Source organism: Helianthus annuus, chromosome 11, assembly GCF_002127325.2.
Source record: "Helianthus annuus cultivar XRQ/B chromosome 11, HanXRQr2.0-SUNRISE, whole genome shotgun sequence".
In the NCBI taxonomy this organism is placed as follows: Eukaryota; Viridiplantae; Streptophyta; class Magnoliopsida; order Asterales; family Asteraceae; genus Helianthus; species Helianthus annuus.
In genome coordinates, this window is record NC_035443.2 from 59,421,164 (window position 1) to 59,493,252 (window position 72,089).

A 72,089-nucleotide genomic window follows, 5' to 3' on the forward strand; every position below is an offset into this window, starting at 1 on the left:
ATAGCAACTAAAAGCACCATTTTTACTCACACCTTAAACATTCACTCCCAAGTCTTTTGTAACCATTTTAGTCTTGGTGATTTAGAGTTCCTACTCAGGTTTTCTTTCTGAAGTTGTCATCCAAAGTTCTTTATGTGATGTTTTGGTTATCTTAGGCACGATAACACACGATTGTTAATAGCAAGAACGCGAGTTTCTAGACCCCCCTTTTTACCTTATTAGTTTGGAGTGGTGTGCATACTCACGATGTTTTCAAAGAAAAAGGATGATTTTTTCTGAATTATGATAGACTATGAAATGCTTTATTAAAGTAAAGAAAAGTATATAGTTTTATAATACTAAAGGATAACAGTATAAAGCGTAAAGTGAAATAGTATGCATGTTACAAGAAAAGGTAGTTACCTACGAGGATGCAAGCGAAGACAGTAACCTGCGGGGTCGCAGTACAGTGGCAATGCCTTTGTGGTTTGCCATTGGTTGATCAATTATGTATAGTATGGTGTGTATAGTATAGACATAGTATATAATCGTAGATGTAGTATATGCATTGATTAATGTAGAGTGTGAAATTGAATTTTTATAATTGCGTAGATTGATTATTGTTTGTTAATGGTTAAAGTTATAGTTGTCTTTTTAAACTAGAACACACTCAGCGTAGCTGACTTTTAATATGCACATCAAGTGGTTCGGAGAAGTGATGGCTGGCTGGCTTGTGGCCAGGATCCCCGCTGAAGAATGGCATCCCTTGTTATGATCTTTAAGTGTTTTAAACAATGTTTTTAATTCTATTTTTTGTAAAGATTTAAATGTTCCACAACGTTTTTTTAAATGGAATAAATTTATTATTTTCAAACTATTCGCCAAAGAGTAAATCCAATGAACGAAACCCCGAGTTTAGGGTGTTTCAAAATAACATAAAACTAGATCTAGGGTTAAATCGTTAGGAAAGATCTCAATAATTGAATCGTTAGAAAAGATCACAAAAGCTACAATTACTATGTTAGACATGTGAGAAAAAGAAAAAGAAAGTCTAGAGGACAGAAATAGGGACCCTTTTGAAAGGGTACAATGATCCTATTCATGTCTTTATGAAATTGTGATTAAGCTTAGTAGTATTATGCAGATGCATGAACTTAAAAGGTGCATAAGTTATCTTTCATATAATCTAGAAAAGTAGGGAACGAATTTTTTACTTAGACCAAAAAAACGCCCTATAACGTCATGCGATCGCCCCCTTGGGCGTTGTTTTCAAAAAAATGATGGGGGGGGGGGTGCTTTAAAAAACGCTGGAATTTGTCTCCTTTTTCAAATACCGTTACCAAACAGTCAAAAACATTAAATATTTTTTTTTATTTTATTCACCTTTTTACCTATATAAACAACCACTTTTCACCTCTTTTATTACAAAACTTTCTCCACTTTTCACCCACTTTCTCTACTTTTCATCTCTTTTTTATAAAACTTTCTCTGCTCTTTTCTTTATTAAATCATGAATCCCTTCCGACCCACATTTGATGTGCCGTTGAGACCCGTTAACCCCAATACATATCGGCCGAACAACACGCAACTGCAACCGAACTTTAACCTTCAAGACATTGATCCGAATGTATATGCGTACGCGTAAATACTAGGCATGGGCGGTTCACAACCGTTCTTTCAAGTTCTGCAAACCTTTCCAACCATGGGCGGTTCGCAACCGTCTACCCAAGAAACCGATCCCGATATATAAACGGTACCGGAGACACAACCTGAGCCTGTTGTCGAGGGATCTAAACGTGGAAACGGCCCCACAAAAAAAATTATCCAACCGCTCCTCGTTGAAAAGGAACCTACCTAGCTTGGACGAAAGACGAGGAATACACGTTGGCACGGGCGTGGCTTGATATATCAGAGGACCCCGATGTTGGTAAGCGTTTTAAAAAGTATACTAGTTTTTTTACATAATTCGGTCCATTTTTTTGTATTTTTATTTTTTATTTTGTATTTTTTAAAAATATAACATTATAATTTTCGTAGTATTTTTTGAAGCAAATAATCAAACATCACCATTTTTTGGTAAAAAATTCGTGAAACCTTCTTTAAAGCGCTGGGTAAACATGAATATCTGGACAAGGATTCTATTTCGAGCAAATGGACCGATATCAACTTTAAATATCATCTGTTTTAAAAGAACTTCCAACGCACTAGGTACAACTGGGGAAGCGGACAAAACGATGGAAATATTTTAACAAGAACGTTGGAAGAATACAATCAAACGAGAGGCGGTTTCACATATTTGAGATGTTGGGAGCTTTTAGGAGGAAGTCCCAAATGGTCAAATGTACCAACGATGACGTCTAGCGGTAGACGTAAACCAAAGCGGTCCATAACATCATCATCGGTTGACCCGGGTACACCAACTTTAGATGCTCGTAACGTCGATTTAAACATTAATTTGGAGGACGACGAGGATTTGGAGTTGGAACGACCGCCAGTAGAAGAAGTGCAAAAAATAGGGGAAAAAAGCGGAGTCCTCTTCATCAAATCCTGACATAATGAAGCAAGATTTCAAAGAGATGAACCGTCGCCTACAAGACATTCGATATCTCGGTCATAGGTGTTTACAAACCATGGAAGAAAGAAATGCCGAAAACAAAAAAATTGTCGCGATACAAGAATCGAGGCAAATGGAGAAAGATATCGAATTTTTGTCTAAACCCATCTACCATCTCGTAGGCGACGCGTTGATCCTAGTGCAAATGCATCGGCAACAAATCCGTCAAAAATACGGATTCTAGATTATTAGTTTTTTTATTTTTTTTTATTTTTTTAGCATTGTAATTTTTTATTTCTTTTTTCGTTTTTTTAACAATGTAATCTTTTTTATTTAATGAAACTTTATTAGTTATAATTTAAAAAATATTAATAATTAGGTAATCATTGATGGGCCATTATTGGGCATTATCCCACTACAACCATTTATGAAAAACGCCCCATAGTGCCCTTTTGCTGACTTGACAAACACGTGTCGCACAACGCTTATGGGTGAGGGCATTATTCATGTGTACCACTACACATGGTCTTAAAAGCAAACTAAGATTTTTAACTTAAGGCAAACCAAAGAGACGAAACCTGTAGTTTACTCCGTTTATAATATATGGTTGTAGCCTAGTGATAAAAGACTTAGTTTCAAACCTATGCATATAGAATTAGTTGTTAATAAAATAAAGGGTTACTGGATTTTATCAACCCCAACTAATCGCTATTGGTCGCTGTCACTCTCAACTGGCACTTTGACACCCGCCACTCCGAAAATATTTTGTGTGTTGTGTCACTCCGGAATTAACTAACCACTAACTTAGTTTTTTTTTGCTGACATGACATTTTTATCTGATGTGGCATGTTGACGTGTAAAAAAATTATAAAACCCCACTTAACCCCCCCCCCCTAACACAGCTACCTCCACCAACCACCACTTGTCACCACCTTCACAAAACATCACCACCACAAACCTGATTGCTTTTCTACCACATTAGCAAAACGAACATCTCAACCAGATATTCGTGATTTTTGTAGGACCGTTTTGAGACCTGACGAGTCGTTCAGAAGAGCGCTTAGACAAAATCAGAGGCGGAATTCATTGATTCGGTCTTCGTAAAGCTTGATTTCACCACTTAACGTCTCGTTTATTGATTATATAACAAATTACAAGTTCTTGGAGACAAACGGGCAGAGCTTCGCCGTTTCACACACACACACCGTTACTAGAACCGCTCATATGACACCTATTTATAGGAGTCATGGGTTCGCTTATATGGACATGTCCATATGAGCGAACCGAACAAGTCCATATGAGCGAACCGAACATGTCCATATGAGCGAACCTAACTCTAATGGACCTAATGAGCGAACCTATTGTCTAATTTCTATACAATCTTGTTTTCCGTTCACAATACAATCTGCCCTACCCTAAGACTCGAACGAAGATGTAGTCGACAGACAACTGCACCAACAGACTCCCCCTTGAATGTTGACGGAATCTTCTGTGAGAGTCTTCAATCATTCACAGCTCTTCAATCTTGTTCGATCTTCTTCAGGAACTCTGCCTGGAATCATATCTTTTTTAGGAATTTCATCCTGGAATCATGTGCCTGGGACTTTCTCTGGCTCTAACTTTCATCAGACTCCCCCTATCAATGAGCTGGGATCGCTGTCTGGCATTTGTTATCACCATTGAAATCAAATCCTGGCTTTATCAGTTTAAGCTCTCCTCAGGTTCTGCTATACTTCCTGGCTTTCCGTAGCCACAGGATCAGAAACCTGCAACACTCAAACACTCTATCACAAACCAAAATAATTGTGATTCAACTTAATGAATCAACTAAGCATTTGAGGCAATTTACATTTAAACCCTGATCACAAATTTGAAACATTCCAATTTCTGATTCAACCTAATGAATCATTTTAAACATTTCAAACCACTTAACCAACCTGTCTGTTCATCAAGTTTAGCTTTTTAGATTTTGAAAATCAGCTCTTCAACATCAGCTGTCGAAAATCTTTTTGAATTTTTCAAAATATGAAACGTAAATGCAAAGATAGAAATTTAAATGCAGAACAAACATATTTTTGTGAGTTTGTGAAAGAGGATCATATCAGTTTTGAGACACCTTACAAGCACCGTTAAGCTTCTAATCGTTTTAAGTTCTAAACGATTCACATAGATTGACGATATATTTGTCCTCTTAAATTTTCATACAATTTTCAATCTATTCAGGATACTATTTAAGTGTTTTATGAACTTAGTTCGATTCATGTGTCCCACCTCTTGAATATACTCCCGTATCCAGAATCCCAATATTCAGTCTTACAGGTATGAATACTACAATGATATCTGTACATAAATTAGGGGAAAGATGCGAGAACTGAGGGATCTCAGGTCAGAACTTTAGTTCAGCAGAGAAATATCAGCTTCGACTTAGCAGTGTGTCCCCTTTAGAGGATCTTTTCAGCTACAACAGATGATTATCAATTTTATTGTCTAATCAGCTGAGGGCTTTATGCTATGTTTCAAGCATTTTGGATAAAGTATTACCCAAGGACTTGGTCAGAACTACCGTTCAGCAGAAGTCCCGGAATAATACCCCAGACATCATAGAGTATTAACACCTAGTATATCAGAATACGAGACCTTTCAAACGAGATTTCAGGGGTTACCTATATATCCAAGTAGTGTTCCCCACAAATTTCATAAGTTTGAAATTTTAGGTTTATATCCCGAATAAATCTACTAAATGTATAAAAACCTATCGTCACATCATCAGTGAGACCGTTTATCACATTTGACCTTACATTTCTTTAGCGTGCTGTGATAGTCCAAATGATTTACTATCATTTCCTCTTATTTCGCAACAAAACTCATTTTTGCAATTTTTCAATGTTTTTAACATTTTCAAATTTTCTAATTTTTTTAAAATTTTTCTCCCCCTAAACTCAAAATATGTTTCAATTTTGATTTTCTGGGAAAATTTGAAACAAACTATACAAAATTTGACAACATGATGAGAATCGCATCAATTCTCCATCCACCTGGCATAAACAATCAGAACTCCCCCTCACAACAAACTATTTTCCCATTATGATCTCAAAACACTTAAGTTTGTTTCAATCAAAATGGTTTTTCCGGAAAAAGTTAGTTTGTTTACCAACCATTTTAGGTTCGGGGTTATCTCATGATTTTGTTTTCTTCAAACATTTTTTTAAAGATTTATCATTTCCAGTTTCAAAACCCAAACAACATTTGTAGAAAATCAAGTACAACTTAATGTCCCTGATTTACCACATTTGAGGCGAAAAATCACCAAAGTGAAATTTCTCAAGAAATATGCCGATTCATGCTCCACGCTTACCAACCTGGGAGCTCCGGCAAGTCAAGTTTTTTACTTAAACAGATTCACCCAAGCCTGACGGTCCTTGGGTGATTTCGAATTCTTGTTCAACAATGGTGGAAAGTTTGCATCATCCATTGTTAAACTTGAATTCTCCTTTTTTACCTCAACCAATGGCTCCTCTGGTTTTGACGAACCAGAATCATTGCCTGCAGGTGGCTTGTCTGACTTTGACCTGTCAGATTCATCGCTGACCATTATCTTCTTCTTCTTCTTCTCCTCTTTCGTCCTCAGATTTGTATCTGATGAACACATCTTGCTTGACTTTGCAGCCGAGAAAGTTGATTCATCAGAACTCTTATTCTTTCCAACGGATGAACCCGAGGACAAAATCCTTTCGAGATACTCCCTCGCCTTCTTCCTCTTCTTCCTCAGTCTGTCTTTCTGCCCCTGTGAAAGTTTAACTTTCTTTTCTTGAATTGACTGTTCTTGAACTTTAGGTTTCAGAACCTTCTGTTCCTGGGGCTTGACTTTGACTGGAACCTTTGCCACTTTTTGAGAATTAACCCTCAATCTTTCACTTGATTTCCTTGGGCAATCTCTGGCAATGTGACCTTTGATGTTGTAGTTAAAACACTTCCTGGTCTCATAACTCCAATACTGGCAGTTAACAGCAATGTGTCCGTGGTATCCGCAGCTGTAACACATTCTGTTATCATACCAATCACCATCTTGAGTCCAAACGCTCAGATCAAAGCATTGTTTGGCTTGGTGATATTCCTTTCTCAAATTTGCTGGATTTGGCTTTGAAGCACTGTGGTTCAACCTGCACCACTTATTACCAACAATTTTTGAATTTTCATTTTTTACTTTTTGTAATTTCTCATTTTGATTGGATGATCGATCTGATGAGCTTTTATTATCTTTTTGAACAATTTTCTCATTTTTAATTTTTTGTTTCTGTTCCGCTTTCTTCTTCAAAGGTTTTTGCTTCGAGCATTCACCTTTTTCAGTCGATTGCAGAACAGTTTTCTGAAACTTTTCCTTTTTATCATCAGATTTTTCACCACAATCTTTAACTTTGACTTTGTCAAAGTTTGTGACATTGTCACTTATTGGAACTGAATTGATTGGTTTTGGACAGGGAAATTTTAAACTGTCTGATGAAGTCACAAAACCCATCAATTTATTCTCAAGTTCATCAATCTTATTTCTGGAATCTTTAGCTTCATCTTCAAGCTGATAAATTCTAACAAGATGAGACTTGATAGATTTTTCTTTCTCATTTTTCAAATTTTCAAGAACAGATTTTTCATTTTCCAAAACTTTTATCTATTCTTGGAATTTTGATTCATTTGCTTTCAGATTCTTGTTTTCAAGTTTCATCCAGAAATCTTCATTTTCTGATGATTTCTGTTTGCTTTCAAAAACCTTTACATTTTCTTTCAACTTCTTGTTTTCAAATGTCAAACTGTTCAAATTACTTAACAGTTTGTCATTTTCAGCTTTTATTTTCTCACAATTTTCTTGCAACATAAGAATCTGTTTTTTATCAGTTTGCTTCTCGTCTTTTAGCTTCTTTACTTCCAATGCCAAACTTTCCGCATCTATCATGAGTTTGTCATTGTTAGTCTTCAAGTCGTCACATTTAGAGCATACTAATGTAGAACTTAAAGATCCAGACTCTACAGATTCTTTGATTTCTGAAGCTTCTTCTTTCTTTTCATCGTTATTTTTCATCTGTTCTTCAATTTTTTCAATGAGTTGACCAATTGCCAGTCTATAAAATTCTCCAAAACTCTTTAAGTTCAAGATATAATTTTCCCATTCTTCTTGAGGTAAAGCACTGACAAATTCTTCGACCCATTCCTTTGATGCTTTGGTTATACCAATTATGGACATTGAACGAACAAGATGTTTGTATCTCTCAATGATACATCTTGTGCTTTCTCCTGGATAACCTGAAAATGAATCAAAATCTTTCGTTAACACTTTTATTCTATCACATGTTTCTTGAGTCATGTTAAAGATATTCAAATTCATGATTCGGTAATGTGTTTTTCAAACACTCTGACTAATAAGCGAAACTGCAAGATGTACACTTGAACCAGTCTTAGACCGAAAAGCGGATCAGAAGATGACCAAATGAGCGGATCAACTTAAGTTCACAAAAGCGAATCAACTGGAACCAATTTGGAGCGGATCGACCGTATAAGCGGACCAATTTCCAAATAGGCGGACCGAGTGACCGAATCAGCGAACCGGATGAGCGGACCGGGTGTCTGAATCAGCGAACCGTATAAGCGGACCGACTGAAACTTTGGAGCGGACCAGGCAGGATGACCGAATAAGCGAACTCAGTCAATGTCCGTTCGAGCGGACCAGAAGCTGTTCGTTCGATCGGACCACATTCAAATCCATTTTTGACCCACTTAAACTTCGAATTTTGACACGAAACTTTCCAGGGTTTGTCGTTATACTGATGCGCACAATCCTTGAAATTTTGAGACGATTCCGACCGTTAAAGCTTTCCGAACGAAGAAAAGAAGGTGTAGAAGACAGAATTACGAGCGAAAATCGAGCTAAACGGTAAGAACTCTTCCTCCTGAGCTCTGATACCACTTGTAGGACCGTTTTGAGACCTGACGAGTCGTTCAGAAGAGCGCTTAGACAGAATCAGAGGCGGAATTCATTGATTCGGTCCTCGTAAAGCTTGATTTCACTACTTAACGTCTCCTTTATTGATTATATAACAAATTACAAGTTCTTGGAGACAAACGGGCAGAGCTTCGCCGTTTCACACACACACACCGTTACTAGAACCGCTCATATGACACCTATTTATAGGAGTCCATATGAGCGAACCGAACAAGTCCATATGAGCAAACCGAACAAGTCCACTCGAGCGAACCTACCAGAAGCCATACGAGCGAATCAGTTGACCTGCAGTTCGAGCGGACCACCCATATGTCCGCTCGAGCGAACCTAACTCTAATGGACCTAATGAGCGAACCTATTGTCTAATTTCTATACAATCTCGTTTTCCGTTCACAATACAATCTGCCCTACCCTAAGACTCGAACGAAGATGTAGTCGACAGACAACTGCACCAACAATTTTTCTTAGTATCATAGTATGAATGCACTTGCAGATAAGCGGGTCTGCAAGATGTTTTCATACTTGTAGTAGGTTGACAAACGTAACAGCTTCAGTCCCGGTTTTATACTTACACATTGACTTGAAAAGATTAATGGTTTCAGAATGTTTCCCGTTATATATCAATCCAGATAAAAGAGAAGAGTAAACTGCTAAAATCGTCCCTGTGGTTTGACTCAAATTGCTAGATCAGTCCAAAATCAACTTTTTTTGCTAAAACAGTCCCTGAGCCTAGTTTCTGTTGCTATTTCAGTCCAATAAATTAACACTGATAGAACCTCCGTTAATGAATGGGTAAAACTGCTAAATTCGTCCCTGAGGTTTGATTCAAGTTGCTAGATCAGTACAAAATCAAGTTTTTTGAATTTGTTAATTATAAACTTATTTAGGTATATAATTTTTCTAGACTTGCATTAATTTTTTGAATTTGTTAATTATAAACTTATTTAGATTATAAACTTATTTAGGTATATAATTTTTCTAGACTTGCATTAATTTTTTGAATTTGTTAATTATAAACTTATTTAGATTATAAACTTATTTAGGTATATAAATCATTAATATCACAAGAGAAAAAAATCCTTTTGTTAGTTATTTTGAAAAATTATTTGTTAGTTATTTTGATTATTATTATTATTATCATTAAATGTTTACTAATTATATACTTAAGTATTTAATTAAGATAATACTTAATTTAATTTAAATAAAATTAGTTTTAAAAATATAAATGTAGCTTTTTTGAAGAGCGTAATTTAACCGGCCCAGCCTTAAATACTGATTTTATTTTGATGTTGTTGTTGTTGTTGTTACCATGTAAATATTTAGTATTTATTTAAGGATTTAAATAAGACAACAGTTAATTTAAACAATATTTAGTTATGAAAAATACAAACATTATATGTAAATTTAAATGTTAAGAAATTAACATAATTTTATTTCTTTTTATTTAAATCGTAATATTTAATGTTTAATATTTATCAATTATTTTAATTTAATATTTGTATTATAAAGTTCTTTTATTCATTTTTTCTACTTAATTAAGTGGTTTCTTATTTAATAATACTTATCATTCAGGTGAGGTCGGACAACATGTCATGCCAGAACAAGTCTCATAAAAAGGATTATTTTGGTTTGAGTCAAAACGGGTTCGGGTCAAACCAGTGTTTAAGACAGGTCAAATAAAATTGCGCTCTCTGAAAGAGCTACATTCTGTTTATATTTTTATAACTAAACACAAATTTAGATTATATATTTAGGGTAGACTTGTAATTTATCTTAAATTTTAAGACATTTAAGAAAATATATAATGCATTTGGTACAAGTATTGATGCATTAAGAACCTCTCATTTACCATTTTTTTCTCTTGTGATATTAATGATTTATTCAATGAACATAAATATAACTGGACCCGCCTTAAATAAGTTTATAATCTTGTGATATTAATGATTTATATACCTAAATAAGTTTATAATCTACATAAGTTTATAATTAACAAATTCAAAAAATTAATGCAAGTCTAGAAAAATTATATAACTAAATAAGTTTATAATCTACATAAGTTTATAATTAACAAACTCAAAAAATTAATGCAAGTATAGAAAAATTATATACCTAAATAAGTTTATAATTAACAAATTCAAAAAAAATTGATTTTGGATTGATCTAGCAACTTGAATCAAACCTCAGAGACGAATTTAGCAGTTTTACCCATTCATTAACGGAGGTTCTAACGGTGTTAATTTATTGGACTGAAATAGCAACAGAAACTAGGCTCAGGGACTGTTTTAGCAAAAAAAGTTGATTTTGGACTGATCTAGCAATTTGAGTCAAACCTCATGGATGATTTTAGCAATTTACTCAAAAGAGAATTCCATGAAACACCATTTGGCCATCTACTTCCTTTCTGAACTATGATAACCTCTCTAAAAATCCCCAAACCAACATGAGCTTTGTCACTTTTAACATAGCCCGAAATCATGACACTCCAAGCAATCACATCTCTGTCAGACATTTCATCAAATAGCTTCCGTGAAAACTCCATTGCCATATTCGCATACATACCCAAAAGAGGGTTTTGGACTGACGACATAGCCAAAAAGTCAGTCTCATCTTACAATATTACATGAAACATAATCCCTAACCTTCATGTTATCAAAGATACTGAATGTGGAATCCAAAATACCAGCTTCTAAATAAAAATCCATGATAGAGTTTCCTATCGGTGTGTAAGATTCGACACTGAATGTGTAACATCCCCTCTAGACCCACCACAATTCCTGTGAAATCACTGAAAAAGACACATCCCTTACAGATCCACCCACTCCGGTGAAATCACCGTCGCAAACAACCACATCCCCTACAAATCCACCACTACTTCAACCGCTGCAAACTCTGTCAACCGGAGCTCCCAATCTCTTCAAAATATGGACATTTTCGACATCCACAACATCAAATCAGCCGTCGTTTCACTCGGTCTATATGAAGAAATTGTGAATAACGATGTGGCATGAGGTTATGGTGGTAGGAGGTGGTGGTGGTGGTGGTGGCAGAAGCTTATGGTGGTAGGAGGTGGTGGAGGTTTTTTTTTTTGAAAAGAAAATTTCATTAACCACAACCGACCAAACCCCAAAACGGGGCGGCCCAACAACAAAAGAACGGACTACATATTCACAAACCTACACCAATCTTCCCAAGATAAGTTTCTATCTTTACTCCTATTACAAATCCAAAGGAAACCAATCGATTAGATATCACTGATAATCTCGGCCACCTTCACTAGTTTAATATCGAGTCTGAGACTGTTGCGCGCCTGTCAAATGCACCAGCAAGCCACTCTCACAATCCCACAGAAAACGTCTCTGGCTTTACCCGCAGGTGAAGGGGTAAGGTCCTAAAAACCTCACAAAAAGGATGTAAGACCATACCACCAGCTGGCCTTTCAACCTTTTTAACCTTGCGCGGCCGCGCATTGGTCTTACAAAAGGAAGGAAGAAATCAACGAGCGATAGTTGCGCGTCCAAAGGAAAACATAAAATCCTTGCGCCGTCTCCCATTGGCAAAGGGTTAAAAACCCTGAGGAACAATACTTCCGCCCAAATATCCAAACTTGGATATCGTTTTACCCAGACTTGGGATTTATGCAGCTATATGCACACTGTAAGGTGTCACACCAGATTACAACAGTAATCTTCTAGAAGGAATATGATCGTGCACCACCCAGACGGTTATAACCGTCTGGACACGTGTCATTACCACAAACGTTCTGAAATCACAACGATGGCATGTAATTGGAGAATGATCTCCACTTAAATCACTTTCCACGTGGCAATTCCCCAACCGTAGATCAAGTCATGATCCGTGTGCATTCACATCAGGATCAAAGCGACTTAACGAAGATTAAAAGGACTTAACGGAAGGAAATATAACCGCTACGGCGTTAGCATCTTCCGTTATCTTTTCAACAACAGATTTTCCCTCCCAAACTCCCGGTTATAAATAGGAGAACTCTTCAGGTATAAACCCAGATCACATTCACTACTCAAATACTTTATCTTCTCCATTACAAATACTTATTCTCACACCGGAGTCGGGTCAAGGAGAGAACCCTCTTCTCCCCTTGACGAGGCTAACGGTGCTCTGTTTTGCAGAATCACCGGAGAAGGAACTCGGCTGCAACTGAATCAATTGAGACAGAACTAACCTTTTATGCGGATTCAAACCCCCTAGATATCTCGGTTCCGACCATTTATCTAGTGTTTCTTCATTGGCGCCCACCGTTTTCTCAGTTTTTCTAGTTTCTATCTCGTTTCGATTCAGTTCATCTCATTTTTCTGTTTTTGCACATGGCAGAAAATTCATCTTCTCACCGACAGCCTGGTCCTCGACCAAATGTCGGAAACAATTTACCAGTAGAAGGGATGGTAGAAGAGGCCTCAGACGATAATGAGGTTCAATCTAATGGAGCAAATAACCCTGTTACTCCAGGGATATTTCCCACAAATCCCGCTTAATCAATTTTACCACCGGGAGAAACTCCGATATCATGGTATGTCCGGTCATAAGGGGCATTAAATGCAGTGTACACGCAGTTGTGTGCTCAAACTGCTCCCGTAACACAATCACGAAGGCCGGGATCTAGAGCTCATGCTTCTCAGCGAGAAGAATCAACTTATGATGGTACAAACAGCTACCAGAGACAACACCATGAGTCACAGCCTCGTCAAAGGCAATTGGTTCATGATAGGTTGGGTTCCCAATGGGATGCCCACACTGATGAATCCAATCAAACATATCGTTTGAGTGCAAACACCAGCGTATTCAACAGACTACACCCAAACTCTAACAAATCCAGGCCTCGAGCGGTTTACAACCCTGAGGTAGAGCATAATTATGACTTAGTTTACCGCCCTGCAGAAGCAGCGGAAAACTCGAAGTTTATACTAGAAATAGCTCTGGCTCCGTTAGAGAGGGCAAAATTACCATCTAACGTCGGGAAATTCAATGGGTTAACTGACCCCGACGATCATCTGAGAGTCTTCACCAGCGCAGGGTTGGTTGGCGGTTGGACTCTTCCGCTTTGGTGTCATTTGTTTGTTCAAACATTAACTGGGCCAGCGCGAATCTGGTTTGATAACCTACCAACGGGGCAAATCGAGTCATGGAAAGACTTGCGCCAAAAATTCTTAACACACTTCAGCCAGCAAAGGCGTTCCATGCGGGATACATCCGATGTCATGATCATATGGCGTCGAGATGACGAGAATCTGGAAGATTTTATAACCAGATATAATAAGGAAGTGTTGGAGATCGGTGGTGTTCACGAACAGCTAATCCGTGCTCAGTTTAAGTACGCGGTTAGATGTGACGACATGGTCAAAGTATTATCCGGAACAGAGGGCCTTCCCAAGAGTTGGGAAAAGATAATGGCGGCGGCCAAGGTTTATGCGCAGACGGAGAAAAACCTTACTACAAATAGGCCACCACCACCACACAGTAGGCCCACAGATTTAAGTGCAACAGGCGAGCGAAGGTTCAAAAAATCATGGCGCGAGTCATCCGGAAGTCGCACCTCTGAAGATGCTCGCACAACAATTAACAAACTCTCTGCTCAAAGAGAAACCAAGCATGAAAATAGGGAGAGGCAGTGGACCCCCCTAACAAAGACCCCGGCGGAGGTTCTGAGTACCGAGGATTATCAGTTCAAACCGCCAATCCCGATGAAGAGTAAACGTGGTCAAGACCTGGCGCAATATTGCGAATATCATAAGGACACTGGGCACACCACAAACAACTGCATTTCCTTGCGCACAGAAATAGAGAAAGCCCTCAAAAATGGGGAGTTTGCGCATCTACTCCAGAATATGCGCAAGGAGATAAAGCAGATTACCCGGGGAGAAGAAACCTCCAGCAATGTAACACCCTAGTTACTAATTAACGATTCTGTATGTAATTACCAATGATTAGATGTGTAGTTAAGACTACACATGCTATAAAAATACGGGTTTATTAAAACTTTTACAAATCATGAGTTATTCTACATAACGTGATTAAATTCGTTGTCTAAAAGTTTACTATGTGTCAAAGTGCGGAAGCGTGTGTCTTTATCGTGTTCGGTTCTTCACTGAGCTTGATCGTCTTCCGGCATCCATAAGTACCTACATTTCAATAACATGAAATGCTTTAGTCATACAGGACTTAATACGTGTCTAAACGAGTCCGAGAAACATATGATAACGAAAACGAAAATTTCAACCTGACCTCCACCGTAAATTACGGTGGCATCGTAATTTACGGTGGCCACTGGTTTTACATGCCCCTACCGTAAACCAGTAGGGGGCCTCCGTAAGGCTTTTCATCTCCACCGTAAATTACGGTGGCACCGTAATTTACGGTGGACCCTGCATCCAGTTTTTCCATATATAAATGCATACACGCTCATCGCATCCCATAAACATTCTATAATAAGTTTAGAATACGATTCGGGACTCCTTTTCGGTTACGGGACTGTTTTGGACAATTCTGCACATTTTACTGAACTGGCAGCTGATGCACGGCCATGCACCCAACCGCACGGCCATGCACCCAACCGCACGGCCATGCACCCAACCGCACGGCCATGCAGTTCCTACAACGTTGGGGGCACTGGCAGTGCACAAGCCAGTGCATTAATTTACTCGGAAACGCACGACCATGCGGCCAAGCGCACGACCGTGCACGGCGCCCAGATCAGCTAACATTCATAAATGCTAAAACTCGCATAACTTGCTCGTTTTGCATCCGTTTTACCCGATTCTTTTTCCTATGCGATCGTAATTTATTTCTCCATCACATGGAGTAAAAATCCAATATTTGGACTACCAAAATTTGGGACCTTTAAGTCTTCGGCTTATTACCCTTTATACCAAATTTTGACCCGGTTACGCATTTTATCAAATAAACGTATTTATTTGATTCCTATACTTCATACACTTCATCAATAATTGTGATATACCATATTGGGTTCTAATCATAGGTTTATTATACAAATTAAACCCATTTTCACTAGCATGCTTATTTTGACCCGTTAAGGATATTTTAAGCACCTTTAAGCTAAATTTCGCTTTCATTCTAATCTAGCGTTGTAACCTATATCTCTTATATAGTACTCTTCCATCACAACTAAATGTGTGTTGGATTTAAAGTAGATATCTATGTGTTCCGAATTTATACCTCTTGAAATATCATTTTACGGCAAAGACTCATATGGAGTCTTTTGGCCCAAGAAATTCTTCTTTCCCTACCCGTACTCGTTCCAACTTTTGTTTAATCATAAGAATCCTTTCCAAACAACCTCTAAGAGTTGTTTGTTCAATTTAGCCTACAAGGGCGTTTTGGTCGATTTTGACCCTTCTTTTACAATGAAGGGCTTTCACCAATTATTCGACCAAATTAGTACTTTTACATACATCATAAATGAGCGTACCTGGCTCGGGTCAACAAATAGACCCGATCTTAATACCTTGCTTTATATTCGCTAATTAAAAACGATGCGAATATCCATTGGATATCTATTCCTGTAAGCATATAACTTGACAAAAGAATCATTAGTCTATATAGTCAAAAGGTGTTGTCTACACCTTTTGACCCGTTTGGCCGAATTGACCATTTATCTTTGCGAAATGATATTTATTATCATCTACTCTACATGACTTTTCCCGTTTTAACACCGTACGGAAATTTTAAATATAAACCATGTATTTCTTTTGTCATATTATGACCAATTTATCGATTTACTTCTTTTTAACCATTATTATGGTTTCTATCATCTTTGATTTTTTTCTTGTTCCGTTCGACTACACGACGGAACATCATATTTCAATAGTTTAGATATTTCATTCAAAATTTATATGATAAGAAAACATTCCACAAGTTAAGACTAGTGTAAGCTATACTTACTTTGCATCCGAATTACGCTTTTCCGCCATTCTTGCTTCGTTTGACCCGCTTCCTTTCCAAGCCTCCACCTAGCTTGTCAAGCGTCAAACTATCATCGTAATTCGTAAGACGGTTATATTAGTCATCATTAATTATGACTATTCCATCTTACATATTTTCTATCACAATTACCATTCGATCTTATTAATGGTCGCTTTGACTATTTAAAAGTCAAATCACCAATTAACACATATGATTGCATTATCAAGTTCACAAGACTCAATTAGGCACATTATCAACACTTATTTCTCATTTAGGCATTTTAACAAACACCTAATGTGCATGATTTTACATATTTACTAACTAGTTCCTAACTAGTTATTTTTACCAAGATTAACATCAAAATTCACCATTATCACTTATGATCAATTACTCAAACTTGCAAATTGTTCAAGTATCTTGTCCCTACTAGCAACTATGATGTTTTTAAACATGTGTACATCATCATCTTCACTATATAATGAAAACCCACTTGTCTAAAAGTGGTAAATCACCAAATTACTCAAATCCTAGCAATTTTACTTCCAATTTCTACTTAGGGTTTGTTCCTAAGCAATCATACTTCATTAATTTGGCCATAGCCTCTATGATTCTTGCATAATTCGCATCATGCAAATTTTAACAAATTTTCACAACTTCATAAATGTTAGAAATTCGACATACCTTACGATCCCCTTGACTTGGTGATCGTTTCTATGTATTCAAATCCGAATTTAGCCTTCAATTGATCCTCCAATTTGAAGATTATGTTGAAGAGCTAGGGTTTGCTCCATGGGAGCCTTCCTGGTCGTACGCACACACACACACTCTCAGTGTGTGTGTTGTGTTTTATTATTTGTTTTAATTAAAACAAGTTTCTCCACTTGGCAACTTTAGTCCCCCATGATTTATTTGGTTTACTTTTAACTAGATCACTACCTAATTGTTCTTAACATTATCCCCACTAATTAACTAAGTTAGATATTCCTAGTTAACTTAGTGGGTTCGGGGAACTTATGACTAGGCTTATTTTAAGTCCCGTTAACTCGGGGCTCTTATAAACTCAATTCCTTGAAACTTTGATTAGCTTGTATTTAATATTTAGGATTTCTTATTTAAATCCAAATATTTACCGAGTTATTTTTACTACTAACTGTACTTTACCCGTCTTTTAGTATTAACGGAGTTTGATTACCAAACCCGTTTTCGGGGTGTTACAAGTCTACCCCTCTTAAAGAGGTTTCGTCCTCGAAACCTTTTTCTTACATGTTTTATCGAGTTTAACTCCATGCATTTAATCTCGATAATCGATCGAGCATTGCTCATATTCTAACCAATTGTTGGTATTACCAAAATAGTATGATAATATCTTTTTGGTTACTGATCATCTACGGATCCCATACGACATTATGCAACTTGAAATAACGTAATTTCGTTACTTCTACTAGTTTAGTTACTTAGCGATATCCATCGCTTTTATATATTATCGAACTATTTATGAATTCGTTACTTTGACCCGTTTAAAGGTCTTTAGTGAAATATTTCACTTTTAGCAACCATTTCTTTTGTCTTCAATTTCGTTTATTCGGTTCAGTTATACCGAATCCACCGCTTACAAGCGACTAATTTATTTAAATGACCTTAACCGGTCTCATTAACTAGACTTATTAGTCAAGTTACTTCTTACCGCTCGTTTGGTTGTAATGTGATTCTACTTCACATTACATTTCTTAACCGTGATCATGTCACATCATGTTTATTTTATATCAACCTTTCATCCCCCTTTAAATTTCTATTAGAATTTATATTTGTAAGAACATTATTTCTTACTAAAACCGAAGTATTAGTTTTAGGATTTTCTCTTTAACTTCTGTCAATTATCCATACCATGATATTGACAGTCCATAATTTATTCTTTTAATATCTTAGTTTTATACGGGGAATCGTAACAAGTCCCCTTACCTCACACTATTGACCCGTAGGTCCCTTCACTTAGCCTCGTAGGCTATTTCCTTAGGCTTCCACCTCCTTGAGGCGGGGCCCTTATGATCTTTTTTTTTTTTTTTTTTTTTTTGCTTCAATTCATGACCTGTGGGTCATTTTGGCCCCGTAGACCTTTTGCTCTAATTAATATCCTGTAGGTTATGATGATCCTGTAGATCATCTTTTATTCGAGTCTTTATTTAAATGCGTATACCTTTATATACGCATATGGCGTTAAGGCACCATGTTTTTGTTTAGCATCATTTATTTTCGTCTTGATATTATCTTTGACCTTGACCGTAGTCTAGGGCTACATTCGTTTCTTTTCGGACACATTTTTCCGATTCTATGACTTCTCACGTCATTTATGCGTCGGTTTATCTTATGCTCACCATTATCCATTTTACATACATTCGTGTTTGACTATGTCCCATTGCCAGACTCATTATTCTTTTGCTTTTAATGTTACTATTGCCCCGTTTGAGTTTACCCATGCCGTCCGGCATGATATTATATTCGACCCGTTCAACTTTAAAATGGTTGAACATGATTTATCAAAACTTCTATTTACTTTATCTTGTCATCTTTTAGTAACGACTCAAAATCCAAGTCTTTTAACTTTTCATCCGAGTTTCCGTTTCTCGGTTTGTGCATGCGTTCAATTTTTACCCATCAACCGGGTGTTTTACCGAAGTCATTATTATTGCAACCTTCCCGGTGTGCATTAAGACCTCGCTTCATTTCTATATTCCGACTTTGTCCTCGAGTTTGACGTTTTACAAAAACGACTCGTTTAGGGACATATTCGCATTTTCCGGGTTCGAGTGTAAGTATCTCTCCCTCCCAATACTTGTCTAAATCATTTTACATGCTTGCGTTTTCTGGGTTCGAGTGTAAGTATCACTCCTTCCCAATACTTGTCTAAATCATTTTACATGCTTGCGTTTTCTGGGTTCGAGTGTAAGTATCACTCCTTCCCAATACTTGTCTAAATCATTTTACATGCTTGCGTTTTCTGGGTTCGAGTGTAAGTATCACTCCCTCCCAATACTTGTCTAAATCATTTTACATGCTTGCGTTTTCTGGGTTCGAGTGTAAGTATCACTCCCTCCCAATACTTGTCTAAAACATTTTACATGCTTCTTTGTCCCTTCATTCGGGCTCATTATCCTAATGTAATACGCTTCCGTCAGTCGGCCGCGCGTTTACATTATGATCAAAATATTTCGCTTATCTGATTCTTTTGGGTACTTTTTAATTCGTCCCACTCACCCCGTCCTTACTACATCGGGTGTAAGCGTGTCCATCATAAAAAGTTCATGGTATCCTGTGTTCACTGCCTACTTGGCCAGAGTAGGCGATCAACACATGACATACATGACCCTTTTATAACTTTCACATCACACCCCATGTAAGTAACACCTCTATTTATTCCTTTTGGAAAACAATATCCTGAATAGGCATTCTATTCAGGGTTTTCCAAGTTTTTCAATCGACAAATGCAACTATTAGTTTCTACGTATTTGTTGCTTATTTCTATTCTTGCAGTAATTTAAACGTGCACCTGGTAAATGCTTGCCCTAACGGGCTTTCTTGTCATTGCTTATTTGCGATTGTTACGCGATTTAGGTCCTTGATGAGTATGCTCTTCTTGTCATATCTCGGACCGTTCTATCATCATACCCACAATTTGTTTAACTCTCGTCACTTTCAGACGCGAGTGTCCTTCAATTAAAACATTCACAAGAGTTAGTAATTTCAACTTCAATAATCGCCCGTATTATAATACAAGGCTTTTTCTACTATACGCGTCAACCATATTAATCATTTTAATTGGTGTAACGTGTATCACACGATAGCCCTATGTATTGTTTACAATACTTTAGCATGCTAAGGTATTATCATACACGTACTTACCGGATTTGCGATCAAGCCTCGAACCGAACACTTTATTCTTTTAACCTTGAGCTCTGATTACCAACTTGTAACACCCTAGTTACTAATTAACGATTCTGTATGTAATTACCAATGATTAGATGTGTAGTTAAGACTACACATGCTATAAAAATACGGGTTTATTAAAACTTTTACAAATCATGAGTTATTCTACATAACGTGATTAAATTCGTTGTCTAAAAGTTTACTATGTGTCAAAGTGCGGAAGCGTGTGTCTTTATCGTGTTCGGTTCTTCACTGAGCTTGATCGTCTTCCGGCATCCATAAGTACCTACATTTCAATAACATGAAATGCTTTAGTCATACAGGACTTAATACGTGTCTAAACGAGTCCGAGAAACATATGATAACGAAAACGAAAATTTCAACCTGACCTCCACCGTAAATTACGGTGGCATCGTAATTTACGGTGGCCACTGGTTTTACATGCCCCTACCGTAAACCAGTAGGGGGCCTCCGTAAGGCTTTTCATCTCCACCGTAAATTACGGTGGCACCGTAATTTACGGTGGACCCTGCATCCAGTTTTTCCATATATAAATGCATACACGCTCATCGCATCCCATAAACATTCTATAATAAGTTTAGAATACGATTCGGGACTCCTTTTCGGTTACGGGACTGTTTTGGACAATTCTGCACATTTTACTGAACTGGCAGCTGATGCACGGCCATGCACCCAACCGCACGGCCATGCACCCAACCGCACGGCCATGCAGTTCCTACAACGTTGGGGGCACTGGCAGTGCACAAGCCAGTGCATTGATTTACTCGGAAACGCACGACCATGCGGCCAAGCGCACGACCGTGCACGGCGCCCAGATCAGCTAACATTCATAAATGCTAAAACTCGCATAACTTGCTCGTTTTGCATCCGTTTTACCCGATTCTTTTTCCTATGCGATCGTAATTTATTTCTCCATCACATGGAGTAAAAATCCAATATTTGGACTACCAAAATTTGGGACCTTTAAGTCTTCGGCTTATTACCCTTTATACCAAATTTTGACCCGGTTACGCATTTTATCAAATAAACGTATTTATTTGATTCCTATACTTCATACACTTCATCAATAATTGTGATATACCATATTGGGTTCTAATCATAGGTTTATTATACAAATTAAACCCATTTTCACTAGCATGCTTATTTTGACCCGTTAAGGATATTTTAAGCACCTTTAAGCTAAATTTCGCTTTCATTCTAATCTAGCGTTGTAACCAATATCTCTTATATAGTACTCTTCCATCACAACTAAATGTGTGTTGGATTTAAAGTAGATATCTATGTGTTCCGAATTTATACCTCTTGAAATATCATTTTACGGCAAAGACTCATATGGAGTCTTTTGGCCCAAGAAATTCTTCTTTCCGTACCCGTACTCGTTCCAACTTTTGTTTAATCATAAGAATCCTTTCCAAACAACCTCTAAGAGTTGTTTGTTCAATTTAGCCTACAAGGGCGTTTTGGTCGATTTTGACCCTTCTTTTACAATGAAGGGCTTTCACCAATTATTCGACCAAATTAGTACTTTTACATACATCATAAATGAGCGTACCTGGCTCGGGTCAACAAATAGACCCGATCTTAATACCTTGCTTTATATTCGCTAATTAAAAACGATGCGAATATCCATTGGATATATATTCCTGTAAGCATATAACTTGACAAAAGAATCATTAGTCTATATAGTCAAAAGGTGTTGTCTACACCTTTTGACCCGTTTGGCCGAGTTGACCATTTATCTTTGCGAAATGATATTTATTATCATCTACTCTACATGACTTTTCCCGTTTTAACACCGTACGGAAATTTTAAATATAAACCATGTATTTCTTTTGTCATATTATGACCAATTTATCGATTTACTTCTTTTTAACCATTATTATGGTTTCTATCATCTTTGATTTTTTTCTTGTTCCGTTCGACTACACGACGGAACATCATATTTCAATAGTTTAGATATTTCATTCAAAATTTATATGATAAGAAAACATTCCACAAGTTAAGACTAGTGTAAGCTATACTTACTTTGCATCCGAATTACGCTTTTCCGCCATTCTTGCTTCGTTTGACCCGCTTCCTTTCCAAGCCTCCACCTAGCTTGTCAAGCGTCAAACTATCATCGTAATTCGTAAGACGGTTATATTAGTCATCATTAATTATGACTATTCCATCTTACATATTTTCTATCACAATTACCATTCGATCTTATTAATGGTCGGTTTGACTATTTAAAAGTCAAATCACCAATTAACACATATGATTGCATTATCAAGTTCACAAGACTCAATTAGGCACATTATCAACACTTATTTCTCATTTAGGCATTTTAACAAACACCTAATGTGCATGATTTTACATATTTACTAACTAGTTCCTAACTAGTTATTTTTACCAAGATTAACATCAAAATTCACCATTATCACTTATGATCAATTACTCAAACTTGCAAATTGTTCAAGTATCTTGTCCCTACTAGCAACTATGATGTTTTTAAACATGTGTACATCATCATCTTCACTATATAATGAAAACCCACTTGTCTAAAAGTGGTAAATCACCAAATTACTCAAATCCTAGCAATTTTACTTCCAATTTCTACTTAGGGTTTGTTCCTAAGCAATCATACTTCATTAATTTGGCCATAGCCTCTATGATTCTTGCATAATTCGCATCATGCAAATTTTAACAAATTTTCACAACTTCATAAATGTTAGAAATTCGACATACCTTACGATCCCCTTGACTTAGTGATCGTTTCTATGTATTCAAATCCGAATTTAGCCTTCAATTGATCCTCCAATTTGAAGATTATGTTGAAGAGCTAGGGTTTGCTCCATGGGAGCCTTCCTGGTCGTACGCACACACACACACTCTCAGTGTGTGTGTTGTGTTTTATTATTTGTTTTAATTAAAACAAGTTTCTCCACTTGGCAACTTTAGTCCCCCATGATTTATTTGGTTTACTTTTAACTAGATCACTACCTAATTGTTCTTAACATTATCCCCACTAATTAACTAAGTTAGATATTCCTAGTTAACTTAGTGGGTTCGGGGAACTTATGACTAGGCTTATTTTAAGTCCCGTTAACTCGGGGCTCTTATAAACTCAATTCCTTGAAACTTTGATTAGCTTGTATTTAATATTTAGGATTTCTTATTTAAATCCAAATATTTACCGAGTTATTTTTACTACTAACTGTACTTTACCCGTCTTTTAGTATTAACGGAGTTTGATTACCAAACCCGTTTTCGGGGTGTTACAAGCAAGCGGGCAAAGACTTAAGGGACTCTGTAGAGTTCCCCGCAGGAAAAAACATCAAATATGGCGAAACTATCAGGGAGTAAGTTAAGTTCCATCTAATTACTAAAGACTTTGTAACGCCTCTGAGCTTTATCCATGAATAAAATTACAAAGTTTCTATCATTTGTGTTTACAAAATGCATGCAATTTCTTTTTAGTAAGCGCAAAAACATTATGGTAGTATAAAATAAGCTCCATACGCGGTGAGTGATTACCTCACAAACGACCATAAGCTTCACACACGAGCTTCATACCAACTTTATTCGCCTTACTAAAGTAAAAGCAATTGTACTCATGCAAATATTGTAAAGTCATTCAAACAAATAGAAACATATTACCTTCAGCGTACAAATACGCCCTGAAAAGATTCAAACACGACAGTGTTTCGAGTTTTACACAAACAAGCGCAACAAAATCTACATCCCACACAAAAAAAAAAAAGAAAAGGGGGGAAACACAAATTGTTCAAAAACAATTTCACCCTACTCTAAATCTTCATCCTCATCAGGGAAGATTTCTTTAAGCTGCGTTACCGGATCATCCGACTGCAGCGCCACATTTATCAACTCCATAACTGGAAGTTGTAAATTATTAAACTCTGCCTTCAGAGAGGCAAGCGCAGCGGCAGTATCTACGCCAAAAGCAGCGGACTTGCTATCATCCCAAGTAACTTTCAGCGCACTATTTACATGTTGGGAGCATTCTGCATAACCTTGCGCATAACCATCCCGCCGCGCAGCAACCACCAAATCAGCAACAGTCTTATCCAGTACTTTAGAGTTCAATACAGATTCAGCAACCTATGAAATCAATCGACAATTGGTAAAACAAAAAAAAGAGAGAATAGCAAAAGAAAGCGCATATATAAGGAAAGGAACTTACACAAGCAATCCCACGATCCTTCAACCAAGTCATATCGTTCTTTAAAGGCTCAAGCTCGCTTTCCGCTGAGACCCGCGCCGTTTCTGAACTTTCCAGTTTCTCTTCAGCCTCAGTCAAACGGCGAGAGGATTCAGCATGTTCGGAACGCGCAAGCTCCAGGTCCTTTTTCAGTTGTTCCTGGTCAGAAACCAAAGCAGTAAGTTCCTCTAGTTCTTTATCTCTAATGGCAATAGTGCTTAAAGCTTGTACCTCCCGTTGCTCACTCCGTTCCCTATAAGAACGCGCCTCCGCCAGCGCAGCCTCTAAGTCAGCCTTCTCCTTCTTCAATCTTTCAACCTCCGCATCTTGATTCTTCAGCTTTTCAACATCAGCTTTGAGATTACTAATAATGGTGCGGAGATTTGCTTTCTCAGCATTATCTTTTTCACAAATTTTCCTCCAATTTTTTCGTTCTTCAGAAAGAAGAGCAGCCTCAGCTTCGGCCTTTCTTTCCAACCAGCAACAGACCATTCCTCAGTCTTGCGCTCAGCCTCAAACTTGGCTTGATCATCTTTTAATTTAGCCATCAATTGAGCCAGACGTCTCTCATCGTTGGAAAATTTCTTCTGGGCCACCATAAAAGATTTCTGCTCTTTATGCATATTATACCACTCGCGAACAATACGCTGGGTGGTAGAAACATGAGAAGCAGTCTCAGCAACATAAGACTGATAGGCCTGTTCACAAGATCGGGTTTCCTGAAACTTGACCTCCCTAGGCGGAAATATCCCCTGCAGCCAATCTTGGCACACATGCCAGTCCGCGAAAGTATCTCCTTTCTTCAAATTCCAAACAGGGGCATGAAGGTCAGCAGCATCCTTCTCCGAATAGCTCCGGTAGTAATAATCTCCCAAAGTTTCCTCTGGGCGGATGGGAGATTGTTTGCTAACACCGGCAGACGAGTCTTGCTCTTCAACCGTCGTCCTCTCAGCATGCTCCGGCATAGTGTCTGAAGGAGAAGGAGTAGGAGTTTTATCAGTTGCCCCTCCCCTTTGGTCTTGAGCAACCACTTCAGGGGCCGAAGGAGTATCAGTATCATCCACCATACCTAGGCCAGCATCAACAGGCCTCTCGGTTTCAACAGACTTCTCCGCATCATCATCTGCACCTTCTGCAGCGTTCAACTGGACAACTGCAGAAGCATGCGGAGGGGTAGGAGGAAGTTCTTCATGCACCACAGATTGCACGTTTGTGGGAGTTGGAGCAACAGGAGCTGCTGTAAAAATAAAAATCCGTAAGAATCTAATCCATAAAAAGGAAACAAGGGAAGATGCTACTTACCAGGAACAGATTCCGTAACAAAAGCATCAAGATTCCCCCTTCGGGTAATCTTCTTTCTTTGAACTTTCTTAGGAGGTTGACCCTCCGCGTCAGTATCGGTTTGTTTTCTCTTGCTCGCTCCCCTTTGCACTAAATGCTCAGGGCTAGATTCCAAATCAATCGGATCATCGGGGTTGGATGGAGGAATATCAGCAGAATCTTTCGGTTCCGGTTTCGGTCGCCTAATAGTAACTGCAGGCGTAAGACCCTCCAAAGTATCAGAAACCACCACATAATCAAACTTGTCAGAAGAATGGCGCATACCTTTCTTCTCAACATTTTTAGCTTTAGAAGATTGAGTCTTCCCAGCATCGCTTTTCTTTGGCGCAACATTACTAGTCGTAGCGCGTCTTTTCTTCTCAGGGCCTACGCCCAAATTTGACAACTCACCTATAAAGCGCAAAGAACAATTCACTCAAGGGCGCAAATAAAAAGTTAAAACAGATAGTATGCGCAATCTTACCTACGCCAGCAGCAGGATGTTCAGACAAATCCGCGTCCCGCGGAAGAGAAAAATTCCTCGCAATACGATCATACCAAAACTCTTCATCAGGATTTTTCTTAACGGTACCCATTCTCCCCCCTTCTCTTTTGTATGCAACAACATACAGCGAAACAACTGCAAGAAAAGGGGGACATGCTCAAAAAAAAAAGAAGAAGAAGAGAGGAACCTAAACCATACCATGGCCTCCCTCTGTATACACAGGCTTGTCGTCCCGATCCATCTTCCAGTTCAAACTCATCCCAGCTCCGACAAGGGCTTTCTCCGGCAAAGCAATGTTAGGTATCTCCTTCAGATCCTGGTACCAAGTTTCATCAGAAGGGGTCCGGAGTGTTTCAATAGGAACATCTTCTTTTCCCCTCAAAACCATCCTCACCGGAATCACTCGGCCTTGATAAAGAAGAATTTCTGTTTCCAATCATGGAAAGATTTCGGAGGATTAAGCAAAATCTTCTTTGCGGTAGCTCTTTGAACAAATGAATAAAATCCCTGGGTACAATGCATTTGATGAAAAACCCTAAATCGAGGAACGGTCGGCTCAATATGCATAGTCCGACACACAAACTCAAAATGTCGAACTCTGACCATACCAATAGGATGCAGTTGAGAAAGACGAATATTGTAAAACGCAAGGATTTCAAGAAAAAACGTCGTTACATGCAAACGAAAGTTGCCATCGCAGAAAAAATCCCAAAAGAGGGTAATATACCCGGCCGGAGCATCTGCTGCTGTCTGCCCCTCTTCAGGGTACAGAGCACCCCAGCTTTCTGGAAACTTGAGATTCCAAACCAAACCGTCAAAAGACGCTCTAGGCCACTTCAATGGTGGAAGTTCAGTTGACATCTCTTCAGCAAAACCTTCTTGATGTTCTCCGGTCGACATAAAAAGGGGAATAATGGATTTCAAGGAAGAAAGGAAGGAGAAAAGTTTTTCAACAAAACAATGATGGCACTAGGAGGATACCCAAACGCTATATACTTATCGCAATAAATAGCATCGGTAACCGTCACAGCGATTTTTCCGGGCATCACAGTCCCCCAAAACAGCAGAAAAAGTACACACGTGTCTGCACACGCGCGTGAAAAGCACGGATAGCAGCATATACCTGGCAGTGTCAGCCTGACCTGCAGTCATAGCTGTACCATCCCATAAAGTCAAAAGATTTCCAAAATCTTCAAAACAAAATTAAATCTTCTCATAGAAGATTTCTCATTTCTTCGCACCCAAAAAACATTTTCCTCTCCTAAGTCCAGTGCTCCACTTATTTGCACAAGTACAACACTAGACTGGGGGGACTTGAAGGGGTAAGGTCCCAAAAACCTCACAAAAAGGATGTAAGACCATACCACCAGCTGGCCTTTCAACCTTTTTAACCTTGCGCGGCCGCGCATTGGTCTTACAAAAGGAAGGAAGAAATCAACGAGCGATAGTTGCGCGTCCAAAGGAAAACATAAAATCCTTGCGCCGTCTCCCATTGGCAAAGGGTTAAAAACCCTGAGGAACAATACTTCTGCCCAAATATCCAAACTTGGATATCGTTTTACCCAGACTTGGGATTTATGCAGCTATATGCACACTGTAAGGTGTCACACCAGATTACAACAGTAATCTTCTAGAAGGAATATGATCGTGCACCACCCAGACGGTTATAACCGTCTGGACACGTGTCATTACCACAAACGTTCTAAAATCACAACGATGGCATGTAATTGGAGAATGATCTCCACTTAAATCACTTTCCACGTGGCAATTCCCCAACCGTAGATCAAGTCATGATCCGTGTGCATTCACATCAGGATCAAAGCGACTTAACGAAGATTAAAAGGACTTAATGGAAGGAAATATAACCGCTACGGCGTTAGCATCTTCTGATATCTTTTCAACAACAGATTCTCCCTCCCAAACTCCCGGTTATAAATAGGAGAACTCTTCAGGTAGGGGTGTGCATGGGTCGGTTTGGGTCGGTTTTTACTATTAACCATAACCATAACCGCTAGTTCGGTTATGGAGTTTTGGTAACCATAACCATAACCAAACTTCGGTTATGGTTAATCGGTTATGAAGTCGGTTATGGTTCGGTTTTGGTTAATTTCGCTTAAGTAACCAAGCAATGTTTGAAATAGATAGGGTTATGCACGATTGGAACTTAGCTTGAGCCTATTTTATAAGATAACGAAGACTAAACTTTTTGGTTAAACTACCGATTTAGAGTTCTTTTCAATAAGGTAATTCTCAAACAAAAACAATTATGGCCCTAACACCTTAGTTCTTTATCAAAATAAACATCTACATCAAGATCATTTTGTTACTAACATACTTTTATATTAGTAAAAACCCTCTATATGGTTTTGTAAAACACAAATCTATTATATAAAGTTAACATCACAACTTCGGTTCGGTTTTGGTTATATTCGGTTAACCAAAGCTTCATAACCATAACCATAACCGATTGAGCGGTTATACAAAGTTTCATAACCATAACCATTGGTTATATTGGTTATCGGTTATTAGTGGTTCGGTTATGTCGGTTATGGTTCGGTTATCGGTTATGGTGGTTAATTTGCTCACCCCTATCTTCAGGTATAAACCCAGATCACATTCACTACTCAAATACTTTATCTTCTCCATTACAAATACTTATTCTCACACCGGAGTCGGGTCAAGGAGAGAACCCTCTTCTCCCCTTGACGAGGCTAACGGTGCTCTGTTTTGCAGAATCACCGGAGAAGGAACTCGGCTGCAACTGAATCAATTGAGAGAGAACTAACCTTTTATGCGGATTCAAACCCCCTAGATATCTCGGTTCCGACCATTTATCTAGTGTTTCTTCAGCAGGGTAGGGGTGTGCAATAACCGAACCGTTAACTGAAACTGGACCGAAAACCGACAAAACTGAACCGAAATTAACCGAAACCGAATTAATCGAAAGTCGGATAACGGATATTTTTTTTACCATCGGTTAACCGAAATTAACCGAACCGAACCGAATCATTTATTTTTTTTATATATTTCTAGCTTTTATACCTTTATTTCATGTTTTATACTTTCATTCCATGTAATAGTACCTCTATTTCATTTATTTATGCCTTCATTTCATTTATTTATACCTTCATTTTATGTATTTAAACATCTATTCATGCATTAATACCTCCATTTCATTTATTTATACATCCATTTCATGTATTTATACATCTATTTAATGTATTTATACCTCCATTACATGTATTTCTAAGCAAAAAAATTAGCCCTTGTTTGAATTGGTTATTAACCGAAAATTAACCGAACCGAACCGAAAACCGACAAATTAACCGATAATGCTAATAACTGAACCGAACCGAACCGTTCACACCCCTACCGCAGGGCCAACCTGATTGTGCACTTCCAGAACTTCCTTGACCGACGCCGCAATGACAGTTGCAATCTTGCACCATCTAGAAACCGCAAACCAAACTTGGGCAAAAACGATACATCTGGTGAAAAAATGATTAGCATTTTCTTCACCCGAGTTACAAAGAATGCAGGTCATGTCGTCAATAACCACTCCACGCTTAGCAAAGGCAGCCAAGGAGGTGGTGAAGGTGATGGTGGTGTTTCATGGGGAGGTGGGGCTTTATATTTACAAAAATTCAATATTGTTTTATTTTTAAATTGTATTAAAAGAAATTTTTGCTCCAGATCCATGTCACCTTGTTGTAGGAATTAGGTTCACCATTTATAAATTATAATTACAAAATATAAAATAACGAGACTCACGTTATTCGTAGGAAATATCATAGTACAATACCGGTTGCAATAACTAAATAAAAAGAATATAAAATATAATTATATATACCAATCTTGATTCAAGCCGTATCTCTGGTGGGTCCTTCACGCCCACTTGATAGCATCCTAGACTCAAGTATTCATCATCTTGAGTCTTGAAAAATACTCCTTGACTGCAACAAAGAGCACACTAAAACGTTGACGATTTTGGTTGAGACACGTGTTCAACACGCTTCCCTTAAAACAGATTTCGCGCCTCTACTAAAGACGACGCGTCTGTCTCCCATGGTACAACAGCCGAAGCAGTCTGTACTGCCGGAAATGGCCACGCGCCCGAGGTTACATCGAATAGAATTATAGTGTTTGAACTTGTGGAAAAATAATGATACGAAGGTGATGGAATCGAGTAGAGAAAATTCATCTCTCTATAATTCCCAACATATGGATGTTCAAGTCTTCACCACTTCTCCAAGAATTCTTCATACATATTATTTTTCTCTTGTAGTTTTCTCATCATTCCAATGAGTCACATACCCTACCATTTTTTTACAAGAGTTGTTTATTGTGAAGAGTTTCTTGGTGATTTTATTAGAGACATAAAACTCGAATAAAAGTTTCACTTAATTAGTGATTTAATTAGAGACATAAAACTCTAATAAAAGCTAATCAAGTGACATAAAACTCTACTCAAGAGTTTTACATATGGAGTTTAATTAGTAATTATAATTTCATTCAATTATAAATTAATTAAATAAACTATAAATTAACTAAATATCCATTCACTAATTTTCCCAACAATCCCCCACATGAATGGAGATTGTTCAAAACACTTAAAATTTCCAATGTAACCTCGACAGTTGAGTTTTGCATACGATAGGTAGGTGTTACCCTTTGAACCTTCGCTCATGAAATGCACTTAGCCCACTAGCTCTGAGTAGATCTCGATGTCTTTGAACTCGTCTTCCGTTTGTGTAGACGAAAATACACTTCACACAAGACTCTCCCTAGCCGGGTCATCTCCTCATAGTCGTGTCCAATAATGGTCGTGGAACACTTTCCTGGTTCTGCGAGAGCTCTAGGAATTGTGCCCCCAATTCCATTCGAAGCGACCCCACTTCTCTCTAACATAGGTGATTCTCCTTAGATCATTAAAAGCATTGTGGTTATCGTGATTTATCCAAATCATTTACCACATATTATGCTTAGCCTCACACTTGTCACTTTTAGGAATGGACTAGGAAGTTTATTAATCTTTATAATAAACTACCTTATTAAATGCATAGGGTTATTCCCCCACAGTGACCTCGCTTATTCATACAATTAGGTTTTCCTATTGAACTCAATTCTTGGGATCTCCAGTCTACTGAGTTAGGTTTCCATCATATGAACTTCATTTTTCAAGGGCTTCAGTTCCATTCCACAACTTGATCTCTAATAAACCCTTAGGTTGTTAGATCCATAACATTAGCAAATAACTTTGCGTATTTGAGATCAGTTGTCATGATGTGTTCTTAACTCGTAAGTTAATTTTGCCTATTGTCAACTTCTAAGACTATAACCTCAGTGGCCATCTGAATCTGGTTATAACATATGTCTTCGTAAGATACGTGTATCATTTAAGGCAAACACATCTCCATTATGCACTACCACCTTTGTATCCGCCACTTAGTCGTCTATTTGCAATGTTAGATTGGATTACAAAATCCTTATTGCTAAAAACAAATGCAAGACACCCCCCACATTTAAGTATTATTAGATAACATTTAGATGTGTTAATGAGAACCATTTCTACATACCCTTATAGGGTTGTTTCTTAAATGGTTCCTCCCCCACATTTCTTGCCATTTGATCAACATTTCCGTAATACCACTGATGGCGACATTTATACACATATGATTGAACAAGACCAACCTTGTTGTATCAGTGAATTCAACTCATATTGCATTAGCTTAGACAAGCTTCTGAGCTGACCAAAGCAACACATGCCATTGTCATAAGTTTGTCACCAACTTAGAATAATTCTAATTTAACATCTAGAATAAGCTTAGACAATGAGTTCTCCTCATTATCTTTTCGAACAAACTTTCAAAAGTTACATGTCATTTCCTTATAATGAATGAAAATTCTCTCTCAACTTTGTCCATACATAAATTCTTTTTGTGTTCATGCACATTTGAATGTTTAGAGTTAATTAGTATCCGTCAAGACCCATAATTAACCAAGTACTAGTCTAGCATGCTTTAGACTACAATACTTTAGCATGTGAACAGAAGATGCATCATTCTGATTCTTCACAGCCCTAAGGATATCATAATATCACTTTGCAACATTCATCCCTTGTTAAAACAAAATAATGAGACTTATTCATAATCCTAAAACATCAATATTTAGGAAGGTCTCACAAATTATTGTATACAGCACAAAGCTAAATTTCATCGTTCATTTAAGGAACATAACTTGTTTACCTTTGATCTCCAACGATCTACCATTGACTCATAAGTACTTAAACATAAGTCTTAATCCAAGTCACTTGGTGAACACATTCATCACCAACAAGATAAATGTTTCTCGTCTACAATCACTATTATGTGTGAGATAGAGTTAACTAGATCGACACTCAACAACATGGCATTCATAATTTTGCCATAAGTGATTTACACACATGTATTGTTATTCATTAGGAGATATGTATATTTAGGATGCTCTCCCAAATGAAGGTAAAATCTCCATATAGATCTAACAATAATCAAGTGGTAGACGCATTTACTTATAAATCTCGCAAGATTTATTAAAGGTATACAATAACATATAATACTTTTACTTTCATATGTTAGAATTCACACTTGTGAATTTTCCAATGACTTCTAATGAAGTATGTCGACATGAATGTCGTTAGTGTATTTCATCTCAATACATTCACTACGTTCTTTCATTACTCACTCATGATGTGGTTATACATTTGATTTTCGTTTTTGACTTTTAGTCAATATAACAACTCTCAAGTTGTTTATGTCCAAGTATTTTCATGTACTATCCGTTTAAAACCATATTTTTTAAACAATGTATAACCGACGTTATAATTATTTTCCACAAAAATAATTAATACGTCACAACCATTAGTAATTTATTTCTTTGTAAAAAATTGCATGTGTTATCCGAAGATATTGAACACAAAACAATAAAATACATTGGAAATTAAATCATAAGTGCCAATCACTTTCGAAATTTAAACGGAAGCATAGATAATATGTAGACATCAGATAGCAAAGTGCTTTTATCTTCAACACTTTATATTTTGACCGAAATCTTCTCAACGATATCGTCCCATGGCATGTCTTGAGGTACTCCCTCAATAAGACTCCATGCACTTGTAAGTACAAGTTCCCCATTTTATCTTGAAACTTTGAACTTGGACAAGTTTGCTCAAAACAACACCAAGTTCTTACAAAGGCTACATTTAAGTAGCAAAATTGAACAATTAAATTTATTCACAACAACACGGTAAATTGGATGCGTAAGCCGAGTAACGGAAACACTAAATTTTGATTGATGAACCTTAGATTGGGTCGAAACTTAGAAAATTGGAGTTTCTTTAAGTTGTTAATAGTAAAAACTTGTGCTTGAATGAAGTTTATTAAGCGGAACGTTAATGCGTATGCAAACCATGTAGTGGGAGCTAAATACGCTAGTTTAATAAGCCCGAGGAATGGGTAAAATGGTAAAGGATTAATCTTTGCCATATGATAAGAAAAATGGTGCTAAATGCGTACGGGTTGAATAATTTTATAAAAAGTTTATAAGCCGAAGGCTTATAAATTAAGATTTTTGTGAACCCGGAGGGTTAAATATGAAGGCTAATGTTTTACGGATAACTAGAAACAAGTTTGAGGTAAAACAGGTGAAAATTGTAGAAGTTATGAGTTTTTAAAAGAAAAATGGTAGTGTTGGGAGAATGCAGCTCCCAGCTATGAAGCTTTCTGGAAATAATAGGCTTTTGCCACCCGCGGCGGGCAAGGTCCATTGGTGCCGCGCCCCACCACAGCCTTTCGCCACCCGCGAAGGCTTTAGCCTTAGTCTGTCGCGGCCCGTGATGGACACCAGAAATGGCAAAAGTTGTTTATTTTAATAGTTTTGCCTTACGGACTCGTTTAGACATGTTATATATCTCTCATAATTAACGTTTATGATGGTTTTTGAATATAGGTGATTACTACAAATTTTTGGATGACGATCAAGCTCGTACAAGAACCGAACACACATAAAGTTGAAGCTTCCACGTTTATTTTAGTTCTTTTGTTAGCTAAGACTTCTGTAAACACTTAAAAGTATATTTTAGAATGTTTTAAGTCTTATGTGAACATCGTTATGTTGATGTTTTTGAAAATGACATTTTTTATAAAAATGCAAAACGTTATATTATGAAATATTTAGAATTTTAGTAAGGGTCTTACAAGTTGGTAATCAGAGCTCAAGGTTAATGATAAAGTGTGTTCGGTTTAAAGCTTGATCAAAACATCAAGTAAGAATCAATTATATATATTGAATTCTAAATAAAACACTAGAAAAAGTAATGGCTTAAAGCGCATGGGAAGAGTGTATTGATACACTCAAACCCGAAAAAATGCACTAAACATAAATGGTCTAAGCAAGTTATAAACTTGGCTAAACCAAAGTAGAAAGATATACAAAACAATGAGATGAAATGTTTATCAGTTTGATATAAACGTTTCAGATACAAAGATGTCGGGTGGAAACAATGATGACACGGTGCCTTTAATCACCGATCAAACAAAAGAAAAGATTTCCAAAGAAGTCGGAAAAGGCATTGAAAATAGCCTACCGGGATTTATGGAAAAGGCTACAAAACACGATACTCACGTTGGTCGATGAGAAGATAAATGAATTGAAAGATAGTTTTAACCAAGAAAAAGATAAACATAAAGAGAGGAAAACTTGTCCCTATAACAAGTTTATGGCGTGTAATGTAACAACCCGTCTTCTGGTTGTTCCTATTTTATAGTTATTTCATTTGTAAACGCTTGTACTTCAAGATTCGATGATTACCATGGGTTAACTATATTTTAAACGCATTTTATATCACTTATTATCGCATTTAAACGCTTATTACTTAAACGCTCATTTTATATCATTATTATTTGTATTATTTGTGTGTTTACATGTTTAATATGTTATATTAGTATCAGCACATCGCTTAAAACGCTCAAACACTCACTCCCACGACTCGATTCATCACGCTACAACGCAACGCAACACAACACAACACTTAATACCTTGCTAAAATACTTAAAGTACTCGAACTAACTAACGCAACCAAACGCACGAAACACACACCCGACATGCGAAACGGGAATTTCATGAACGAAACAGGTCCCCTCGTACGAAGACACCACCTTCGTACGAAGGCACTGCCTTCGTACGAAGGCAACAGCTTCGTACAAGACCTGCAGTGCTCCTCTATAAATACCAAGCTCACCTCTTCATTCATAACTTGCTGCCATTCTCTCAAGAACACTCCCTACTTGTTCTCTCTCTGCATTCCAAGTAAGATTTGATATTTTTACAAGTATCACAACGATTTCCACCATGATTTTCCACGAGTTTATCTCCGATTTTCATCTAAACTTCTCTATTTTATGAAAACCTTCATCTTTTTCATCAAAACTTCTGATTTTGCTATGGATCTACACTTAAACGAGTGTATTGGGCTTAGCCTTGGCTTCCCAAGATAGAGATCTGAAGATTTCGAACTCACCAAGTGTTAATCCAAGGAAAAATCATTTTAAACTCCATTTTTACACAAAAACGGACCAAAACCGACACATGTTTCGTTCACTGGATAGTGGGACGAAGTGGTGACAAACCGTCATGAAAAGGACTCGAAAACACATCCGATTCAGGCAAAAACGTAGCTCAGAACGCAAAAACAGCCATTTGTGCGAGCTGGACTGGCTTGTATGAAGCCCCGGCTTCGTACGAAGGCAGAAGACACTGGCTTTGCACAACCCAGCCCAAGTTCCCACATGTGATTGAATCGCTCAAAAGACCTCTCCGGCTCTAAGTTTAATCAGTAGCTTAAGGCTGGAGGGATGAACACTCAATTTCCCGAAGAAAGACACGAAGAACACTTAATTTTGGACACAAAAGCAACACATGTACGAAGCATCCCTTCGTACGAAGGCACGCCTTCGTACGAAGGCACTGGCTTCGTATGAAGCCTCTGTTTCCCACTTGACACTCCAACTCGACCGTTTCAGCACTTTTGGAAGGCTTATGCACTTCTGTTTCCGTACGCAGGCTGATCCGGTGCTCCCTCCACTCCATCCAGACTGTGTTTACTGTTAAACATGCACTGTGAGTATACTCGAACCCTTTTTCGCTTAACGCACTTTTGGGTGTTACATACGTTCTCTATCAAAACAAAACGCACACAACGCTTAAACTCTTTTATGAACGCTAATCGCTCTCGCATGTTATACGTGAATAGTTGAATGGTTGTATGCTATGTTTACACAGTGAAGACTTGCCCTACCACCCTTAGCAACGATAGTACTATAGTTTGGACTCAGCACCTGTTTATTCGAGGGTTGTTAAGGGTTTCTTACTTTACGTACTCACTGTGGTGAACACGTATCGCGCATACTCTACTCGCAGTCATGTTGGTTAGCTTGTATCATTGTCGATAGCTTACTTGATTCGCCCCTTTTCGTGTTACATGTTGGTTATGCGTAAACGCTTCATTACTATACTTATGCAAACTTCTGTACTCACCTTTATATTATTGTATTGATTTTATTTTAACGTATGTAACAGGTTGATGGATTACTGCTGGAAATGGTTTAGGATTTCTAGAAACACGCCTAAATCAAATTACAAGTTTTGAATGTTATGTTTTGTTGCTTGAGAAACTACTGAATTCTGTTTCCGTTTTGTGAGAATGTTTGTTTGATAGTATGGGATATTGAACCTTATTAAATATTGTCACAATTAGTTGTTATGGATTCTCTCGAGCAACCTATTCGCATCATGCCACATCCCGATGATTCCGCCATCGGTCGGTCGAATCATGCAAAACAGACCTAGTCTATAGTCTAAGTACCAAACAGACCTTCTTGTACGAACCCACAAGTTGTAGCTTCGTACGAACGCACAAGCTGTAGCTTCGAACGCATATGTTGTAGCTTCGTAAAAACCCCCATGTTGTGGCTTCGTACGAATGAGCTATTTTGTGAATCTTGAAATGTATAAGCATTTGCCTTTGCTAAGGCTAAGTATACACGCCTTTCCTAAGGCTAACACGATATACACGTTTGAAGACTCGTATAACACCAGCGAGTGATTGTGTCGAGATTAAGTGTGAAAACCAAGAACTCTCGATAAAATCACTCACTCTGCGTATCATATCCCGCACGAGAATCTTTCGTTGAGTTAGGAGTGACATCCAAATCTCGACGGATTTCTCCATTTCTATCTCGTGGTGGTTCTCACCACAGTTAGGAGAGAAGTTATTAAGTTAGGGGTGAAACCCGCATCTTAATAACCCATTCCACTCCCTAAACTAATTTTAAAAGATCTCACCAAAGTCTCGACTGTTCTAGTGACTCGGGGCACGTAGTAACTGGAAGGATGAATGTCGTTAGCCGTATTACGGTGAGAGCATGAGTCTATTAGGCTAAAGCGTGTGCCCGAACTTGTTGGGAATAGTCGAATCACTGATGTGCACAAAATGCAACATATAAATTACATCAATTGTGGCATAAAACTAACCCTTTTTTAGTACTAATGTTGGAAAAAGTGTGCTTTTGTCTTCCTTTTGTATTTTCAGGATTAAATGAGCTCAAATAAACAAAAGAAGCAAAAAGGCAGCTAAATCTGACACAAATACAAGAAAAGGAACAAACGTGGCATGCCCGACCTCCCGACAGCATCTTCCCAAGCAAAAAAAGAAGACAGAAGACTGAACACGCCCCGTACTCAATGAGCACGGGGGCGTGCCCAAGTGTCAGCAGAAAAGACAAAGTTGTAGAAGCTTCCATCGCCCACCGCGGGGCCGTGCTCAGTGGGCACGGGGCCGTGGTCAACTATAAGATTCGCGGAATCCAGGCAAATCTTGATAGTACAGATATGCTTCTGCACACGGGGTCGTGCTCAGCGGACACGGGGGCGTGGTCAACTAATGCAGACAAAGTGCATTTAATGAAGAAAGATAGGAGGATGGACACGGGGCCGTGCCCAATGGACATGGGGCCGTGCCCGAGCTTCTGTTCAGCCTATAAACAGGAGTGCTTGGAGCTCTTGCAACTCATCCCTTGGCACACCACCTCTCCCACACTTCACCCACCACCCACCACCCACCACCATCACAACACCATCATCCACCACCATCATCCATTGTCCATCATAGAGTGTGTGATTCGTCTCGGGATCCAAGATTGATCGTAAGAGTTCTTGACAATCAAAGGCCATGTTTGCCTAAGTCTCTTACATCACTTGGTGAAGACAAGTGTTTAGTGTAATACTTTTTATTTTTAATCTTTTGCACTTTTTAATTGGTTTTGTATTAATGACTTTAATTACTAGTTTCTTATGTTGAAGGTGATTCTTCATTATCGTTTGTCCGTGGTGTCTTGGCATTATTTTACTGTCAATATAAAATAAAAGATTTTCACCATTCATATCTCCATGGTCTATATGGAGGTATGTTGGCTACCTGGTCGGGGGTTAAGGGAACGGTTTGGTAAGAGTCTTGCCATTGTTCAGTGTATAGATCCTGCAAAGGACCTGGGTCAAATTTAGTATGACCTCCTTCAATACCCAACGGTATTGGATGGCGGGGTCCAAACTCTTTGATCCCCTCATAAGTTAAACTACTATTAAAACTTTAACCCGGCTACTTAGGACTGTATCCCTGCTGACTCAGACTACTTAGCCGAGAGTAACGTCGCCTTCAAAAGAGGGGCCTACCACATTATGCATTAATAACTTAATTAATTATCTTTCAATAATTCGACCCTTTAGGATTGTATCCTTACTGACTCAAACTACTGGGTTGAGGGTAACGTCACCGTCAAAAGAGGAGCCTACTACAATAACTAAGATAATCTCTTAAACAAGTGCAAAAGTGCGAAAATAATCAAAGGTTACACTACACACGAGTTGGATCCAAGTGATTCATCTTGTCTATCTGTTTTTATTTTTATTTTTATTTTCAGCATTTTAGTTAGTTTTTTTTCTAGTTTAAAAACCTTTTTCTAACATTCTGATTTGATTAGACGTTGAGGATAAACCGGTACTAAAAGCTCTTGTGTCCTTGGACGACCTCGGTATCTTACCAACACTATACTACGCTCACGATGGGTGCACTTGCCCATATGTGTGTTTAGTGTTAGTAAATATCGTGTTTTATAAATTTAAAACTTGGCTAAAAAAGTGTAAAAGGGCTTAAAATATACACCTAAAATATATACACACCAACACGCATCAATCACTTTGGGTAGTCGATGTCTCAACACCCAAGACACTCTATTGATTTCAAGCCTGCAATTGTCGATTTTACGCATCATCAAGTTTATTGTGTTTATGTGTTTTTAACATTGTGAACTTTGATCTCTACACATTTATGGTTTCGTTTTTTTTCGCTCCCCGCTTTGATATGCACAACTCGCAAAGTTCTCGCAATCTAAAATGCTAACTAATCGCGAACAAACTAAGAAGCCTCATACGCTAAACTCCCCGCTTATGCTTCGCTATATCACGCAAAACTCGCACGCGCTATACGCAATTTAGAGAAGGTGAATACGTGCAAAATATGTGTTTATGTGAATTATGTGCTAATATGTGCTTATGTGTATATGTGCAAATACGTGATTATGTGCCTATGTGATTATGTGCTCATGTGATTTCGTGGTTTTGTGCTATATGTGAATAATAATAATAATAAAATATGTCGTATGAAATGAAACTCTTAACAAAACCCGTTATAATCGAATCTGCGGTCCAATGAAATGCTGACAAACGCATCGCCTCTCTCATGGCCAAGGAAATGGCCAAGGTGATCCCTCAAATTGTCAGTGAAATTCACGCTGTCAGCAACACCTCTTCAGTTGATTCCAAGAATGTCTCGCCGAAAGCTCCATTCAGCTTCAAGCAGTTCAAAGCCTGCGGTCCTATGACCTTTACTGGTGAAGATGGACCCAGTAAGATGTTTCAATGGTTTGACTTGATTGAAGTCACTTTCCGACAAAGTGGATGTCCCGAGAATTTCGCACTGTCAATGCCATTGGTGTATTTCAGTCAAAGGCACTTGACTGGTGGACTGCCGAGTGCAACAGGCGTGAAAACGATGCAGCCTATGGTCTCGCATGGGAGGAGCTAAAAGAGCTCATTGTCACACCACAACCGATGGCGGAAACATCGGGGCGCGACACTGAGCGAAACAGATTGTCCAGGAGAAATCTATAACAACTAATTTTACCAAATATTTAAAGTTACGTCCCATACCATAACATACTTAGCAAATCAGTTATCATAGACATAATATCTCATAGACAAATAAATTTTTTCGACAACTCAGAATTTAAATTGTTTGTTTGTTTCTAGACTCTCTCCTACTTGATTCCACAGAGCAAGCATCCTAGCATCTCAAACACCTGTCACATACGTTAAAATAGAGGTCAATACACATAGTGTAAAGGTAAGCATACAAGTTTAGTAGTATAATAGATAGCGAAATCGTTTTACGCATAACCAGCATGTAACATGTAGCAAAGTGAAGCTAGTAGGTTATCGACAATTAAATATGCACAGATGTGACTGCGAGTTGTAGAATGCACAACACATATCCCGCCTGGGACACGTGAAGTAAAGCCCTTAACAACCCCTGTCCACGACTATAACAACCCTCCAAAATATTCCGACACCCTAAACATATTTAAAGTGTCCCAATACGTCCAAAAATACACCCCAAATACGAAAACGGGCCCCGAATACCTTTATTTCATTAAATTAAATTTAAAAATCAAATTTTTAGGGTTGTCGCGGACCGCGTAAGACCCGTCCTTGGTCTACGCAGGGCGCGAGCGAGAGACCAAGCGGCTAAGCCCGGTGCCGTCACGTGGCACAAGGTGTGTCGAAGCTAGGGTGTGAGTCGGATCAGCTAGGGCCTATCCTAGCCACCCTCGCGGGCCGCGTAGCCCTTGGCTACCATCTTCGCGGGGCGCAACGAAGTCCAGGAACAGCCCTATAAATGGAGGGCTTCGGCCTTCAGTCCAGATCGTTCATTTCTCTTTTCTCTCTCGAATTTCTGAGTAGTTAAAGTAATTTCCGGGCATAATACCCCCTAATTAACGAAGTTCTGCCTCGTTGTAAGTATCATAACCCCGATTACGTATTAGATACGATACTCGATTGATCCAGGATTCCGTAACGGCTGTCGAGGTTCTGCCCGACGTAGTCGTTGGAATGCCGTCTCGGGGAGGGTATTACTAATGTAAATATTGGGTTATTATACTAACATGTGTGCATTTGTGTATTTAATAGATAATCACCAGGAAACTCTAAAGGAAAACCTAAGACAGCAATGTGAGTAATCTCCTTTTTGTAAACCTTTTTGCAAACTATTTTTACAAAACCTTTATTTATTTAAATTATAATTAGCAGTGATTGAGTCTTTGTAGTCTTCAATTACTGCCGGTATGTTGGGGTTTTGTATACAAAATGTGTAACACGTTACCATTGGACAAAGAGTTAGCCGATGTGTAATATGACCCACCAGTCAGGATTGACAGTACTGAATGAGTAATTGTGTAGATGTAAACATTGTAATCGCTCTCAATACTGTTAAAAGATAAAATTCTTCTTGATTAAACTGGGATTCACTCACCAGTATTTCCCACTGACAAAATGTTTTTAAACGCGTTTCAGGTAACAAAATGTGAAAGCCAACTAGAAGCCAGCTGGACAGCACTGAAGGCTTGGAAAAGTGGCTATAAAAGTTACCTAAATAAAGAAGATGTTTTATTTTCAATAAAATAGGGTCCATCCCTATAAATCAGTTTGTAATGAATACTTGGGTTTTATCCCAATATATTTATCAATATAAAATGAGGTGTTTTACTCTGATAAAATATTTCCTAACTATGGTCCTGATGTAATTTCCGCTGCCAAATTGATAAACACCGATACCACCAATACTGATTCTCGCGGCCGCCCGTTCTCGAGATAGATAGGGGGTGGGGGTTGCGACAGAAGGTGGTATCAGAGCTAAGCCACTGATTCAGCAACAGAAGTGTTCTGTTGACACCAAGATATTATTCAAAATGTTAGGAAATTTTCTACGAAACTACATGCATATTTGTATTTTATTATTGTGTGTTATTTGACTATTTGTTAGTTTACAGTATGAGCGACCAAGGACCTTCCGACACCTATCGTCAGTTGTGCAACTCACCTAGGAGCGAAAGGCGGGTGGTTGGGTTAGTGGTTAGTTGAAAAGGGCGAAAGACGTAAAAATCGTTGGTTTTCGTAAAACATTTTGTTTTTGTGACTTTTTATTTTCAATGAAGTATTTATTCAAACAAGCTTTTGTTTGAGGAGCTTTGTTTGTTTATTTTCAACTTCATCATCATTTTTTTTTTCAAGAGTCACATGAAAACCAAGCTTTGTTACTAAAATAAGGGGTAAAAAAAAATGAAAAAGGGATTTTGGTGGGTAAAAAGGGTTTTGGGTTAAGAAATGAAAAGGTTTAGGCTCAAAGGGGTTAACTAGGGGGAATTTTTGGGTAGGTAAAAAGAAAAATGAAAATAATGGTGTTGAAAGAAAAAGGGTTAGTCCTAATGCCTCCATCATTTACTTACTTGGGTTTAAGTTGGTAAAGACCGGGAATGAATTATCGTGGCAAGTTCTAGAGTCTTAAGAACCAAGCGGCTATTCACACAAGAAACGAAAAATGAGCATTTAATGTAAAGATATGTATTTGTATGCTCTTTAAAGGCTCAAAACTCACTTTTGTGGGAATGGGTTTTTACGTGATCAAGTATATATAATCAAATTTTAACTAAGTTTGTCATGCCGTTTCATAATTTTCTTATGTTGGTTCTTTTTATTACGACGCTATCGGTTGTAAATTTGTAAAAATATAACCTTGTTAGAGTTAGAATTCCCAACTTAAACTTAGACAAGTAAAAAAAATGCAAAATTTTTGTAAAAATTTGGGGTGATTAGCAATTCCAAATAGAGTTTTGTGTAAGGCTTGTTATTAGGACTTGCAAAATTCAAGGTTTTAGCATCCTTCCCACACTTAAATTACACATTGTCCTCAATGTGTCCCAAAAATAAGTTTTTAGGTTGATTGAATGTGTAAAATGGTGTTAAAAGCATTATTTTCTGTTACTGGCAGTCTGGACACGGCCCCGTGGGGACCAGGCACGGCCCCGTGTTCAGGTGCCAGTGACAAAAATTAAAGAAAAGAAACAAAAGCCTGGACACGGGGGGCGTGTTCAGTGAACACGGCCCGTGTCCAGTTACCTGAACTGGGCAATTTTCTGCAGGATGTTCAGCACGGGGTCGTGTTGGCTGGACACGGCCCGTGCTGAGCTTACTGTAATGAAGAAATTGTTGTCGGATGGCCCTATTTTCGTGCATGGGGCCATGTTTCTCGTTTCCCTTGTTATCCTTGACCATCCCGAGTGTGTTTGATTCCTGCAAATTAAAATTAAAAGGTTAAACTAAACTAAGGATAGTTCCGCGGAATGCCTCCGTGGTGCGCCACGTTTATAAGGGTCCTTGGCTAGACCCAAGGCGAGGTTATATGTTTTCCGAGCGGGATGTTTTGCATCCCATGTTGCACGGTCGGAGAGCATCGTCCAAACTCGAATCAATAACCTTCATGTAATTGACCGGGTCATCGTCCTCTATTCTCTTCCCAACCCCGAACTTCACTTCATTATCCCCATATTTCAAAGTGAGTGTTCTGTCATTCATGTCCACCACTGCTTGTGCGGTGGCGAGAAATGGTCTCCCTAGTATGAGGGGGACTTCGGTGTCTTCTTCCATATCAAGTATGACAAAGTCGGCCGGGTAGACGAAATTGTCGACCTTGACTAGGAGATTTTCAATGACACCTTGCGGGAATTTGACGGATCGATCAGCAAGTTGTATACTCATTTTTGTAGGACTCATTTTTCCTAGGCCGAGTCTTTTGAACATTGATGCGGGCATGAGGTTAATGCTAGCCCCAAGGTCGGCTATTTCATTACGCACGGGGGAGTCCCCGATTGAGCAAGGAATTGTGAAGCTTCCGGGATCAATTTTCTTTTGGGGGAGTTTGTTGAGTACGAGAGCAGAGCATTCTTCGCCTAAGTTAACTAATTGCAATGTTTCAATTTTCCTTTTATGAGTGAGGAAGTCCCTCATGAACTTAGAGTATTTAGGCATTTGGGTTAGGACGTCAATGAAAGGAATGTTGACATGCAATTGTTTTAGTAGACTTTCGAATTTTGCGAATTGCTCATTGGTCTTTTGACGGATTAACCTACCGAGGTACGGAACCGGAGGAGCCTTGGTGGGCTCTGATGGTGGGGAAGTAACCTTCTCTTGGTGGGGCGGTGACGTGATCTCCTCAGTAGGCGGTGGCCCTTCTTCGGGACCCACGGTACGTTACGTAAGGTGATGAGATGAACTTGTGCCTTTGGGTTTGTTTCGGTATTACTTGGTAACGCGCCTTGCGGTTTCTCGGAGAAATTCTGGGCTAGTTGATTTATTTGTTTTTCGATATTTTGTATACTAGCTTGTTGATTTCTAAAATTTGATTCTAATTGTAGAAACCTATCCGAGTTTTTCTTTTCAGTGTCGGAGATAAGGCGAGATATAGTATCTTCAAGCCTTTCTCGTCCACCTTGTTGTTGAGGGAAATTTTGTGACTCATTTCTTGGTTGTTGAAAGTTTGTTCGTTGATTTTGTTGGTTACTACTATTGCCGGGTTCTCTCCAACCAAGGTTAGGGTGGTTTCGCCATCCTTGGTTGTAGGTGCCCGTTGGAGGACCCGACGGCCTAGGTCTATTATCAATGTAGTTTACCGATTCTGTTTGATCACCTGTTTCTTTCATACAACTCCAATTTTCATGTGGCCCACCACACCCTTCACAAGCCATAACCGAGACTATTTTTGTCATCTCTAACTTTTTAATTTTAGAAGAAAGGGCCTCGATTTGGGCTTGTAAAGAGGTGCTTTCATCAACCTTATGGGCGCCCGGGGCAATAGATTTATTGCCTCGGGGAGTGTGCCACTGGAAATTGGTTTGAGCAATTTCCTCAATTTGATTATATATTTCATGCGAGCGGCGATTACCTAAAAGTCCCCCGGAGCTAGAGTCAAGTGTTTGTCTTGTGTGTGGCAACAACCCATTATAGAAAGTGGATACTTGTTGCCATATCGCAAGACCGTGATGAGGACACTTTCGCAATAGCTCCTTGAACCTTTCCCAAGTTTCATATAAGGATTCCCCGTCCTCTTGTGAATAGGTATCAATTTCAGTCATTAATTTAGCCGTTTTAGTGGGAGGGAAATACTTATATAGAAATTTTTTGGCTAGTTCATCCCAGGTGTTTACCGATCCAGCTGGGAGGGCGTTAAGCCAAGCCTTTGCTCGGTCTTTTAGTGAAAAAGAAAACATTCGGAGGCGGATGGCGTCATTTGATGCTCCATTGATCCAAAAGGTATCACATATTTCTAAGAAATTAGTATTATATATATGGGGATCCTCGTCCGAAAGCCCATGAAAGGTTGCAGAGTTCTGAAGCATCTGTATCAAATGTGGCCGAAGTTCGAAGTTATTGGCTTCGACATTCGGTGCATTGATAGCGGCGCCAAGGTTACCTACGGTGGGTCGTAGGTAATCCATGAGGGTATGCTGGTCCGCCACTGGAAATGGGTCCCCCGAAACCTTCTCTTGGTTTTTAGCTTTTAGTCTTTTTCTGAGAAAGCGTTCGGGTTCTTCTAGAGGTTCTTTTATGTCTTTATTAGAAATGGAGCTCATACACTACGTAGAGGTGGCGTCGGGTTCCAAGTCCTGCAACAAAACAGAAAAGAATGTTGGTCAGAAGGTTCACCACGGCCCCGTGCTCAGTGAACACGGCCCGTGGTCAGAGTTACAGTGATTGTTTTCCGGATCCCTGTTACTGGAAAGTTAGACACGGCCCCGTGTTGCATCGACACGACCCCGTGCTCAGCCTTCTGTAACTCGGAAAATAAAAACTGCCAGTACCAATGCTGGGCACGGGGCGTGTCCGACCAGGCACGGCACGTGCTGAGCTCTGCAGAAGCTGAAAAATTAAGAAAATCCTAAAAAATAAAAAGAAAATAAAGAAAATGATTAGGCCGTTGATTCCTAACTTTCTTAAAATCCTTGTGTCCCCGGCAACGGCGCCAAAAACTTGATGCGTGCTAGTGTGTATATGTTTTAGGTATATATTTTAAGCCCTTTTTACACTTTTTAGCCAAGTTTTAAATTTATAAAACACGATATTTACTAACACTACACACACATATGGGCAAGTGCACCCATCGTGGACGTAGTATAGTGTTGGTAAGATACCGAGGTCGTCGAAGGACACAAGAGCTTTTAGTACTGGTTTATCCTCAACGTCTAATCAAATCAAAATGTTAGAAAAGATTTTAAAACTAAGAAAATAAAACTAACTAAATGCTGAAAAATAAAAATAAAAATAAAACAGATAGACAAGATGAATCACTTGGATCCGACTCGTGTATAGTGTAACCTTTGATTATTTTCGCACATTTGCACTTGTTTAAGAGATTATCTTAGTTATTGTAGTAGGCCCCTCTTTTGAAGGTGACGTTACTCTCAACCCAGTAGTTTGAGTCAGCAAGGATACAATCCTAAAGGGTCGGATTATTGAAAGATAATTAATTAAGTTATTAATGCAAATTATGGTAGGCCCCTGTTTTGAAGGTGACGTTACCCTCGACTAAGTAGTCTGAGTCAGCAGGGATACAATCCTAAATAGCCGGGTTATAGTATTAATAGTAGTTAACTTATGAGGGGGGTCAAAGAGTTTGGATCCCCGCCATCTAATACCTTTGGGCATTGAAGGAGATCCTACTAAATTTGACCCAGGTCCCTTCCAGGACCTCTAAACGCTGAACAAGGGCAAGACTCTTACCAAACCGTTCCCTTAACCCCTGACCAGGTAGCCAACATATCTCCATATAGACCGTGGAGATATGAATGGTGAAAATCTTTTATTTTATATAGACAGTAAAATAATGTCAAGACACCACGGACAAACGATAAGGAAGAATCACCTTCAACATAAGAAACTAGTTATTAAAGTCATTAATACAAAACCAAATAAAAAGTGCAAAAGATTAAAAATAAAAAGTATTACACTATACACTTGTCTTCACCAAGTGATGTAAGAGACTTAGGCAAACATGGCCTTTGATTGTCAAGAACTCTTACGATCAATCCTGGATCCCGAGACGACTCACACACTCTATGATGGACGATGGATGATGGTGGTGGATGATGGTGTTATGGTGGTGGTGGGTGGTGGGTGAAGTGTGAGAGAGGTGGTGTGCCAAGGGATGAGTTGAAATGGCTCCAAGCACTCCTATTTATAGGCTGAACAGAAGCCTGGGCACGGGTGACACTCTCTCTCTCTTCATTAATTGTAGTTCGCAATTACAATAAATGCACCTGCAGTACTCTGACCACGCCCTCGTGTCCGCTGGGCACGGCCCCGTGGTGGGCAATAGAAGCTTCTATCAGTTTGTCTTTTCTGCTGCTTTTTGGGCACGGGGCGTGTTCAGTCTTCTGCTTTCTTTGTTTTGCTTGAGAGGATGCTGTCGAGGGGTCGGGCAATCCACTTTTGTCCCTTTTCTTGTATTTATGTTAGATTTTGCTGTCTTTTTGTTTCTTTTATTAATTTGAGCTCATTTAATCCTAAAAATACAAAAAGAAGACAAAAACACACTTTTTCCAACATTAGTACTAAAAAATGGTTAGTTTTATGCCACAATTGATATAATTTATATGTTCCATTTTGCGTGTATCAACAAACCACAGAGACCAACCAGATATTTAACTCTTTAATTAGAGTTAATTGCCAAAATCGTCCCTGAGGTTTGGGCGCGTTTGCCATTTTCGTCCAAAATGACACTTTTGTACCAAATTGCCCCCAACGTTTGTAACTTTTTGCCATTTTCATCCAAACCACTAACTTAGTTTATTTTTTTGTTAAGTTGAGGATATTTTGATGAAACTGCCAAATATAAAATCACAGGGACGATTTTGGCAATTTACTCAAACCCTTTTTAATTTCTTTTATTTAATTATTTTTGTTACATATATAATAAAAAAGAATATACATGGATTTTTTAGAAAAAAAAATTAATAGTTTTGTCACATAATTTTTATAATTTTTCATTCAAATCATTAACTCAGTTTATTTTTTCTATTAAGGTGAAGGATGTTTTAAATTTTATAAATTAAGACAGAAATTAATTTACAGCTTCTTTATATAAATCAGTTTTATAAAGAGAAAACGTCATTGGTGTGCAACACATAACAATCGATTACAACTTTTAGTATTTATCAGTTGTAGAGATAGAAAAAAATTGTAAAACGTTACATATTTTTCAAATGTGTTGAGCACCTAGGAAATATGTTGGTAGAAATAAAATATTAATTTAATTAAGATTATGAGGGTAACTAACTAATACTTATTCTGAGTGGCTTAAGTAAAGAAACTTTTGGTTCATAGCATTATAATTACAATTTGGTAGGTAATTTTAAGGTTTGGTAACGATACGTTGTTTGATAGAGGGGGGCACTGGGTTCTGTTTTTCCTTAGGAGCGAATTTAAAAGAGTAGAAGATGAATTACAAACTTGGTACATATGATAAGATTTTTTATTTGACTTTTTTCAATAAGGCCACCAGCATTTTAGTTTTATAAAATTTAGAGGTTTAAGCAGATTTTATTTTTATAAAACTGATCTATATAAAAAATTAGAAATTAATTTCTGTCTTAGTTTATAAACATCCTTCGCCTTAATAGAAAAATTAACTTAGTTAGTGGTTGGATGAAAATTTATAAAAATTATCTGACAAAGCTATTATTTTTTCTTATAAAAATTGCATGTATATTCTTTTTATTATATATGTAACAAAATTAACTAAATAAAAGAAATTTAAAAGAGTTTGAGTATATTGCCAAAATCGTCCCTGTGGTTTTATATTTGCCAGTTTCATCCAAATATCCTCAACTTAACAGAAAAAATAAACTAAGTTAGTGGTTTGGACGAAAATGGCAAAAAGTTACAAACGTTGGGGGCAATTTGGTACAAAAATGTCATTTTGGACGAAAATGACAAAACTGCCCAAACCACCGAGACGATTTTGACAATTAACTCATTTAATTAATTAAAACTTTGGAGTGAAATTGTCTGGTCTCGGTAGAAGAAAAAGTTAAAATTAAATTTAATTTAATTAAGGGCTCGAGTCCAAATTAGTTTCAAATCTACTAATGGGCCACAAATGAAAATATAGATTTAAATTTCTAAAAGACGGAAAATAAAAGAATTAAACGTGGAATGATGTGGTTATGAAATATTATAATATTCTGGTGGATTCGTTGCACGTTGCGGAGGACGTTCAATCCATATCGTTTTGACTTGTTACAACAACGCATATACAATGTCAACATTCGGTATAACAACCGAAAAAGATACGCCCAAGATGATATTACACATGTTATACAACGATGGAAAACCATAAAAATGAATAACTATGCCGGTTTGGATAACACTGATACCTCACTTGATGTCTGATTCGGGTTGTGATGACACCGGACGTTGTCGATTCAGTTCATAAAGCATTTAACTATATTATTAAAGAACGAAAAAGTAAACCACGTCAAAATTATATTAAATAAATTAACTTTTAGCGAAACCTAAATAAAAGTAAGAACATCGTAATGATATATTGGGATATTTATAATGCATTCAACTATGCTATTAAATTAACAAATAAGAGTGAACTACGACAATTTATATATAAAAAGGTAAATCGTGAGACAACTTTGAGCACATATATGTTTGTGTTCCGATCACTTGTATATATCTGTTCATAATTCGATATTGAATAAAATTTATATCAAGACGTAAATAAAAATAAGAACATCAGATAGTCATATATTCAGAAAATATCGTTATAATAGAAAAACAAATATGTTCAGAATTAATTATAATAATAAAATAATATTAAATAGGGATATTGGATTTAAATAACGCAAACTTTCATCAATTGGACGATAGCACTCCCAACTTTCGATTTGTACCACACCACTCCCAACTTTCAACCTACATGATCTTATTCAATATATATTTTACACACACACACATATATATATATATATATATGTAGGGGATTTACAGAGAGAAAATCCACTTGACTTAAAAAACTCAAGAAACCCTAATGTAACAAACCTTTTTTAATAAAAATTTCGGAATGTAAGTTACATGTAACCGAACGTTTTGAGCCAAAAAATCAAAAAGTGCCGAGTGTTTTTTTTTTGAAAATTCAGTATTTATATATATAGGATGAGGATCATTACAGAACACTAACTATTGCGAGAACAAAAAGAACAACTCTAAAACACTAAATTTTGGGATTTAAAGTACATATGTTTTAAATTTTATGTTTCTTACATTCATATCTGTATTATATATACATAAAAAGACCAAAGATTCTAACCTACACATAGTCTACATACATGTTGGTAATTTAACCTACACATAACCTACATATGTGTAGGTTATACAAAAAGTGAAAATTTTCCATGTTTTGTTTTGAATTCTAGTGTAAGAAATAATAAATCTTATATTTGTAACATTTTCATTTACTTTTTAGGTTTTTAGGATAGAAAAAATGGGTGATTCATTGTGTTCTGCGTGTTTTCGCAATATTTAGTGTTCTGCATAGAACCTTCCCCTATATATATATATATATATATAGTGGAAGGTTCAAATGAGAAGAAATTTTTTGTAAGAAGAAAAAAGAATAAGTTTCAACCAATAAGAATGATTCATTTTACTTCATTTAATATTTGCATTTAATTTTAATGTAAGGGTATATTTGTAAACTTACATAGATCATTAATATCTAGTTTTCCTTTTTAATAGCTAAACATTAAATTTGTAACTTATTTTCAAAATATATATATCTATTCGAAAATTAAAAAAAAAAATATTTTAGAGTGTAGGACAAATTATTAGGTGTGTAGGATAAATTACGAGTTGTGTAGGATAAATTTAAGTATGTGTAGGATAATTTTCGAAATGTGTAGGATAATTTTTTTAGGTGTGTAGGCAATGAAAATTAGTGTAGAGAATAATAGTCTTTATGAGTAATTAATTAGTTAAAGATTGTAATAAATGAGTTGAAAAAATAACTACTTAATATTTTACAATTGTACCCTTTGTTCTTTTTCTTCTCAATTAAATTTTCTTCTCAAATGAACCTCCCCCTATATATATATATATATATATATATATATATATATATATATATATATATATATATATTGGAGAAGGATCCGTTAGGAACCACCCTTTATTGCGAGAACCGTGAGAACCAATGTGAACACAACCAAAAATACCTAAAAATAGCTAAAAAACACACAAATTTTTTTTAACATTTTTTATAAAAAATCGCTACTTTTAGTAGCCAAAAAAAAATTAAAAAATATTTTTTGTTGGCTACTAAAAGTAGCAATTTTAATGTAAAAAATATTAAAAAAAATTGTGTGTATTTTTTTATTTTTTTAGGTTTTTTGGGGGTTTAGTTATTAGCATTTTAGCTTGGGGGGGGGAGGGGGGTTAGGTTTTTTGGGTGGGTTTAGTTTTTAGCATTTAGCTTGGGGGGAGGGGGGTTTAGGTTTTCAGGGTGGGGGTTAGGTTTTTTTAGCTATTTTAGGTTGTGTTCACAATGGTTCTCGCGGTTCTCGCAATAAAGGTGGTTCTCGCATGAACCTTACCCTACATATATATATATATATATATATATATATATATATATATGTATATATGTATATATATGTATATATATATATATATATGCTAAAAATGAATTTTCAAAACTTTTTATAAAAAACTCATTGCTTTTTGCCTCAAAACGTTTGATAATATGTAACTTACATTCTCTAATTTTTTTAGAAAGTGAACCGATATGGTGACTGGTTTAATATCCGGTCCGGTTCTGAAAAAATTGGTTGCAGGTTGACTTTTGAAGAGATATGGTGGTTGAAGAGGATATGAGGGTGAGGGTGGGGCCTACAAGTCTTTTTTTTAAATAATTTGTTTTTGTTATTTAGGCTGGGCATACTTAAATAAGGGTTTTTAATTTTTATTTTTGTAGGAAGGGTGTTTTTGTAATTTCACACCTGTATAACACTAAAAACTTATCTCATCATGTTAGGGATTATCTTAAACAAGTTGAGAACTATAGCTGTATTGTTAAAAAAAGGTAAGGACTAAAAATGAAATTTCAACAAAACACATAGACTATCTAGACATTTTTCTCAATAAACAAGTATTATCAGATCACTGTTTTGGGTCGTACTTAGCAAACAGTACCATTTTTACCAAAATCATAATTTAGGTTAAAACTACGCTTTGGGTTATGATCCATATCAGTCCCACCAATTTTTTTTTGGGTAAAGATCAGTCCCACCAATTTTTGTAACATATTTCCATCAATTTTGTTATTGCAATAACACAACTCATACAAAATTCCACTCTAAGTCAACTTTGATCAATTCTAACAAGAACCCATGCAACTAATTTCCTGATTTAGGTACACAATTAAAACTAGTGAATTCGAACAAGTTCTAATCATATATGATAATTTAAGCTTATAGATGTGTAAGACTCAGTTAAATCCCAAAAATCATTACTTTGGTACAAAACCATTTACAAATGATATATCCTAATTAATCCTAATTAAATACATATGTTTGAAGTAAGTTCACTTTCTAGATTTTATCTCTAATTTCTTGAATTCTTGTAAACTCATATACTCCCTTGTTTTCACATTATACTTATATTGTTTTTGCAACAATCAAACACGTTTACTAAATCATATTGAAAGTTTGAATTGGCATTTTATATTATTTATACGATTATATATTATTCAAAAAAAAAATTCAACTCGTTCATTATTATTTAAAGCTATACTGACAAAGAATTTAAATGATTCGGTACTAAGTCATTATTATTGGTCAAATCAACCACTTTCTTTGTTTTCCGTATAAGACCATGTGTAGTGGTGAAGAAATATAATGTCTTCACCATAAGGCATTATCCGACACGTGTCATCCCAGTCAGCATGGGGCATTATAGCATAAAGTAGTGTAGTGGAGCTTTATTTCAATAACCCCCATATTATTTTTAATGAAAAAAAAAAGCACACGAAAGCAATTCAGCATGTGGTGTGTCAGAGCATGTGGGTTAATTGACTGGTGGGTCTCATTTGTTCAGAAGCAATTCAGCGTTTTAATTAAAACGTCCACATGCTTTTTTTTTTTTGAAAAATAACGCCGGCTAACGCCGGGTGTAGTGGGGGGAGGGACGTTTTGGGGCGTTTTTTTTTCAGTTTTTTTTTTAAAAATCACGCTCCACTACGGGTGGTCTAAGCATTAACCAACAACTGATTCAAGTGTTGGCCACAAATCGTGATCAACACAAATATTATAAGATACGTAGTAGGTTTGATTTTTTTCTTTGAGGTTACTTCCAATATTAATTATATTTGTAGTTTAGTTGAAATACTAACACATGTAGAGATATAAATGTTTTGTGCCTACGCGTTTGAGTATTTCGTTAACCACAATACAAAAGTTTTCAAATACATGTAAACCTACCTCGCAAGCTACAAGGGCGCACACATTGTGGTGCGCTAAACCACGAATAAAACTAGCATAGCCGGATCTGTATAATATAAAATCAAAACCTTTACGTGAACCCACCACTTGCATTGCTGCAATGTATACAACTTCAACGCCGTGTGCATAGGTGTGTAGACGACTTGTACATTGTCACGCAAAACTCCGTCGTAAAAGGAATTTACATTAAACGTAAATAGAATAAGTATATCGCAACGGTGTATTCAAAATTTTCTAAAACATTATATTTAAAAGTTATAAACATATAACCTAATAATAAAATCCTATAAATAGGACACTTTTCGACCTATGATTCGCCAAAATAGAAAAAAGAAAAAAAAACATTTGAAAACATCTATGGTAAGAAAAAAAAACATTTGAAAACATCCATGGTTTAAATGCTACGTTTATTAAAGTGAAGAGGTAAGTTTTTGCGATTTTAAAAGGGGCAAAAATGTAACTATGAAAACCTTGCATTATGTGCATCCAGCTAATACATAAATAGTTGTATGTTTGACTATATGTATTGTAATCTTTAGATGAACTTAAATGTAATTTCGAAAACCTTGCATTATATGCTTGTAACTCATACATAACCACTCACAACAGAAGTTTGTAAAACAATACCTAATAAATTGGTTGGCATGTGTCACAATTTCTACTTTGACCCTTACAAGACCAAAATTACTCTACAAAAGATTAAAATTACTCTATAATTTTTTTCAATTACCCTACAAGAACAAAATTACTCTACAAAAGATCAAAATTACTCTACAGGTACATTTGTAGAGTAACTTTGATAGTTACTGATAATTACAAAAATACCACCGCCTACTTTTTTCCTTTTCATGCAATTCGTATATTTTGTACGTTAGACCGTGGGGTATGGTGGGGCTTGGGTTGGGGGCATGAGTTGACACGTGGAGTTCGAGCTCCCCCACCGGTGAGTGACGTGTCCGTGGGGTATGGCGGGGCTTGGTTTGGGGCGTGGCTTGACAGTTTATTAAAAAAAATACAAAAAATTAAAAAAATACACACAACATTAAAAAAAAGCCTAAAATTTTATTAAATTCTTAAAAATTACATAAGTCCTAAAAATTACAAAAAAACCTAAAAACGATTACAAAATAAAAAAACCTAAAAACGATTACAAAATAAAAAAAAACCTAAAAACGATTACAAAATAAAAAAAAACCTAAAAACGATTACAAAATAAAAAAAAACTAGAGCGTTAGGTAAATTTTAAAAAGCGCGAGCTTGTCGAACGGCCTTCGCTCCTTGCCCCGAAACTCAATGTTCGCCACCACCACCGGTACTCGTGGCTTAACTCACCGCTCAGAACGGCTTCGTAGTAGGCATTGAAACGATCAAGCTTCGGCCGTAGCTCGCGACATTTATGTTGGCACGTGTTTAAGTTGTGTCGGTCGTGTCCGACGTTATGTCAGTAGCTTGTAAAGGCTTCCGGCCAATATCGTGTTTGACCGGGTTGTCGCCCCTTCATTGCGTCAACGACGCTTGTGACGAGAGCTAGCTCTTCTTCGTGGGTCCAAGAGGCCATTGATCAAGTGGGTTGGGGTAGCGGATTCGATGAAGTGGGTTTTGGTTGGGATAGCGGTGGACAACGATGGTTTGAGATGGGGTAGCCGGTGGGGTTGGGGTTATTTTCATAGTGATGTTGACTGTTGGGGTTGGGGTGACCGCTTTGCTTGGCCAAACGGTTACAATTTAAAATTTAAATTACCCCGCTATGACATGGCCAACAAAGCGAATAGGTGCCCGCCACATAGGATCGCTAGCCCGTCCCACGCCCGGCTTCAAACTCCCGCCCCTTGGGCCACGCCCCAACCCAAGCCCACCCAGAATAGTGACTTGGGCGTTTTCAGCCAACACACACCCCAACCCAAACCCCAAACCCCATACCCCACAATCTTAAGTTTATTTTTACCATAACTTTCCCCTATATATTATATCTCTTAGTTTTGTATATTACCCCACCGTCTTAAGTTTATTTTTACCATAACTTTCCCCTATATATTATATCTCTTACTTTTGTATATTACCTTATCTCAAAATATACATGATAAATTAATACTAAATGAATTTATTATATTAACAAAAAAATGTTCTTATCAGTTGAGGTGTATAAGCACGTGTAATTATCAAGATACAGCAAATGCTGACTCGATCACATTTAAACTGATGATGTGAACCGTTTTGTCAACAATCACCAAAAAATATGACCAAGTTCACACCCTTTCACATGCGCATATAAATAATTGAGTGCAAGTAAAGACCTAAATATGGTAACAAAACAGGAAAACTTAAGAACTATATGACCAAACTAAATAAATGATTGATTAATATGAATATGTATGATTTTGTACACGGCCCCCTAAGAATCCTCAAAATGTGAACAATTAAAAAATTTGCTCATGTGTTGTAACACCTCAAAAATATTAAATTATATATATAATTATGTTGGTTATAATCTTATGAAATATAATTAGAAATATTTAACCTAGTTAATAATATGTTGTTAAATGATAAAGAATAATGAAATTTAGCTCTTTTTATTAAACCTTCAAATACAGGAACTAAAATGGGCAATTTGTAAAACTGAATTTATTAAAGAAAAGTTAGACATAAAACACACACTAGTTTGTGTGTGTGTGTTTTGATCAATTTCATCAGAGAGCAAAGAGGAACCCTAACTTCATCAAATCTTCAAAATTAAAGGAGAAGTTGAATAAAAAATCAATGTTTTAACTAAATTCGTGATCACCCAAGTTAGGAGATCACAGGGTATGTAGAATTTTGATATTTGGTGATGTTATAATTTTGTGGTGAACATTCATAGACGAAATTCTAGTATGAATGTTAGATTTTATAGCTAGATTGAAATGAATACAAGTCTAGGAACAAGCCCTATATGAGAACTTAATGATTAAATGCCATAATCCAAGTGTTTGAATAATTAACCATGTTTGTGCTAGATGGGTTTTAGTATGAAGGGATGAACACTTAAATTATGGTAGAAAATTTGTGGAATTTGATATTATGATGTAAACTCTAGATGTTTACTATACACACTAGAGATAAAGACTTGAAAAGAAGCCAAAACATGGTTATTTAGCTAATCATGCATTCGATAATAGTCGTATAAAAATCTCGCCCATAAGATGCTCGATAAAATGTCTAAGTGGTCTTGAAATATAGAAAATTTTAAAGAATCACGTAATTGACTAGTTTGGTAAATTGCGTGTGATATATTGTAAAATGAGTTCTAAAGATAAAGTTGATTGGACTCTATAGGCAAATCGGGTGAAGGGTCAAGTGGTCAAGTTGGAGCGGACGCGTGTATGAAGGATAAGCTTTAAGGTACGTGACTTGGTTGCTTCGTTATATTTTTATAGATGAGTTCGATTATTGATGTGTGTTATGTAAAGAAATAGCGAATTTTGATGTGTTTGGTATGTTTATAAAGTGATGGGTTTCACTTAAACAACCAAACGAGTCAAAATAAAGAAGATAGTTAATTGGTGGTTTTTAAGTGATTTGAATGTCATGCAAACAAACACCAAGTTGTTTTCCACTAAATTATATTCACGAGATTGTTACTTTGTTCAACAAATGCTACTTCTAGCAAGAGTAGCAAACCATTTGAATTCTAAAACTATGCAAAATAGGCAATTAAATGTTTACATAAAACATTTCCATTCCTTATGGCTTATACAAAGTACAGTCTCTAACCTTGTATTTGTGATACATATTTTCTAACACACGTGTTAGAAAATTTAAGTTATTTTATATAAAACATGACAAGTCACAAATTAAAGTTGGTGATAAAATCACACACAACTACACCATCACTTTATGGTGATTTAATTCTTGTATTCTTACTCTTGTATTTTTTTTTCAATCTCATCAAGTTAGGCACATAGCCTACTTTTAATACAAGAGACATGGGTGGAGATAACTCTCACTTAATTAAAGATTTTATTAGAGACATAAACTCTAATAAAAACTAATAAATTGACATGAAACTCTCCTTAAGAGTTTATCTTCCATATGAAGAGTCTAGTAAATGATTTTAATTTCATTAAATTCATATAAATACCACACCATCACTTTATGGTGATTTAATTGCTTGAAGCCAATCAAACATCAACTTCAATGTATGACATTTTATTTCTAAATCATACAAAGCATTAAAAACAATGCTACAACAAATTACTTATATAAAATGTCAACATAAAACATTTCAAAGCATTTGTATTTTAACCATTTTTAACAATCGTGTTAAAATGAAAGAAATTCTAACGCGCACGTTAGAAATATTAACATTTCCACAAAATGTTAATTCGACTTGCTAAAAACACATATATGGTTCAAATAAATAAGTCATTTCTAATACACACGTTAGAAACTGAACAATTAAAAAATTGCTTCCAAACTAACGCGTTTCATGAACGTTTCTAACACACATGTTAGAAGATAAATGATTACAAAAATCATTATAAGACTTATTTGTTCATATCAATCCATGGGTGGATGAAGAGTCTACTTTAAATAGAGACTTAATTAGAGACATAAAACTCTAATCAAGTAACATAAAACTCTAATCAAGTAACATAAAACTCTTATTTAAAGACATAAAAGACTCTACTTAAGAGAATTTAACATTTATTTAATTTGGTGCTAAGCATAACATAGGATTATGGCTTGACTTCGGTAATTGTCGGTTTTACCCTTTTCATGCATAAAATGAGTTTTACATAACTTTTTAATGCCAAACTTTTTGCTACTGATTTTATATGATAAATAAAATATTTTGAACTTTATAAACTGATCAAAAACTCAGATTTCCTATTTTAACCCGAATATCCCTTAAAACCGACTTTTAAGCGTTTTAAGCACCTAGTATGGGTCAAAACTATTTTTTGGCATATAAAACTTGTTACTCACTGATTTTTTAAGCTAATTTATATAATTATATAGTAAGCCAAAGTTTTTAAACTCAGAAGTGTATTTTGACCTTTAAAACCTATGTGAAATTACCAAAATGCTCCTACGGTGCATAGTTTGCTTATATAAGATAAATTTCATATATATAAAATAGCCTACTGTTATAACTTATAAAAATACATGTTTTTACTGTTTAGATCAGACCTGAAACTCAATTTAACATTTAAACTCTTTTATGAGCATTAAAATTACCAAAATGTCCTTAAGGGACTTATTTTGGTTTAAATTACTTTTTGGTCATATATGTTAACATCTTACTGATGTATTAACATATTTTGAGCATAATAATGATTAAGACCTGTATATAATTTATTTGGTTACCCGTTACGCGTTTATGCGTTCGGATCGGTTTACGTGACTAGTTTACGTAAAATAGCCGAAACGGGCTTAACCTTATCATTAAATTCTCAATTTCCAGAATGTGTTTAGTTTACCCATATTATACAAGTATCCAAGCTTGTCGGGTCTAAACCACATTCTATTCCGGTCTCCGCTTAATCTAGCGTTTAGAACCGTAAGGTTTCATTCTAGCTAGCCGGTCTAAGTCCTTGACTTAATTAAAGACCCGTTAGCATCCTAATAGGTTAATAAACCTTCTATACAGATTAAATAGCTTCCGGTAGAAGGTGCCTTCAAAAAGCTTTAGGATTTTACTGCTAGCATCAGGTAAATACTTTTAACTTATTTTCCCTATACGGGCTTGGGATATGGTATTATAATAATACCACTTGGTCGGGTATGAAATCATTTAATCGGATTGTGATTAATAAATTACATAACCCGTTTTAATCTGTTTTGTTTGATAACATAAGCATTGGGGGTTAATACGACCGTGTCCTGGATATCCTCGGCTCATTTCATTTGAAGATGGCCACGACCTATGCACGGGGTGTAGGCATACACCTGACAGATGCAAATGCTAAATAATATATACAAACCCACATGTTAGGGATAACTCCTTTGTGGGTTCTATAAGTGGTGAGTCGGTTAATCACGATCGGCTTCCAACCGGCCCCAATTGTATGACAAACATATAAATCAGTATACAAGATTATCTTTAAATAATTGTCCCAAGTTATAAATGATTTGTGCCATGTGCACTAAAATCAATTTTCATAAATGTTTTCAAAAAGAGTCAGTTAAATTGTATTTACCAGTGTAAACTGACGTATTTTCTTAAAGACTGATTGACAGGTACCTCTCGTAATAGGCTGGAGCTATAGGGTGTCAATAGAGGATCTTGCAAATCCATAAGATACCTGAAGTCTGTTGTTTTTGTTTCTTTGTACATTTATGATCCGCCTGTGGATCTTATTACATTCCAGTCTGTATATTCATAAGCTCGAACACTCAGACATTATGGTTTCTAATAGTTTATTCACCAAGCCTTCCGCTGTGCTATAATATTGTGTGTATTGACAATGATGATATCAACTACGTCACGATACTCCCCGCGGGGCCCACCGGTAATATGTGGAAATATCGGGGTGTGACATCGGCTCGTTTCGAGCTTTTGCTCGAGCCGATCTCGAGTAGCTCGCGAGCCGCTCGGCTCGTTTGCACCCCTAGCGGCAATGGGCCTGTTTTATACGCAATCGAATGGGCCTGAAATTTTTGAACAATGCCATGGTTTGTGCAGTCGAAAATGATTGTTTTCAAAAAGTAAAAGTGGACGACGTGATGAAACGATTTAAGCTATGAAAAAAAAGAAGAGGACAAACCTATTAGATATTTGTTTTACTTTATTTATTTATTATCGTTTTTTTCATATTGTATGATTGCACGGTAAAAAAAATTTAGGATACCCCTGATTTAATAGGCTGGTTCCGCCACTGGCAGCCAACAATAATAATTAAATATATGACAACGAATTAAACTCTACTAATTAAGTTTCTAAATGTTCATTAGGTTTTCAAGTTGGGTGTGCCTATTGGCACACCAATGTGCAAAAAAAATGTTTTTTTGTCCTATATGCACACCCTGCAGTGTCGAGCTGTGGCCAAAGCGCGGCGTTTTGGTGCGATCAACCAGACAAAGACTGACGGGTATCTGACGGGTCTGTTGATCGGACCAAAACGTCGAGCTTTGGCCGCGTTTTGGTCCTGTCAACCAGACAAAAGACTGACCGGGTGTCTGGTTGACAGGACCAAAACGCGGCCAAAACTCGTTGTTTTGGTCCGGTCAACAGACTCGTCAGACACCCGTCAGTCTTTGTCTGGTTGACCGGACCTAAACGCCGCGTTTTGCCCACAACTCGACACTGCAGGGTGTGCATATAGGAAAAGAAAAACACTTTTTGGAGTGACTATCTATACACACCAAGTGTGTAGATAGTTTGAGCCTTTCAAGTTTCATCTTTGACTTTATTCTTATGATAACATTTATGTTTTATTGTTTTTGTAACATTTAAGTGTGAGTATTTTGGTTTTTCTAAATGACATAAAATTGAAATAAATAGATAGAACCCATGTCTAGGTAGGTTTTAATTTTATTCTTTACAAAATGATAAAGTTAATCCAACACATGATTTTGAGTTACTTAGAACTTCTCCATTGTTGCACGTTGAAGGGACGGGCTCTCCTTTATATTAGATTCGTCACTTTCAGCTCTCTCTCTCTCTCTCACACACATCCCTCCGTCCTTTTAGACATATTTCATGTATCCTCTCTGCTCGTCACATCGTAGTGATCTGCTCCTCTCTCTCTCTCCCACGACAACTTTCACCTTACCAATGATGGAGATGGTCTTATATAGATACATTAGGAACTTCAAAGGTATTATAATATTTAAACTATTTTTTTGGCTTAATCTTAGTTTGTCAGTGTACTACTGTATTATATTATATTAAATTGTAAATTCAATCAAAATAATGTCTAATAAACGACAATGTTATGTGCGTGTGCATTTTTTTGATGTACATATTAGAGAATGTATACCGTTATAATTAATGAATATAATTCAAAGTATAAACTAATATAATTTTAATAAACTACTATGATACGATACAAGGGGTATGTAACTTAGCGGTATCGAGGTTTGTGAAAAAGTTGTCCTGGTCTCATCTAGAGTTGAGGATTCTAATCGAACGGTGCACAAAAATGTGTAGGTTATATTAGTAGGTATGTGTGAGTTAGCACTTTTTTAAAAGAAAACAATAGAATATAATCAACTGTATCTAAAGAAGATCTCACGTTAGTGAGGGGAAAATCTACATACATCTAAAAGAAGTGGACTAAATCTCTGCAGTCTACAAAAAGAAGAGTGTTTTTAAGAGGTAAAATGTCTGCGATTTGCGGACCACATCTATATACATCTGTAGAAAAAGAGGTTAACCAAACTCTGCAGTCTCCAAGATGAAGGTTGTATGTTTTTTTAACGTATGTAGACTTCTAAAATAAACTTGTACTGGTGTACGAACGGTGGTTGGTGGTGATGAACGGTGATGGGTGGTGGACGGTGGTGGTGGTGGTGATGATGATGATGATGATGATGATGATGGACAGTGATGGGTGGCGGACGGTGGTGGTGATGGTGTTTAACCCTCTACAATCCTTAGAATATATTAGAAATCGTTGGGTCAAGTCTGCACCAAGGAGAGCTCGCGAAGACGTTCTTTAATGAAACGTTTTCGGAAAAACAAACAGTCTGCAGATAGCAATATCTGCGCGTGGTCTGCGTGGTACATACAGAAGAGATTGCGCATATCTTTTTTAGAAAAACAAACAAAATATAATGTGTAGAAATAATGAGAAATATATATATATATATATATATATATATATATATATATATATATATATATATATATATATATATATAGGATTAGGTTCAAGAGTGAACCTAATATATATATATATATATAATGTAAGTATCTATAGAAAACCCACTTTAATTTAGAAAACCCGGGAAACTCAAAGCTCCCGATGTTTTTTTTTTCTTGAAAAAATTTACACATGTTATATACATGTTTTTAAGGGTTTTGAGCAAAAAAAATCAAAAAAGCGTCGAGTAGATATTTTTTAAAAAAATAAACAAGTTTTGGTGTAACACATGTTACAAATATGTCAGATGAATGTAACATGTGTTACACCAAAACTTGTTTATTTTTTTTTAAATATCTACTCGGCGCTTTTTTGATTTTTTTTGCCCAAAACCTTTAAAAACATGTATATAACATGTGTAAATTTTTTCAAGAAAAAAAAACATCGGGAGCTTTGAGTTTCCCGGGTTTTCTAAATTAAAGTGGGTTTTCTATACATCCTTGCCCTATATATATATATATATATATATATATATATATATATATATATATATATATATATATATATATATATATATATATATATAAAAATGAGCATATTTGTAATTAGATAATACTGTATGATGGGGTGCTTTCTATTGTTAAATGACTATCATAGTTTTATTTTAACAAAAATAAAAATAAAAAACTATTTCAATGTGTTAATGTAAATGAAGTTTAGATTTTTTTGACTCAATGTAACACTGTGACGTAATGAGTAAAAGATGAATTATTAGAATTTTGGACGACACACGATTCTAACTTGGGACATAAGCATCTTATGTGTGAATATAATATTATTGTAAAGACATGTGTATTGATAAAACTTATTACATAAAGTGAGATATTGGTTATAATTATCTATCAAATTAAGGTGTATACATGAAGGTAATGTTTTGTTTTCTCGTGAGAACGTTTTAAACTTTCAATGCTTGTGGGTCATTTAGTCAGGACTGTATGACCCGTAATATGTTAGGGTGAACGATATATTAGAAGGTACAAGTAACTCGGTTGTGTACTTGTATACAAGAAAATCAACGTGATAATGTAAGTGTGTCCCACAAAGCATGTGGTAGGTGGAATTTTATGGTTCTTAGTTTTTTTTGAAAGGCATGGTTCTTAGTTAATATAATAATTTAATACATATACATTTTATGGTTCTTAATTAATAATAATAATAATAACTAGCAATAACACCCGCGCACGTTGCAGCGCGGGTATATCGCAAAAATCAAATAAATTAGTCCAAACGTTATGTAATGCGTTAACCGTATGAAAACACACGTTTCGACGTAATCGACTGAACTCAATGTAACCTATATAAACAATGTGATTGGAACAAAACATAAAGTAAATCAAATTTATGTCATACAATTATAACGTATTACATGTGACCCTAGTCATACATAGAAAATGTAATGGGTATAACGGAAAAGTTGTCACGTATAATCAAAAGAGATTAATTAGAGCGTTTAAAAAAAGGGAAAAAATGAAACCGCAATTTAACTCCACTCCGATCGAAATAAAATTTAGAAAACATTCATAAAATAATCAAGAAAACATATTATATTTCACCTGACTCGTGTCACACCCCGAAATTATCAGAGCATTGGCGTGACTAGACTGGTATCTTCATTGCACAGCGGAAGCAAACAATCTAAGTCCTTTAGAAAATGAACGCCACTAAGTACTCGACTCTTCATGGTTCTCCTATTCCAACCGTGCCTTGTCTTAAAATGCAACCTGAGAAAGAAACATGCGAAAAATCAACATAAAGTTGAGCGAGTTCATAGTTTGTTTGTAAAAGATTTGAAATAAATCTTTTTGAAGTAACCGGTTTTTGAAGTATTGTTGAGAAAACGAATTTTAAAAAAATCATTTTCTTGTACACATCACGCATTCTTACTTATGTATAATTCACATTTCTCTTGAGTACCCCACGTACTCAAGTTAGTTTCCGTTTTCTTGAGTACCCCACGTACTCAAGTTTAATTCAAGTTTTCCAGAGTACCCCACGTACTTCATTCAAGTATTAATCAAGTTTTAGTATGGTATGAATTTTATGTAATTAAAGTATTCCTGTAAATATCAGGATTGTTAATGGGTTGCAAAGCCATTAACATGTGACACGACATAGGAAGTCACCAAACCTTAGGCATTTAATTGGTATATTCTGAGACACAAAAGCACTACTCGATACTCGCCCTCATCGAGAGTGTGGCTGCCCGGCACCCGTTAGATCTAACCTTTTGTTCTGCGGTCTAGGTATATTGTTGATTAATGGTGCTTCTGTACCCTATTCGTGACACGATTCCTCGCATCATTTTTCATAGCGCATCCTACTTGGTACTCGTTTCTCACCAAGCGCGCTTCCCGTATTCTTATATCACATCACACTTGGTACTCGTTTCTCACCAAGTGTGTTTCTTGTATTCTTATATCGCTACACACTTGGTACTCGTTCTCACCAAGTGTGCTTTTTATATTTTCATACCATAACTCATGTATTTGTAAACTCTTGTATTTGTATTTTCAGAAAAATACGCTTGTTTGGAAAACCGGTATAAATCATAAGCTTTTCGTAAACCATTTGTGCTCTTTGTAACATGGTTTAAAAATATATAATTCTTGTATGCTTTGCAAAAAGTGCATGTCTTTCCATCCCGAAAACATTTATAAAAGTGTAAAAATGTGGGGTTATGAACTCACCTGAATATTCCTTGCAAAGCTAGCTAAATACGACTTTGCGATGTCGTTTCCAAGACGGGACTTGCTAGCGTGCATTCTACAATATTCCTAACATGGAATATCTAATAAGTTTCTAAGCAAAAACGGTAACTACGTGTTACCGAGCTCTACCGAATCGTTAACTGAACGATTTGACGTAAATTGTCAACTTAAAATAAGCGAAGAAGTTATACTGGTTAGCTCGTTTTAAGAAGTTGTATGTTGATATAAAGGAATATTCGTATGAAAGTAATATATAATAAACTCGTATTATATATTGCGTCTTGTGTATATTTGCCAAAATATACGTATATGCCGTTTCGGCGTTTGAAATAAATATAAAAGTTATATTTATAAAATTTCATCGAGTCGTTGTATGCTTAAAATAAATATATACTATATTTATTTATTTTTATGAAAGCGAATCCGTGTTGTTCGATATCCGAAATAAATATATATAACACTATATTTATTTAATAAAGGATGTGTTTTGGTTGCTGTCGAAAATAAATACATAACTATATTTATTTTTATAAAAGGATTCGTCGAATTTCCGAAGTTCAAAACAACTATGTTTGTTGTTGTAAATAGTTTCCGAATCGTTGTTTTTTTTTTTGTTATATAATAAAACGCGTGTTGTTTTTACGGATTTTCTCGAAAAACGGGCAGAGTTTCCTCTGTTTTTGGACGCCCCCGACAACGCAAGTTGTCGTTACTTTTATCAAGATTCAACAAAACTTTAACAGTATAAGCACTTTATATGTAATTTTTGCCAAATGTACCAAAAGTAAACTATTATCAAATCAATTCGGGTCGAGCTCGTTCATGAAATAATTAAAATTACGTAAATATTAAACGTGTCGTTAGTCTTTACCCATCTTCACGTCAAACGTTGACTGAGTTGACCGAGTCAACTGAGTTGACTCGCTGCGTTGACTCGATTGACCGAGTTTGACCGAACCTCAAACCAAAACAGACCTGAACAATCCAATCTGCTAAGCCAAACCGAGCCGTACCTCCACCCGAACCACACTTGAATATGTCGAATAATACCCGCACTGCGGCTGAATCTGACCGAGTGGACTCGTGATTTGTCCACTGTTGCCCCGAGTCGCCACGGACAGCCACCACTACTGTCGTTAGTCCCCATCTTCATAATCTAACACCATTTTTAGCAACAAAAATCCATCATCATCATCTGATAGTAAGAAATAGTTGAAGGGAAGGACTTACCAAAGAAACACGCCGGATAAAGACAGGGACCGCCGGTCCGTGACGCCTACCACCGGTCCGAGTCTCCGACCACCGGGTCAAGTCTCCGACCACCACTTTCGCCACCGTCTGGTTCCACCACCGCCGCGGTCGACGTTCTTTGATTCCGCCACCGCCACCGTGAGCAGCGGCACTGCTTCTCTGTCTCCGATCGGCCGTCACCACCTCCCTTTCTCTCCTCGCTTTCTCTCTCTCGATCGCGGCACCACCGCTCACCACCACCCGATGATGGTGGTGGTGGTCTGTTCTATTATCGAGGAAAAGGGGGTGCTTGCAGGTGTAGGAGGGTCGTGATGGTGGTGTGGGTGGTTGTCGGAAGTCACGGCCGGAGGAGCATGGCTGGCACCGCCCGATGCTCGGCTTGAATAGGAAACTTGAGATGGAGAGGAGACCGAGATGTGTGTTTTGTTGTCTGCTCAAAGAAATCAAGAGAGATGAGAGGCAACTTTTGAGAGGATAATGGGTTTTTGTGGATACTGCTTAGGAATCGAGAGAGAGTATTGTGAGTGTTGGGTTTTGTGTGAGGAAGGTGATTTCTCTTTGTTTGTTGGTCTGATACATAACCGAGAGAGAGAGGAAAGTCATTCTCTTTTGTGTGTGTCTTTTGTTTGTGAAAATAGGTGTAGGTTTTATAATCCTTCAAATAGGTATTGTCTAATATGATTTCATTTTGTTTTATGTATAAAGATCTAAAGAGATCCTGTGAAGATTTTATAAATATTTTGTATAGATTTATAAGAAAGGGATCTAATATATTATGGGTAGATTTAGGCTTGTGGGTTTTGGGCTTGGGCCCAGGGCCCACAAGCCCTTCTCATGAGTAAGTGGCCCGTAATTCCTACGAGACCCGATATCGCGACCCAAACTCCATAAGCAATAAATATTCGTGTAACATCCATATTTGTCGGTGTCGTCAGTTTTTCGTACGGTTTCAGTTCGTTGTCATTTGATGTTTCGCAGATTCCACGCGAATCCTCATACGCGTACTGTATAGCTGAACAAACGTTTCTGGGCACTCCAAGGGCCTGGTTAAGTTAATTAGCGTCGTAAACACTATTTAATGTCGCGTAAATCGCCTGTAAATTACGTAATTAAGGGCGTAATTTACCGGTTGTCACATTCTCCCCCTGTTAATAAAATTTCGTCCTCGAAATTTAGGCTACGTTAACTCCTTAGAGTTACGTTATATGTAAGTAATTACGAATAATGTCAAAGGAAAGGAGACATACTGACCAAGTTAACAGGGGTCCAATAAAAGAGGAATTTCGAGCGATAGTATTCAAAGCGACATTCACAATATGCAAATGAATTCTAGAAACGATAACATCCACCAAATGGAACTTAGAGCCAACAGTTTTAATGAAATAGTTTTGCATGAAACGCTCGTTCCTGATCAGCCCAAGCTGCGAGTTCTACCGACACCACAAGGTGTCGTAGTGAATGAAACAATTCAATAATAGCGGTGATCAAACAAATTCACCGTGTTTGAAGTCAAATGAAAGCGCAATAGTAAACCGAATCGGATTTAATCTAAATCAATTAATAGATAATTAAATCCGTGCATGAGATTAGCGCAAGCTTCAATTCAGTGATAATGTCACCACAAGGTGTCGAAATCAACAAACGACTTATTGTAGTCGTAGACCACACAAATCTACTACGACTCAGAACAATGAAACGATTGTTAAAACGAATTCGAATATGATGTTTCCAATACATCATATGATGCCTTGAATTGAATATATGTAAGGAACAAGTTCAAACAATTGAATTTGACTTCGGCGCAAGCCGACAACTATTGCATGTACTGACAAGAAAACTTTCGGCATGGTCACAACGAAAACCATGTATGTAACTTGAAAAGAAGAGAAATTTCAAGAAGGTGTGTTGACTTGATAACAAAGAAGCCAACAATTTCAATAATGCAGGTCATTCGAATCACAAATCAACAATTAGATTTAGCGAAACAATATTTAAGCTTCAATGAAACGCTTTATTCGAAACGAAACCACATGCGTAACAAACGATGCATGCGTAACATATGAATTTTCAAGAAATGAAGCAAATGAATATTCGCTATACTGAAAGAAATGATCGTGACACAATGACCATCAAGAGGAGTAGAGATACGAAAATCTACTCAGTAAGTGTGAAAGTCGAAATTTCAATAAAAGAAATTTAAGGACTTTACCTAGGGTTGCATGTGACAACCAGTTGTTAGGTGACATTACCATGGAATGTCAAACATAGCGTACTTGTCATTATTCGGATAGGGGGGATACGGTGACTTGCGTCTTTTCCTTAACATGACTCGTGTCGTTTTGCAGGACCGCGTGCCAAACTGTCGCTTCCTGATCGATAGTTTTCGTGCTGACAGGATCTAGCGTCGTTGCTGAATCGCGCCATCGTGTCCTTTCTAAGGCATCGCCTTGATAGTCGTATGTGACATACTTCAACCTCCGTTGATCGAGTTTTCGTGTACTTTTGCACGCTCGTGCTTCGTTTTGCGTAGGTTACCTGCTCGGCTAAATAGCATAGATGACATAAAAATGACGTTTGTCTGAGTTAATAAACGTGGTACCTACGTGGTGACCTTTAATGAACTTCTACATGAGTTTCCGAAGGTCTTAAATGCATGTTTCCTAAATTCTCAGAGTTTTCTGTACTGTATGCGACTATTTTGTGTACCGTGTGTAAAACACCACTTTAGCGTATGTTTAAGAACAAAATCTTAACTGTTTGCTTTTCGGCAACGGTTGGAGACCATATTCGAGTACTATGCGTTCTGTATGCATTCAGGTTTTAATATTCTAAGTTCCCAGAGGAAAGTGAGGTTAGAGCCTAGGTATCTCTACAGAAACCTAATTCGCTGTAACCTATAGCTCTGATACCAATCTGTCACACCCCGAAATTATCAGAGCATTGGCGTGACTGGACTGGTATCTTCATTGCACAGCGGAAGCAAACAATCTAAGTCCTTTAGAAAATGAACGCCACTAAGTACTCGACTCTTCATGGTTCTCCTATTCCAACCGTGCCTTGTCTTAAAATGCAACCTGAGAAAGAAACATGCGAAAAATCAACATAAAGTTGAGCGAGTTCATAGTTTGTTTGTAAAAGATTTGAAATAAATCTTTTTGAAGTAACCGGTTTTTGAAGTATTGTTGAGAAAACGAATTTTAAAAAAATCATTTTCTTGTACACATCACGCATTCTTACTTATGTATAATTCACATTTCTCTTGAGTACCCCACGTACTCAAGTTAGTTTCCGTTTTCTTGAGTACCCCACGTACTCAAGTTTAATTCAAGTTTTCCAGAGTACCCCACGTACTTCATTCAAGTATTAATCAAGTTTTAGTATGGTATGAATTTTATGTAATTAAAGTATTCCTGTAAATATCAGGATTGTTAATGGGTTGCAAAGCCATTAACATGTGACACGACATAGGAAGTCACCAAACCTTAGGCATTTAATTGGTATATTCTGAGACACAAAAGCACTACTCGATACTCGCCCTCATCGAGAGTGTGGCTGCCCGGCACCCGTTAGATCTAACCTTTTGTTCTGCGGTCTAGGTATATTGTTGATTAATGGTGCTTCTGTACCCTATTCGTGACACGATTCCTCGCATCATTTTTCATAGCGCATCCTACTTGGTACTCGTTTCTCACCAAGCGCGCTTCCCGTATTCTTATATCACATCACACTTGGTACTCGTTTCTCACCAAGTGTGTTTCTTGTATTCTTATATCGCTACACACTTGGTACTCGTTCTCACCAAGTGTGCTTTTTATATTTTCATACCATAACTCATGTATTTGTAAACTCTTGTATTTGTATTTTCAGAAAAATACGCTTGTTTGGAAAACCGGTATAAATCATAAGCTTTTCGTAAACCATTTGTGCTCTTTGTAACATGGTTTAAAAATATATAATTCTTGTATGCTTTGCAAAAAGTGCATGTCTTTCCACCCCGAAAACATTTATAAAAGTGTAAAAATGTGGGGTTATGAACTCACCTGAATATTCCTTGCAAAGCTAGCTAAATACGACTTTGCGATGTCGTTTCCAAGACGGGACTTGCTAGCGTGCATTCTACAATATTCCTAACATGGAATATCTAATAAGTTTCTAAGCAAAAACGGTAACTACGTGTTACCGAGCTCTACCGAATCGTTAACTGAACGATTTGACGTAAATTGTCAACTTAAAATAAGCGAAGAAGTTATACTGGTTAGCTCGTTTTAAGAAGTTGTATGTTGATATAAAGGAATATTCGTATGAAAGTAATATATAATAAACTCGTATTATATATTGCGTCTTGTGTATATTTGCCAAAATATACGTATATGCCGTTTCGGCGTTTGAAATAAATATAAAAGTTATATTTATAAAATTTCATCGAGTCGTTGTATGCTTAAAATAAATATATACTATATTTATTTATTTTTATGAAAGTGAATCCGTGTTGTTCGATATCCGAAATAAATATATATAACACTATATTTATTTAATAAAGGATGTGTTTTGGTTGCTGTCGAAAATAAATACATAACTATATTTATTTTTATAAAAGGATTCGTCGAATTTCCGAAGTTCAAAACAACTATGTTTGTTGTTGTAAATAGTTTCCGAATCGTTGTTTTTTTTTGTTATATAATAAAACGCGTGTTGTTTTTACGGATTTTCTCGAAAAACGGGCAGAGTTTCCTCTGTTTTTGGACGCCCCCGACAACGCAAGTTGTCGTTACTTTTATCAAGATTCAACAAAACTTTAACAGTATAAGCACTTTATATGTAATTTTTGCCAAATGTACCAAAAGTAAACTATTATCAAATCAATTCGGGTCGAGCTCGTTCATGAAATAATTAAAATTACGTAAATATTAAACGTGTCGTTAGTCTTTACCCATCTTCACGTCAAACGTTGACTGAGTTGACCGAGTCAACTGAGTTGACTCGCTGCGTTGACTCGATTGACCGAGTTTGACCGAACCTCAAACCAAAACAGACCTGAACAATCCAATCTGCTAAGCCAAACCGAGCCGTACCTCCA

General features: G+C 36.9%; 1 protein-coding gene, 1 long non-coding RNA gene and 1 other non-coding gene across 3 annotated transcripts; 2 read left to right on the forward strand and 1 right to left on the reverse strand.

The window, feature by feature from the left end:
* The first annotated feature begins 12,865 nt into the window (after positions 1-12,865).
* On the forward strand, positions 12,866-14,446 carry LOC110888345. The gene is made up of 2 exons (XM_022135874.1): positions 12,866-12,997; positions 13,112-14,446. Exons 1-2 carry the CDS (start codon positions 12,866-12,868, stop codon positions 14,444-14,446), a joined length of 1,467 nt encoding a protein of 488 aa, XP_021991566.1.
* A 189-nt stretch (positions 14,447-14,635) lies between these two features.
* LOC110892067 lies at positions 14,636-17,198 on the reverse strand. Its single transcript, XR_002565803.1, has 3 exons — positions 17,160-17,198; positions 16,458-16,525; positions 14,636-14,677 (listed from the first exon to the last, which is right to left on the reverse strand). It is a non-coding gene; the product is annotated as an uncharacterized LOC110892067 (long non-coding RNA).
* A 28,481-nt stretch (positions 17,199-45,679) lies between these two features.
* Positions 45,680-45,786, forward strand: LOC118484470. The gene has a single exon (XR_004873581.1). It is a non-coding gene; the product is annotated as a small nucleolar RNA R71 (small nucleolar RNA).
* Positions 45,787-72,089: the final 26,303 nt, after the last annotated feature.

Coding starts and splice junctions, on each gene's coding strand:
- LOC110888345 (XM_022135874.1), top strand. CDS start 12,866: ATGGCAGAAAATTCATCTTCTCACCGACAGCCTGGTCCTCGACCAAAT. Junction 12,998..13,111: donor CTAATGGAGCAAATAACCCT/GTTACTCCAGGG, acceptor GTGTACACGCAG/TTGTGTGCTCAAACTGCTCC.